Source organism: Salvia hispanica, chromosome 3 (assembly GCF_029641045.1).
Source record: "Salvia hispanica isolate PSC_SH4W2 chromosome 3, Shi_PSC_v1, whole genome shotgun sequence".
Lineage (NCBI taxonomy): Eukaryota > Viridiplantae > Streptophyta > Magnoliopsida > Lamiales > Lamiaceae > Salvia > Salvia hispanica.
The window spans coordinates 31845611-31917699 of NC_142694.1; the positions used below are offsets into that span (position 1 = coordinate 31845611).

The 72089-nt window shown below is 35.9% G+C and overlaps 5 protein-coding genes, 1 long non-coding RNA gene, 1 other non-coding gene and 3 pseudogenes across 9 annotated transcripts; 4 read left to right on the forward strand and 6 right to left on the reverse strand.

Annotated features, from left to right (window-relative positions):
- The first annotated feature begins 1897 nt into the window (after positions 1–1897).
- On the forward strand, positions 1898–1978 carry TRNAL-AAG (transfer RNA leucine (anticodon AAG)). Its single transcript has one exon. It is a non-coding gene; the product is annotated as a tRNA-Leu (tRNA).
- A 1395-nt stretch (positions 1979–3373) lies between these two features.
- LOC125216165 (transcription factor MTB1 pseudogene) lies at positions 3374–5491 on the reverse strand (annotated as a pseudogene).
- Positions 5492–13332: 7841 nt separating this feature from the next.
- On the forward strand, positions 13333–14084 carry LOC125216166 (ethylene-responsive transcription factor ERF023 pseudogene; annotated as a pseudogene).
- A 2843-nt stretch (positions 14085–16927) lies between these two features.
- LOC148930579 (uncharacterized) lies at positions 16928–18618 on the forward strand. The gene is made up of 2 exons (XR_016136310.1): positions 16928–17280; positions 18465–18618. It is a non-coding gene; the product is annotated as an uncharacterized LOC148930579 (long non-coding RNA).
- Positions 18619–18687: 69 nt separating this feature from the next.
- LOC125209498 (serine/arginine-rich splicing factor RS31A-like) lies at positions 18688–21605 on the reverse strand. 3 transcript variants are annotated; one of them, XM_089066762.1, is made up of 6 exons: positions 21304–21605; positions 20286–20398; positions 19972–20195; positions 19701–19898; positions 19315–19561; positions 18688–18945 (listed from the first exon to the last, which is right to left on the reverse strand). In XM_089066762.1, exons 1-6 carry the CDS (start codon positions 21413–21415, stop codon positions 18841–18843), a joined length of 999 nt encoding a protein of 332 aa, XP_088922888.1. In that variant the 5' UTR covers positions 21416–21605; the 3' UTR covers positions 18688–18840. The 3 variants fall into 3 exon arrangements, with proteins under 3 accessions (XP_088922888.1, XP_047965054.2, XP_047965055.2); XM_048109097.2 differs by lacking the exons at positions 18688–18945; positions 21304–21605 and adding an exon at positions 19097–19161 and having other exon boundaries at positions 20286–20831; XM_048109098.2 differs by lacking the exons at positions 18688–18945; positions 21304–21605 and adding an exon at positions 19097–19164 and having other exon boundaries at positions 20286–20831.
- Positions 21606–22134: 529 nt separating this feature from the next.
- Positions 22135–24220, reverse strand: LOC125215695 (serine/arginine-rich splicing factor RS31-like). The gene is made up of 4 exons (XM_048117200.2): positions 23915–24220; positions 23072–23184; positions 22738–22961; positions 22135–22648 (listed from the first exon to the last, which is right to left on the reverse strand). Exons 1-4 carry the CDS (start codon positions 24018–24020, stop codon positions 22333–22335), a joined length of 759 nt encoding a protein of 252 aa, XP_047973157.1. The 5' UTR covers positions 24021–24220; the 3' UTR covers positions 22135–22332.
- Positions 24221–24448: 228 nt separating this feature from the next.
- On the reverse strand, positions 24449–27859 carry LOC125216863 (serine/arginine-rich splicing factor RS31A-like). Its single transcript, XM_089067210.1, has 6 exons — positions 27766–27859; positions 27523–27651; positions 26163–26284; positions 25845–26053; positions 25344–25761; positions 24449–25165 (listed from the first exon to the last, which is right to left on the reverse strand). The coding sequence occupies exons 2-5, from the start codon at positions 27626–27628 to the stop codon at positions 25386–25388; spliced, it is 813 nt and encodes a 270-aa protein (XP_088923336.1). The 5' UTR covers positions 27629–27651; positions 27766–27859; the 3' UTR covers positions 24449–25165; positions 25344–25385.
- An 18190-nt stretch (positions 27860–46049) lies between these two features.
- On the forward strand, positions 46050–48958 carry LOC125209770 (protein FAR1-RELATED SEQUENCE 5-like). The gene is made up of 4 exons (XM_089066534.1): positions 46050–46059; positions 46622–46944; positions 47133–47386; positions 47503–48958. The coding sequence occupies exons 1-4, from the start codon at positions 46050–46052 to the stop codon at positions 48956–48958; spliced, it is 2043 nt and encodes a 680-aa protein (XP_088922660.1).
- Positions 48959–49547: 589 nt separating this feature from the next.
- On the reverse strand, positions 49548–50887 carry LOC148930580 (uncharacterized). The gene is made up of 5 exons (XM_089066535.1): positions 50703–50887; positions 50450–50630; positions 50245–50367; positions 50017–50160; positions 49548–49916 (listed from the first exon to the last, which is right to left on the reverse strand). Exons 1-5 carry the CDS (start codon positions 50885–50887, stop codon positions 49548–49550), a joined length of 1002 nt encoding a protein of 333 aa, XP_088922661.1.
- Positions 50888–69113: 18226 nt separating this feature from the next.
- LOC125211175 (AAA-ATPase At2g46620 pseudogene) lies at positions 69114–70777 on the reverse strand (annotated as a pseudogene).
- Positions 70778–72089: the final 1312 nt, after the last annotated feature.

A 72089-nucleotide genomic window follows, 5' to 3' on the forward strand; every position in this document is an offset into this window, starting at 1 on the left:
TATTGAAAATCCATGAAGTCTTGATCAAATTATAGTCTCTCCACAGTTTTATAAATTGGAAAAATCATGAAGTTTGAAATATTTGTAATTATCTAGTGAAATTTTTTATGAACTTGCATCTGGAATGACAGAGAAGAAAGCATACATGCGTGGCAGTGAGTTGAACGTGTCATTTATTCATAGTACAAAATAACAACATCATCGTTTAATAAAAAATATCAGCAATATATTTATTACACATAGGTGATCGAATTTTTTCGTTGTGCGATTGTTGCTAATAAATCCAAACTTCATAATTTTTCCATTAAAATTTACAAGACATGCCAGAATTCGACAAATTTCATAATTTTTCAGTCAAAATTCTTTTATGAAAAGTATAATATCATAATAAAAAGTACTGGTATTAAGTGATTAAATATTTTATTAAATCATCAATGAATGAATCGATTTTTATTAGAATCATTAATTTATTCAATTATGTCTTGATCCAAGATTGTGTCACGCACATTAATTTACGTAAACAAAGTATTTAATTATGCGAAAGCTACTAATTAATTATTACTATTAACAGAGATTTGATACTCCATTTGTTAGGCTCGGAAATCCAAGCCAGATCTTGCTAGTTAGGGAAAATTTTCCACAAACAAAATAACATAATTGTAGTATAGTATCATAGCATAATTAAGCATAAATTCTCACACACACTGTGGGTACTGTATGTGGCAGAAGGCATGCAGCTTTATCTTTTATAAACGTTCTTCTGAATAATGCATCTAAACTATAGTACTAAGTTCATCACATAGTTTGAATATATTTAAATCATAGTATAGTATTACAAAATTCTAAATAAGTATTGTAAATCGTACTCCCAACTCTGTTTTTTTTATTTTTGATAAAATGTCCACCCTTCTTTATAATTTATTCTCACATATATCCTTATTTAATTTACAAAAGAAAAAAAATACATATATAAAGCATAAACTTGCATATTTGCAAGTGAAAAATGCATATAACAATACATAAATATGTCTATCACCGAACATTAATTATTTTGTAGCATTATCCATCATGATTGTGCCATTTGTTTGGTAGGAACTAGGAAGTGAGTAGACGAATATGTGTCTCCCCCAATTGCTGTTATACATTACTATAAAAAATTATGGACCACATATACTTTTTATTATTTTGGGCTCATTAAATTGACTATACACAAAAAGTGTATGCAGGTTTGGGCTGAAATTTGGGCCATTACCATCTTGCTTTATAGAAATTTGACCCAAAATTATTTGCCAAAAATCAATTTTACCTTCTTGGAATTTCAGTTTATTTCGCTTCTTTTGTTAGGGAAAATCATTTATCACAGTTTCTTTTATTATTTCTCATTTCTAGGACCAAGAAGACCTCAAAGTATTAGTGGGAAAAGTCCAAAATATTTTGTAAATATAAAATAATTTATAAATATTCACTTTTTACATAAAAAAAAGCTCCAAGTCAACCACCTGGCGAACTAAGGTTCGACACAACAAAAACATGAAGACCACTAACAAGTGACAACCTAAAACCAGCACCAACCACAACAACAAAACGAAACCTCAACTAAGTCACATACAACAACATTCAAGCATATACTAATTACTACAACAACAACCAACCTGTTCCAACAAATTAGCATTGTAAAAGTGACAATCAAGAATTATTGAGACAGAGATTACTCAATTACTCCTACAAAGGTTATATATAAACTTATACGGAGTACTATATTTAACGTTATTTGTCGAAGAGAGAGTTACTATAGTGTACTACATGTAAGCTAAGATGTCACAAATGTACAATTAAAGAAACAGAGAATAGTTTTAAATATTTTAAATATAAATTGTTAGAATAACATCACAAAAATGTTGAGATGGCCGAGTTGGTCTAAGGCGCCAGATTAAGGTTCTGGTCCGAAAGGGCGTGGGTTCAAATCCCACTCTCAACACCCATTTTTATATTTTTTATTTTAATACTCAATGGAATAATAAAAGTTCGAATCTATATAGTTTGAAAAAAGCATCAAAATGAGTAATAATATTACAACTTTTGCATTTTTAACTATTCTTTTATCACTTACTCCCCTTTTTCTTTTCTTTTTTTCTACTTTAGCATCAAATGTAAATTAATAAAATATAAAATCTCATATTCAAGCCTCTAATTTGGACATTTTTATCTACACTTACTCCATTCATCAAGTTTCCATTATATAAATCACATGTAGATTCATATAAAACATAAAGATATCCGTATATGGATGTCAATTTAGTCCGAAACTAAATGATTTATTTATCCTATATAGATTTGCTTTTATAATCCAAATATCCAATATTATATCCAGACTACTTGGGCAGTTGGGCTTATTACCTGAGCAGGTTGATGGTCAATTGGGCTGAAAGATTATTTGTTTTATAAAAACAAATTGATAATTAAATCTATAGTAGCATAAATTTTACTACTACAATATATGTTTACAAAAGCATTTGTAATATCAAAATATTCTTTTTATGAGATTAGCATTAATAAAATAAATTGACACATGGTTTAAACATTTTCAATATTTTTTCCAATAGCGTTTGAACATTAAAGTTGTTTCTTCATTGGTTTCAACAATTGCCAACGTATTAATAACTCGTGGTTAAACCGAAATAGGATCGCAAGTTACAATTTTCGAACCAAAACCGTCTCCCAAGAGCTAAACCAAACCTAGAGTTCCTTTCCACCAATCAGATTGCACAACTTTTAGAATTGTTGTTTTGGCCCAAAGCCAGAAAAACCATTGATATTTGAAAAAATTTCACTAAAAATTGGGGAATTCGGGAAAACACGCCATTGCTTATGCCGGGCTGGTTAAGGTATCAATTTGTTTTTGAACCTGAACAGAAATTGGCAGTTCTTGAACCGGAACTGGATACAAGAGAACCACATGACTTTTTAACGCATATCTGTCAGTTTTATTACGGTTTACACAGGATCGTACTGATAAAGAAGGAAAAGGAAAAGGAAAAGGAAAAGGAAAAGGAAAAGGAAAAGGAAAAGGAAAAAGCTGTTAAACTAATCATTCATCACTCATCTTCAACCTTAAATAGTTAATGTAGTAACAAATTTATTCTTTAACAAATCTGAAACCTCCATTTATAGCAAAAAACAGAAGTTTGTAGAATAAGAGATCTACTGTATCTAGGTAGTTGTCAATATGGTATCATAGAATCTTACAACCTTCAATTCATCTAAAAGTCAAATTAAGCTTGAAAAAATGTTCAATAAATCAACTATTTATAGTAATTTCAGACAACATAGATTATGTAGTATTACACATTACTCATTCAAGCAAGTAACAAGCTGACAAAGGAAACGATGTTTGAAATTGAGAAAATATAGGTCATAATTGAATTGAACTTAACAAATCAATAAATCTTGAAAGCTATGTTCTTACAACAAATCTATACTATAAACAGATAAAGACTTTGTTTTCCTAACAATAATATCTGCAAAAGATTTCCATATTGGTTCTCACTGCCTAATTATTTTGTAAAAAACATTAAATACCGGTATTTACCCGACCGACTACGGCTGCTGCTGATCGCGCGACATCGCTCCGAGCAGCTTTTCCTTGGTTAGCCGCTCTGGTGCATCTGATTTGACGACAAAGGTATGGAACACTTTCTCGCTCCCGGAGGCAAATTTTGCGTCTACTATGGTCGCCCGAGCATCCTTGATTGCTCGAACGAAACTCGACACGGGGTGAGCATCGAGCTGACAGCTCACCTTCAGCGTTACTTCGCCTACGCCAGCTTGGATGTCGATGCTAGGGGGTGGCCTTTCCGTATTTGGCTGAGTTTCCGCCTCTCCCGACACCCTCCCGTTGGAAGATTCCAAGCCCTTGAGCTTGTTCTGAAGCTCGGTTATGTAAGCAATCGCATCTCCCAAGAGGGAAGCTTTGTCCATCTTGGAAATATTCGGAACCACCGCTCTCAGCGCGTAGAAACGCTGGTTCAGCTTCTCGCGTCGCTGCCTCTCCGCCTCCACGTGATTGAGGGGCTCCTCCCTCCCGTTGGCGGGCTTCCGGCCACGCTTCCTTGGCCTGTTGTCTTCTGATACCAGCATGCTCTCTTCGATACACGGAACTTCAATGTCAGAGTGCTCTGCCTCTGTGCTCTGTGGTCGCGAATTCGCGCCAAAATCAATCTGCATTTGCGCTGGTTTCCGGTTCTGCCCGTTCAACCCGTTCAACGGATGTTTTACTTGCCTTGGAGGATTATAAACCTCCACCGGGGTTGCAGGCTTAGCGTTCGCGTACTGTCTCCACACCAAACCGTTCCCGTTCCCATTAATCGTCCCATATTCAACCTTCCTAACATCGCCATTCCCCTTCAATTCCACACGACCAGAGCATAAATCTTGCCCGAAAACCTTAGGAACCACTTGCTCGACTACAAAACCCTTGGACCTCTCATTCACCGCAACTTTCTTGGACTTAAAAATCCCCGACAACGAAGAGAAAGACGACCTAACGGCCCTCAACACCTCCACATTCTCCGGAACACACCTAACTGAGCCCAACTCCACCACACCAATATCCGTCGGAACCAACACAACGGTCTGCACCCCCGCATTCCTCGCCAAAAATGAGCGAACGCAATAATCCACGGGCGACTTAAACGCATCGCTCAACCACAAATGCTCCCCCGAGCTAAAACACCTCCCCGGCCCCCCTTCCCCTCGACTAAACGAAAAATACATCGACGCCAAGAAGAACATCTCGGCATCCGTCACCCTATCCAACCCAAACGCGTAGCTCTCGTCCTCGCTCCCCCCGAACGAGATATGCAGCTTCTGCAGCACCCGCTTCCGCATCCGCTGCTGGCACTCGTCCTCCTGCCGGAGCCTGAGGAACCGAGTAACATCGGAATCCTCCTCCTCGTCCCGGGGCTCCCGACAGCACCCGTCCCCCCACCCCAACACTAAATCCCCAATTTTTGACCTAGAAATTTGCCAGAAAATTGCGTAATTCCAACTGAAATTGGACAAATTGGGATGTTCTACAAGATCTGAGAGCTTATTCTGCAAATTCTCATCATTGCTAATCGACATTAAAGAGCATTCCGCAGAAACCTTGTTTGAAATCAAGTAATCGAATGCTTTGCTACCTAAAACGGCAGAAGCCATAGCCCTATCTTCGTCGGTCCACCTAACACCGGCCATACTAGATTCTCTCCTCATCAAACACACCAAATCAAAGGAAAACACCAAATTTCTATCTAAAATAATTCAGCAAGATTAAATCTTTTGCTCAGATCTCAAAAATTAACATGCAAAACTAAAGAATCGATGAATAATGGAAGGGATTGGAGGAATTTACTTACCGATTTTGGGGGGTTTTGCGGTTTAGTAAATTGAGAGAGATGGGAAAAGAATAGTTTGAATAAATTAAGTGAGAAAGGGAGAAGAAAGAAGGTTATTCGGAAATGAAATTTTGGTTATTTTATTTAATTATTTAAATTGTTTTTGCTCGTGACCTTTTTTGGCCTACCTCTGCATGTGTATTACTTTTTGTTCAAGTTAGATATATTGGTAATATTAATTTGGTGATAAATTCGATTATTTGTTGATTTTTGGAGTGATTTCAAAATTTAGTGATGTGATTAGAGAATCGGAGGGTGGGAAGCGGGACACGTGGCGGGGAGAGTGGGACACGTGTGGAAAGTGGGAATCATGATTCTCACACGTTTCACGTTAGGCCAGAAAGGCTCTCATGTCAACGAACGTGAAAGGCACGTGACACGATGGGAGTTTCGAGTGTAAGAAGCACGTGAGCCGCATTTAGTTACGTTTTTCCATGCTTTTAATCTTGTTTAGTTGCTTTAACGTGTAGGTTGTGTGTGGAAGGAGGTTTTTCTTTATTTGGTAAAGTAAAATGCTCGGACCAAAAGAATTGCATACTTTAATAATAAATACAAACAATAAAATATAAAATAAACGCTAATGTAAATTTTAAAAGTAATAAATTTCATTTAGACAATAAAAATTCATAACACCTCGACATCAAGAAAGCATCAAAAGAAGGAAAGTCACACCTATAATTAACATCGAAATAATTATCCTAGTCGGAGTCTCATTGTTTTCGCATTTGATATACGGATTTAGTTCAAAATTGACAAAATAACATAGCTATAAAAAATTTATTACAGCATTATTAGTAGAAAATGAGAGATGCTCCATTAGATTTAGAAATTGATCAAAAGTAGGGTAAAATTAAAATAGAAAAATAGGAGTTATAATTATGAACAATAATAATTTTATACTCTTGCTATCCTATCTTATTTAGAGCATTTCTTTTCGATATAGTATTAAGAAATAAGTATTTAGAGAATAAGTGTAGAGAGAACAAAGGGAATTAATCAAAATATAGAATTAGAGAATAATTTTATTATTAAAAAAGGAAACTGCTCAATTATATACCGTCGGACGATTAAAAATGAATACGATTGTACTATCATAGATAAAGGTACATTATTATATAAAAACTATACTATTATATACAAAGAGAAAGTAGTAATTGGAATCTAATAACCACTATTTTATTTTATATTAAAATATACTTTCATATTAAATCTCCTATCGAAATTCACTTTGAAGGTGATGGAGAGAATATCAATATATAAGCATACGTTTAGTGTTCCCGTGACCCTTATTCATAATTGCGAAAAATTTAATACTCCTAAATCGGAGAAGATGAAGATAAAACAATTTAAATTTAAAGCAAAACAAAACAAAATCACAACTAGTCAATGCAAATCACAAGGTTCACGTGCCCGTGGTCCCCATCTTATTGAGTTATTAATTTGAACGTGGCTACAATATTCAATTACTAGTAAAACATTATTTGTCTTGCTTATTTAATAGCTATTCATTTCGTCCATGACTATGTTGGCATATTAGAAAGAAAAAAGTATCGAATGGCTTTATAATTTATAAAGAGAAAAAATATAGTTTAGTGGTGGTGAAACCATCGGAAAAAAATAATGAAAAGGAAAGTGAGATATCTTGAGCAGCAATTATATCTATTTTATGTAGAGAATATTCTAGAAAAATATAATAATTGATTAAATTTAATGTTTATTAAATAAATTATTTTGAAAAAATATAAATACTCAATTTATTTTAGCTAGGAACCACCGTCACAAAACCAAAAATAAAGAGAGATTTGTGTGGGAGAAAATAAAGTTTGATAGTACTACCATTTTTCAGTTAATAATTAATGAAATTTAATTCGATCTAATCTAGTACTCCTACAAAGGATAAGCACGAGTAGATTTATTTGGCAAGGGGTACTATGCTATGCATCTATAGTTTTATAGTACATACTTTTAATTAGGTTTACCTATATGTCTAAAACAAAGTTAGGTTCAATTATAATCTTCCTAAACTGAAGTCAAAGTCAAATAAAATTCAGTGGTTTGAACATATTTTCATATGTTTAGCCAAACACAACAAGTAATATTATGTTTAGTCCATTAAATTTGTTGTTAGTAATGTTGATGAGAAAATTTTCGCTTTAAATTCAACACTTCTATCTTGTTGAAAAACCTATTCAATTTTTAAGTTTAGAAATTTTCTGTTTTTCTTGCATGAATGTGGAGCTAAGTTTTTTGGTGTTAATCTAAATATTGGAATCTAAAATGGATCGTAAATAAATATTATGACGTGGAGACATTATATAATAAATGGTTTTATAAAAATAATTGAGCCCATATCAAATTTAGGACCTATACAGAAATTAAAAGTACTAGTACAAACAAAGTGTTTCAAATTTGATAAAGTAAGCCCATGTCAAATTGAGCCCACATAATCCTTTTTTTCTTTTGTAGTGTTAAAATTAGCATATAATCTTTTCTTAAATTGAACTCAACAAAATTTCGAGTGCAGCGACTTTGATTAAGCGTAACTTAGTTAATAATAAGCTCCTCTTTCAATAATTGGTCAAATTTTCAGTCACCGCACTAACAAAAGTAATTGAAAATCATTTAACAAAAAGGCAGAGAATACATATATCATATTCTAATACTTACGGCACCCTAATTTAAAATTAAGAACAAATCTTCATTCTTAGTTTTAAAATAAGTGAATGAGATTAAATCTTACGAATCTCAATAAATAGTAGACAAAATATCAACAAAAAGGTAATATCATCATTATGTTATCATATGATAATTTTCGTGAATGTTTTTTTATATCAACATAGTGTATTACAAATATCTACAATATGACATAAGAATATCAACACTAGTACAAGAAAATATCAACACATATTTTTTGAGATTTTTACATGGTTTTATTGAGATTTTTTGATGTATTTGTTGATAAAAATCTGGTTTTCAACATTTATGAAAACTAAAATAAAAAAGATCAAATTTATCATCCGAACGTCGTCGGAACATATGCAATTGAGATCTCGTTGGAATCCTTATAAAATTATCTTTAATTTGATATATTTTTTGCGAAAAAATAATTTAAATGGAGAGAGTTATGTAAATTTAAAGTTTTAATATGATTTTAATGAGAGGGAATTAACATATACCCTCTAATTTTATTTATTAATTTTCTTAATTAAAAATATAATCCATGTGACCTTATTTCAACCACTAGATCTTCTAATCTAATGACTAAGATTTAGTCTTAGTTAAAGATTGCTAATTAGTTAGCAATTGATTACTTCCCAGAACACGTATTGAATATATCCATTCAACCAGTAAAATCGAACATGCCAAGAAAAATCAGCATCTATTTTCATTAATACCGTTTAAGTTGTAACTGGAAAATTATGGTCTCAATAAAAAGTTATTATCTTATACTTTACCACTCCCTCCATTCCATAAAAGTAGAGCCATTTTTCTATTTTGAGCATTCTATAGTAGTAAATTATTATTTTTTAAGTAAAAAGTAATACATATTCTCGATCTTACTTTTCCCTCTCTTTTACTTTATGATCTTTACTTTTTCTTCTCATACTTTATTATCTTTTTATTTACAAACTTTTTTTCTTAATATCCGTGTAAAGAAATACCTTCAATACTATAGAATGAAAAAAATATAAAATATTATTTTCTAATACATATGCTCAATGCGTGAAGCATATTCTAATAGGTCACAGAGAATACTCTACATGCGGACTCTGCCATGCCAAACTCGGATTGGACCGTGTCAAATACAGACTAACCCATTATTTTCAATTAGATAAGAATACTTTGATTCATTGACACAATCACTTTTACTAATAAAAACTTCACTTTTAATCACATGTTTTTCTTATAATTAAAAGAGTGAACTTAAAAAATGGTCCCTGAATTATGGGTTTATTTCGAAAATGGTCCCTGGACTTTAAAAATATCACCAGTAGTCTCTGGATTAAGGGATAATATCAAAAACAGTATTTTGAGACGAAAATGCCCTTTTGAGGGGTTTTGAAGGATTTGGGCAATTTGGTCTTTTTACACTTTTAACATTTTAAATCTGATATTATTTTAGTTATGTACTAAATCTGATATTATTTCAAAATTATCATTCTTCATCCCTTTTGTCATCCTTCACTTTGTTTCTTTATTTCAATATTAGATTTAATTTTACAAAATTAAATTTTAAATTTCAATTTTTAAATAGCAATAATTTTTTTTTAATTAAAACTATTAATTCATGGACACTATAAATATTGATTGAAACTATTAATTTTTGTTATTTAATATAATATTAAGCTGAATTGAAGAAGTACAGAAAAATAATATTAATCGTGATGGAAAAATAAGAGCTATTCTATTTAGCCTTCGTTCGGTTGTTATAATTGCTTGTGATTGAATATTATGAAGTCGACTAAAAATTTTGTATATGAGTATTTTTGTTGAAATTTTCTAGTCATTTTGATTGATTGTTTTCAAATTAATAAACGAAAATTATATTAGTTTTACATTAGACGCATATTTATTTCAGAATAAATCATGTTATATTGTCTATTTATGATTAAAGCTATCAAATATTGATTAAAACTAAGACGTTATATCTTATTGATTAAATATTAGGACACTATCAAATATTGATTATGACTAATAATTTTTGTTATTTAATAATTTTTATAATTAAAAAAATTTATTGATATTTAAAAACTGAAATTTATAATTTAATTTTGTAAAATTAAATCTAATATTGAAATAAAGAAACAAAGTGAAGGATGACAAAAGGGAAGAAGAATGATAATTTTGAAATAATATCAGATTTAGTGCATAACTAAAATAATATCAGATTTAAAATGTTAAAAGTGTAAAAAGACCAAATTGCCCAAACCCCCAAAACCCCTCAAAAGGGCATTTTCGTCTCAAAATATCGTTTTTGATATTAACCCTTAGTCCAGAGACTACTGGTGATATTTTTAAAGTCCAGGGACCATTTTCGAGATAAACCCATAGTCCAGGGACCATTTTTGAAGTTCACTCTAATTAAAAATAGATAGTTATTTTTATTTATAATAACAATCACTTTTATTCATTACAATAATTACTTACACAACAGTCACCACTTTCATTGCAAATGTTATTTTTTTAGAACCAAAAGATCATTTTAGAGTGGATTCGAGTTAGGTGCGATTTCGGTCCAGGCGATCGGGCCCGCACGAAGAGACTAGAGAAAGAAAGCAAAGGCACATAGATCTCGTGGTGGCTTTTGCACATGTGAAGCTCTTAACGGGACCAAACTCTTTTGAAGCATTTATGCCTCAAGCCCTAAGGTCGGTTTCAATAGTTTAACTCATTCATTTAATTTTTTTAATTCTTGTTTTTTTCCTAGTGGTCACTTCAATTAATCATGCATAATGCCAATAAACTTTTTGGCCCACCCAACTTCTGTGTAAAAAAATTTCTTCCATTGTATTCATTGTGATTTAATCACTATAATTTGTGGTCACTTATATTGAATACATTTACTATATCATACAAGTGGAGTGTTGATAGATTTGATCTGATCTTACCTTATCATCTTTGTCCATTTATATTGATTTTTGCAACACGTGCACATTATTTCTAATAGAGTTTGTGTATAACTGCTGTGGATTAGGGGTGCCTCGGGCAGATACAGAGCTTAATTTTTCTTTAGGATCGATCGAAAATACTATAGTTGACTTCATTTTAAAATATTTCCTTTAAACTTACGTTTTTGCAATTATAATTTTATTTTTCATTATAAATGGAATAACATTTCTCTCTTCAATTCGTTCACTTTATACCGCAAACCATTTTCACTCCTATAACTATCCCCAAACTTGTGTTCATCATATTTATAAAATTGGACAGATGACAATATTGGAGTACATCATGGCTAAGCTACTAGCTATCACTTCTTCTAGAATCACAAGTTTTTGTGTTAAATCACTCCCAAAGATCCAAAAACAATACAAGAATTAAAGATGCTGAAAACAAAACAAAAATATGAGAAGAAAGAATCAGCACAAGTAATCAAGTTTGACCACAATGGAAAATACTTGTTGTGTAATACTCCCTCCGTCACAAGGTATTAGACCAACTTTCCTTTTTGGGATGTCCCAACATATTAGACTCATTTCTTTTTTTAGCAAAAAATATCTATCTTATTTTATTCTCCACCTACTTTTTTCTTCTCTCCCCTACTTTTTCCCTCTCTCCACTTTAACTATTTAAATATCAATTCCTTAAATCATGTGCCCAAAAGAAGTGAGTCTAATACTCCGGGACGGAGGGAGTAGTAAATATTGTGTATGAATTGATTACTTCTCACTACCATGCGTTTGTCAATCAATAATAGGAGCAAATTCAAGTACAAATCTTCAATAAAGATCTTTCATTACCATTTTATTATTCACACGTACTGTATACGATTATTTATACGATTATTATGAATCGTATTTCAATCGATAAATAGCTGCCATCAATTAATAGATTTAGAATTCGAATCATCGGATATTAATTATTCTGCGACTAATAATAATTTTTTATTAACGTGTGCTCAAAAGTTAATTATGAGTATCATTTTTTTTTGTCAAAAGTCAATTAAGTTTTTGACTAAGTTTTACAGGGGAATAAGTGGACATATATAAAAAAGACTAAATCTATATGTAGCTGGCCATAAAATAATATTTTAATAAAAAGACAAATAATGAAGTAATGATTTTATTTAAAATTGAAGTACCTTGGTAGTACTCTTTACTTGTATACGGAGTATACTCTAAAGAGATATTTTGACTTCCATGTAGGGATATAATAATAATAATCATATTATACTTTTAAGTAAATGAAAAATTATAACAAATCTTATGGCCAACTTTATGTACTATCAGTAATAAATAAATAAATGAATGAAAATATGTAAAATACACCAAGGCAACTATGACAGCTGTGCTACCCTTGCTACAAATTTACAACCACATTAAATGATAGGTCCATCTTTGAATAGTTATGAGTCTTATGACACTTTTATTGGCAATGTTTATTTGTTACACTCATGTCATGTCACTATTAATCGGTTATTCGATAACTTAAAATAACTAATCCAAATCTTAAATTAAATTCTAAACTTAAACTCACTGGTAACCTAGGTCTTAACACTTAAGAGGCTACCTAAGTCCATATTAACTAGTATGGTACTACTTTCGTTCACGAAAAATAATTTTATTTTATTCTTATTTTGGATAGTCCATCAAATTTAGTCTTTATTCAATTTTAGTAAGTTATTTCTCTCTATTTTGGTAGATCTATTTTCTAACTAACATTATTAGTACCACTTTGATCTCTATCTACATTTTTCGTATACTTGCCGAGTTTGCATTCAAACTCACATAGTCCATCAGATTATTTTTATGAACGGAGGTAGTATAAATAATTAACAGTGTGATACTAGTAGAGTTATTTTGCCATTTTGGTGCGCTCTATAGTAGTGAAGTCATTTCCCTTTTCAGTACTAAAAGTTAACGCATTTTTTCTCACTTACTTAATTCTCACTTACTTTATTTTCTCTTATTTGATTCTCTCTTCATGCCTCTACCTTTTTTATTTTCTAATTTATTCTTTCCTTACTTGACTCACTTAATACAATTTCTTAAATATCCGTGCCAGAAAGAAATGTGTCTATTATTATTGAACGAAAAAAGTAATAATCGACTTTAATTTTAACCAATAACCGATTTGTAAATCAACGCTGTATTCTCTTATAATTTTAATCGAACGAACTACTACGAAGCACCTTTTAATATTACGATTCACGACCAGAAATCACATGTCCCGAACAATCATTTTCCCAATAAATTAAAGATAGAATGCTCCCCTTGAATCTATTTGATATTTCTCTTATGAAAACATGGTATCAAGAACCACACATGCAAATGGTAGTAGCATCTTCACATCATAAATATGGAGAGGAGAGAGAAATTAGAGGATGCTCCATTTCCACCTCTCCTAATGCAACCTCCCACCCATCCCTCCCCCTCCGTCTACCGCGGCGTGCGGAAGCGGCGCTGGGGGAAATGGGTGTCCGAAATCCGGGAGCCCAAGAAAAAGACCCGAATCTGGCTAGGGTCTTTCCCGGCTCCCGAGATGGCGGCCAGGGCGTACGACGTGGCCGCCTACTGCTTGAAGGGCGATAAAGCGCAGCTCAATTTCCCCGACGACATCCACCTCTTGCCCCGCCCCTCCACCAGCGCTGCCAGGGACATACAGGCCGCGGCAGCGCTGGCGGCCAACATAGCCGCGGAGCAGACTGGCGTAGTCTGTTCCGCGGCTGAAGGGGGCGGGGAGGATTTTTGGGCGGAGATTGAGCTGCCGGAGTTGATAAGTGATCATCATGAATATTCGTCGCCGGAGAATTGGTGTTGGAGTTCTACCTATGGAGAGTTCAATGCTGATGCTAAGTTTATTTAATTATATTCTTTATGGTTGTGTATGATTTGTTGTATATTTGAATAAATAAGTGAACATATGTAGTTTGATTTGTTGTATATTTGAATAAATAAGTGAAACATATGTAGTTTGATTTGTTGTATACACATACACATTATATTCATATTTATGTGGTTGATTGTATTTATATTATTCATACCCAATTGTGATGTAGGCATTAGTTAGTTTAGTGATGGTTTTAGTGCTAATTGAAATAAAAAAAACATGAAATTTGGTCAATCCATCTCGTAACTTTAAAAATCAGTAAAAAAAATAATTATTATAACATTTTTTATTACTATCCCTTATATTGTCGATGTAAAGTATGCATATCTTTAATTGATTATGCGTCTAAGTAGATGTTAAATGCGTTGTCAAACCATTAAAGATGGAGCAACAAATCCAAATTTTAACCGTCACGTCTATACGAAATCTTCGAAATGAAAATCACGTGGACAATTGCGAACAATGTTAAACTTTATGGTTTTACCAACAATATTGAAATTGCAGGACAGATAAGATTCAATCAAATTTTATGATTTTTCCCTTGCAATTATTTATAAATATAATTGATTCTACCTATATATACGAAGTTAGATAATTGTGTGCAAATGATATTGTTAATTATCTCAACTGCAAATGAGATTGGTAAATACCATATTCTAAGTTCTAATAGATTGATAATCATGAGCGATCCTTTGACTAATTGATAATCCTTTAACTAATTAAGACAGAAATTTGCTAGAAGTAAGAGTTATATTTTGATGTATAAATGAATAATTATATGGAGTATAAATCAACTTTTTTTTTTCATGTGTAAAAAGTTTTATGATATATCGTTGTCACACACCAAAATTTATGAAATGTATCTATTTGAAGACAAAAGTAGTACTGCCGCGAAAGTAACATCTTTTTCTAGAAGTACTATTAACTATTACTAGTCACACATTAATTGATCCACAAAGGAAAATAATTGGGGTATGTGACACATAGTATCATCAAAAGGTGCACATGGAATATAAATTATAAGAAGAAATACAATCAATGTTTTATATTATGATTGCCTACTTAGCCATAGGGGCCATAGGGCATAAATAATAACAATACATGTGTATATTCTTAATTTCAAATATTTCAATTTAAATTTCATCGTCATATAAATTGAATTAGATATGTATACAGACATGTCTAAGATGGGTAATTAATATACTATGAATGAAGTACGAACTATTATAGGGGCGAAATCAGATATTTATCTTAGGAAGGGTAATAATATACATCTAAGAAAATTTTGAAAAGGTGAAAAAGGTCAAATATGAGTAAATTTTAATGAATTTAGTGAAATGAAGAACAAAAAATGTGGGAGACATTTACCCCTCATATAGGCTACATGTGTCTCTCCCATCGTATTACTATTATAGTTGAGATTTATCGATTATATATGCGAAAAATATTGCATGCCGTAAAAATAGTGTGCAGAGTATTTACACACTTAAAAAACAGACAAGATACGGACAAACAACATTGACAATACATGTACTATAAAACAAGAAGCCAAATCAGCCGAGAGGTACCCGACCTTATCGTTGGTGCACATCTCAAATAAGATTTTTTAGACTTACATGCATTATTTATATATGATAAAGTTCAAATGAGAATACTTTTTATCAATAGAATTAGAATATACTCCTAAAAATTATATTTGGCCGTTAAATAATAAAGATCCACAGTGAATGCATCCCTATTAACAAAATAATTGAGGAGAAAGTTTAAACTTTTGTTCATCATGGTATATGTTTATCTATCTCTTTTGTTGTGGTAGACTCTATCACAATTATATATAATATTGAATGGAGTATTTTGGATCATCATTAATAGGTGAGAAGACTTTGGGCCAGTTGGGCCGGTAAGCCTATTTGGGCTATCATGAGCACTAATTCGACTGGGCCGGCCCTTTTTAATATGGATTTGACCAGGATTGATTAACATGAATATGAAAGTATCCATATCAAACTCATGAATATTAAAGTTGACATCTTATATCACTAATTTATTTGACTTCAATTTGAGCAAAACTTCATCAAATTATATATTAGTGTAGGGAATAGACCACCAATATTGATTAACAAAATTTGACCAAATTTTATAATTTTTTGGCAATTTATCCTAAAATTTAATAATTTTTGTGATAATTTATCCTAATTTCTTGGATGAAATATATCATCAATAGCTTTAAAAAAATTGAATTACAGCACGCACGGACTTGAACCATTGATTCCTTTTGTAATCTTACTGCCCTATCATTTTTTGTGTCGAATTTGAATGATGACACAACTAATTAAATTAAAATAAACTATGTGTCAATTTCCTTGGACGTGGCCACACCTGAAAGATCACTTTCTAGCAATTATATGACTAGTTAAAAAACAAAAAAAAATTCATGAATAAATTATTTTAGGCACCCTATGTTCTGTAACGTATCTTGAACCATAAAACTATAGAAAATTAAATAATTAGGATTTCCATGATCCAACCACAACTTCTTTTCATTGTTATATCAAAGTCTAATTGCCATAAATTCTACTCGTAATTTACATAAAGCTGGTCTCATTATATTTTACTCGTAACTCAAAAATCAACTGAAAAAACCACAAATATCAATTTGTTTAAGTAAAATATATAAGTGAAATTGTATCTAATATAATAGTCCCGAAACCATACCTGAAAGAAATAACGAGATAAACAATGTTTCCAATTAATAAAATACCAACGTCATTTCGATAAAAAACATCCACAATATATATCACATAGATCTATAGTTAAAACTTCATGATTTTTTTGACTAATTAAAAAAATTACAGAACAAACCAAAATTTCACCGTAATTTTAAGGAATAGTATACCACGTAGATTTAAGTTAGTACTACAAACTAGTATGATATTAGTATATATGGCCTTAAACCAAAAAAATTGGTGTATCACCAAAATCCAAAGACAATGTACGAAGAGGAATCCTATCATCATCTCCCATCATATAACAAACTCGCCGTGGTCTGGCCGGAGCGCCGGTCTGGGACGGTGACGCCGCCGCTTCGGTGCCAGCCGGGTCGGCCCAGAATAATCGTCCGACCCGAACCCGCCAAATGCCTTGCAGAATTACCAAAATGCCCTTCTCGACGGCCCCAAGTTCTCCTCGGAGCTACGTGGATCATGTGCCGGCCGGGAAGAAGGGCGGCTTGTTTGGGAGGAGTGGCGCCGAGGGTAGTTTGGGGTTTTCGCCCTCTTCGTCTACTCCTTTATGGGTAAATATAAAATTCTCTTTCATTATTTTCTCTATCTAAGTACTTCCTTTACCAGCAATTTACATGTTTTCATTTCTTATTTTGATCTGGCTGCAATATTATTTGCTTGATTTACTATGTGATGATTTTATCGAAAAAGATGGACGTCGTGGTATTTATTTCAATTAAGATTATTTTTCTAACAATTCATATCGTAAAGTGTACCCATTTTAAATTTAGGTTCAATTAAAGTATATACCGGGATGACCAAAATGTAGTATAGGTTTAGTTTTTAGTTTATATTCTGTCAATCAATCCTTCCCGGTTCACGTCTTTAATGAAAAGCTTCTTTTGTAAGTTCTTGCATAGAGATTCCAAAAATTACCGAATCCCAGACTATACAAGAAATTGGTTGAACTCCAAAATGACATTTTCTTTTGATTTGAGTGGGGTTGGGTTAGGAGGGTCTCTTATTGCCTTCATATATCAATTTAATTAAAATATACTCCTAGTATTCCTTTATCTTGTTTCATTTCCACTTTATTATGTATAAAAAGTATAACTTATTTTCCACTGAACCTTTATCACTTGCATGTATTCATATTTCTTAAAATTCAAGTTGCTAAAAAGCAAGATGTCTTATCAAGGAATAATATTGCTTTAATTTTATTAAAAATGCAATTCATTAAATTCGGCCTTTGAAGCTACTATCAATCACGATACGGCAGCTCTGCCCAATCCATAATGCTGGGATTATTTTTATTTTTTGTCCGCCATTAATTGTTGTCACACCTTTTTTAGTATGATTTGCTCATAGAAAGTTCAAGTCCAAACGTATGGACCCATCTCCCTAACTCGTCATTGTTGCCTTAAATGTTTCTGTCTTCCTTTTTATTGATGAAAAAGGTACAAGTTTGCCAGTTCATGTGGCTAAAATGAAACCTTCATAATTAGGGCAATTGGGAAAATTTAATAATCATATCTAACTTTCTTGTTCTAGAAAACATGCCATAATTACACTTGTCAAAATTCAATATATGTTGCTTTCATGCTTTGTTTTGTCAATGTTCAAGAAAAAGTGAGATTGTAATTTAGGTTCAATTTGGATTTCATTTTGTCTATTGATTGTTTGATCATTTTAAGATTTGTTTCTTATGAAACTTGGATGGTTTTTTAGTGCTTAAACATTTATTTTACTAGTGCAGGCTACTATGCGTGAAGGTTTGAAGCACGCTATAACGTGGAAAGGCACAAGAAAATGCAATTAATGTACTTATTATGCACATGTAAATTAAATTTAGATATGTTATATCATGTCCTCTAATGAAATAAACTAAATGCAAGAAACACAGTTGTTTTGTTGAGAGGCCCTATAACTCGAAATGACAGTCTAACCAACGAGGATGTTTGAGAGCCAACTCGGAGTAGTGACCTAAAAGTGGTATTGTTTCAAAGGCATTTCAGGTAAAGAAGTAACATAGTTTTTCTACAATTCTAAACTGATCATAAGCCAAAATCAGCTAAACTTCACTATGTGATTTGGTGGAATGTTTTGATCAGTCGAAAAATGGAAGAGCCTTTCTATTCTTGCACGCACGCACGCACAGCAGATGACAGCGGGGCTGCACACGTGCACAGTCCCGATTGCAGAGAGATTCGCAGATATAAAAGGAAGACACATTTGTTCTGGAAAAAAAAAATCAAGATTGTCAATATTGAAACCAGCAAACTTGATAGTATTAAAAGTAACAAACCAGCAAACTTCATAGTGAAACTACAGAACAAGTTCATACACATTCGTCCACGTGACATTTACTTGACACTCTGAAGTATGTACCTTTCACCCGTTTCGATTGCTGCTTACTACTTTCTAATCATAGTCGCAGGTTTTGCACGGGTGACCTACTGTACAAGGGAAAGGATAAGCAGGTATAGATGAGGACTGAAAGAGAATTCTATTAGAAATTTGGACATGGTAAATTTTTTATTTTTATCAAAGATTGGACACAAACACAAGATAAGAAAAAAAAACACCAAGACAGTGCTTATATATACCTTCATATCACGCGCCGGACTCTTAGCCCTTGGATTTGAAGGATCCCCGTACCTATCATAAACACGACTTGCTCGCCCACGGTCAGTACGCCTGGCCCTTTGATTTGAAGGACCATTGTACCTATCATAAACAGGCCTTGCACGCACACGGTCAAGAATCCTGGCCCTTGGATTTGAAGGACCTTTGTACCTATCATAAACATGACTTGCTTGTGCACGGGATGGTTTTGAAGGACCATCGCACCTCCTATTGTAGTGCCCAAACAGAGAATTCTATAAGTAATATACACATGTAGATCATAAAGACACACATAGGCATCCTTTCTCAGGTGGACAAGATTGGATACAACGAAATGATAAGGAAACAAGCACCAAGACTATAGTACCTATCATAATCTGTGCCTTGAACCAACCCATAATCAGGACCTGTTCGACCATGGCGGCATGCTGGAATGGATGACCTTAAGGAAGCATCATTTCTACGCCTTCCGTTTTCCCCTCTAGGGGGGCTACCCTCTCTACTGCCCTTTTCATCAGCACGTCGGAAAGCATAACCAACAGAAATAATTCTATCGAATATCTTACTGAAAATTCACACGTTAATTTATCAGCCCACTAGGAAGAGGTTAAGATGAAGCAAGTTAACATATCCATTACCTCCCATGGGTGCGCTTCAGAGCTTCTGTGGCATTTTCCTGAGTTTCAAATTGCACAAAAGCATAATTCTGACGCATGGATACATTAAGAACCCTCCCATAGTGCTCAAAATGGCTTTTTATGTCATGATCTCGAGTACGAGTAAGGTCAAAGTGTATCACAAAAAGGGTTTTATTTGGTCTTGTTTTTGATTCTGAACCATCATGATGCCTACAGCACTCATCCTAAAAAACAAAATAAAATGCGAGTTCACTCCTAGGAACCTCATACATTCCTTTCAGAAACAAATCAAATAAAATATGGATGCAACATACCGTAGCCCATTCAACCATTAATTCCCGTCTCTCATTCCCAAACAGTATGCCATGAAGACCACGGATGGCAGCTTCCGCATGATTTTTATACTTGAAATGGACAAAAGAAAAGCCTATATGTACTAACTAGCGTGAGTACACTAAGAGAAATACACAACAGGACTGTTTATCACTCCCCCGAGCTCACAATAGCATCACTAAGAGAAAAACGTTTGCAACCAACAAATAAATAAAGAACACAGGAGTGAACATGGGACTGTTCGATTGAAAGTTAGGAGGTAGTGAACTTGCATGATGGACTAAAGCAGTGTGTGAGTGATGATGAAGGCTAACTAAAATTATAGCCATGGGAAGTCAAGCAATCATTGATAAGCATAGTTTTCACCAATTTCACAGAGATGTTCTATAAATGGAGAAATGTGAATGATACAACTCATGGATAAAACACATCGATCCCCTATCACTATTGTGATCAGAAACATGTGCAACATTTCCATTTGTGTGTGAGAGAGATCCAGCAAGCCCTTCTTGCATTAGAGATTCTTATTGCAGAGTAGATGACAACCCGATATAGAAGATCATTTTCCACGGCATATGTCCTGCATCAAAACAAACACTTAAACACGGTTCCCTCAAGTCCTCAACAAAAATTTGGAGGCATCGTGCCATTTTATACCGACACTAAGCTCGTTTCTTCTTATCCTTTTCTTCGATTTTTACCTCACAATAGCCGTCATGTATAATAAATTAATCATGTCAAGCCCAACATTGCAACACACAGAGCAAGAACATATCATTGATTGCAGAAAGAAACACATATAAAGAAATCATGAAAAATTTTACCTACAATCACTCAATGCTAGTAGTTCAAGTGTGGAAAACGGAAAAACATCAAACAATTAGATCTCTATTTCAGTCTCAATCACTTCAAATCGATTACGGAGTCAATCAAGAATCTAATTCGCACACCACGAAAAATCGAGCTGTGTGCAAATGCAAAAGTGCGTATTAACTATACCTTTTTTCACGACAATTCGCTCAATTCTTCCGTATCTGGAGAATAAATTTTGCAAGTCCGACTGTTTAGTAGTCTGGTAGTCATAGTTGCGGCAAAAGAGCGGCCACACCATCCCTTGCGAAATTCCGCCTTCCAAAAACTGCAACAGAGAAGAAATCACGCAAATTGAAGTATATTGTGAAAGATTTGATGTTATCTTCAAATTCGATCAAGAAACAAAAAAGCCCTAATTTCGATTGGGAGAAAAAATGAAGGGAAAATGTGGAGAGATGTTGATGAAGTTAGTTAAGTCGGTTATATTTGACATAAATGGAAAGCCACTTTTTATTTTGTTATACACAATTCATAAAATAGACTTAACAAGAGAGTAATAAAATTAGTAAATAAATTGGTATACATTAGGAATAATTGTGATTTGTGATAATATTATAAATGGAAAAGAACTAATTTCTATATAACTATAAAAATGTCTGTTTGCCCCTTCATTTGCCCCGACGTTGCTCTAAAATTTTTAAAAAATAATAGTCATTTTCGCCTTAGAAAAAATGAAAAGAAAATTCGGAAAGGATGGTAGTTAAGTCGGTTATATTTGAATGTTTGAACTTTGATGTAAATGAAAGCCACTTTTTATTTTGTTTTACATAATTCCCAAAAAATAGGCCTAATATGATAGTAGTAATAAAATTAGTATACAATGGATGAAGGCCGATTCACTCATTTATATTTAGGCCTAAGACGATTACAACTATGAATAGGATTGGGGTTAACTATTTTCCAAAATTTCATTATATGGGGGAAAATGAAGTGATATTCCCAAATTAGTGCAAACAATTAAACAAAAAGAAAAATTGAATGATTTTTAAACTTACAAATCAACAAACTTCATATTGAATCTGTCTATCTACAAACTTTTGAGGTTTTGAACAACAAACTTTCTAAACTTTACAAATCAACAAACTTCATATTGAATCTGTCTATCTACAAAACAACTTCACACAAATTTCATACGTTTGTTTCTAGTGCTACTTACTACTTCCTCATCACTGTCTCAACCTTCGCACGGGACTTTGCTCGCGCACGATCAGGACTCCTAGCCCTTGGATTTGTAGGACCCTCGTACCTATCATAAACAGGACTTGCTCGCAGCACACGTTTAGGACTCCTGGCCCTTGGATTTGAAGGACCAGCGTACCTATCATAAACAGGACTTGCTCGTCTGTGGCGGTATGCTGGACTAGGTAACCTCGAGGAAGCATAATTTCTACGCTTTCGCTTCTTTCTTCTGTGCCTATCATTATCTTCCTTAAAAGCATACTCAACACGAAGAACTGTATCAAATAACATACTGAAAATTCACAAATTAATTTATCAGCCCACTAGGAAGACGACGTTAAGAAAAGGTTGAAACGAAGCACACATTAACATATTCGTTACCTACTCTGGGAGAGCTCCAGGGCACTTGTGGCATCCTCCTGAGTTTCGAAATGCACAAAAGCAACATCCCTTGACATACGTACATTAAGAACCCTCCCATAAGGCTCGAAGTGTTTTTCAATGTCACGATTTTTAGTACGAACAGGGTCAAAGCGTTTCACAAAAAGGGTTCTAGTTGGCCTTGGATTTGATTCTAAATCACCATGACGCCCACGACGCTTACCCTAAAAACAAATAATAATGCCACTGATTTTGAATGAAATAACTCTCAAATAAGTCTCATTTATATTCTGTAAGACTTAATAACACAAATAAAAATGTGGTGGCTACGTACCACAGCCCATTTAACTTGCATTCTGAGTCTTTGAGACCCAAATGGATTGCCTTGAAGTTCTCGGATGGCCTTTGTCGCATCATTAACATCCTCGAAATAGACAAAAGCATATTCTACAGGTACTAACTAGCATGAGTAACAGATGGTATAAAAGATAAAAACATTTGCAACCAAGAAATAAATAAAGAACAAAAACACTTCAAAATTGGGAATGTTTGATTGGAAGTTCGGAGGTGGAGAACTTGCATGATGAACCTAAAGAAGAGTGTGAGTGATGACTAAAATTACGGCTATGTGAAGTCGAGCATCATTGTCTAAGTCACGAATTTCTCACAGCGGTGTTCAGTAAATGGAGACTTGTGAATGATACAAACTCATGGACCTTATTATGATCAGAAACATGTGCAACATTTCCATTCGTGTGTGAGAGAGATCCGGCACGTGGATATCCCTTGCATATGACAAGCCAACATAGAGGCTCATTTTCCATGGCATACGTCCTGCGTCAAAACAAACACTTAAACACAGTGCCATTTTAAACCGACTCTTCTTTTCTTGTTCTTCGATTTTTACCTCACAATAGCCCAGATAGTACCACCAAATTATCCAACCAATTGCATCACACAGAAAAGAAATAGTATATCAAGAGACAAATTCACATAAATCATGAATATATATACCACCAATCACTCACAATAAAGTGGAAAACGGGAAAACATCAAACAATTAGGTCTTAATCACTTCAAATCTATTACGGAGTCAATCAAGATCAAGCTAAACATCAAATTAATTCACACTACGAAAAATCGAGCTGTGTGCAAAGGAAAAACTGCGTATAACTACCTGATTTCATTTCAATACGCCCAATTTTTCCGTATCTGGAGAACAAACGGTCCAAGTCCGACTGTTGAGTATGGGACTCATAGTTGCGGCAGAACACCGACCACATGATCCCTTGCGAAATTTCGCCGTCTAAAAACTGCAACAGAGAAGAAATCACGCCAATTGAAGTATATTGTGAAAGAATCGGTGTTACCTTCAAAATCGATGAAGAAACAAAAAAGCCCTAATTTCGATTGGGGAAACGAGTTGGAGAGGTGAAGTCCGTTGGTTTTAAAAATATTTGGCGCAAAATGAAATTTTCTTTTTGATGGTTAAATTAAAGCCTTTTTAAAAATATTTTTGTTATGTAGTAGTAACCCACCTATTGGGAGGCAATGTTTATATAATCAAAATAATATTTTTGGGGGGCAATGTTTGTAAAATCGAAATACACTCATTTTTGTGAACGTACCAAATTAGGGAAGAAAACCGATTCACTCATTGTACAAAGTAAGAAGAGATCGATGCGACTAAAGAGGCGCTAGAATTTCAAATTGAGAAAAAATTCCCTAGTGTAGACATATCATTTGACAGAATGAGTTGGTATGCCCAACGAATAATTATTTGATAAGTGATACTCTAAAAAAGTTATATTCCAACTATACATAATTTGCACTTATATTTTGCAAAAAAAATATAATTATATATCAACATGATTTAAAAACTATCTATCAAAATCGAATCGCCCATTTTACAAAGGAATAAGAGGATCGATGCTAGGTCAACAAAGAAGGAACCGGAGAGGAGCTAGTGATGGACAATAATGCTTCACTTAAATACAATTAATCAAGGAAGAACATACAGGTTTTTGATCATATGCGACTAGGGTTTGGATCGATTGAGGGAAGACACAATTTCTTCACTGGGAGAGGAGGAAGAATCAAGAAGGGGCTAAGGTTTTCAATTGGAATGGGAATACAGACAGGATTTGAGCGTTCATACAATTTATATTAAGCCTAACATGATTCATTAGAATCCTCCATGAATACCAGTCAATATGAAAGAAGTCTAATAAGTAGGAACGACCCAAAATGACAAAATGAGCAAAGGACGAAGAAAGTATTATTTTGCACATTGCTAGCAAGATTTGTATGCAAAGATAGTTAAAATTGCAATAACATAGCAAGAAAAAGGAGTTTCAATCATAATCTTCCATTCGACTGCTGCTCACTATTTCCTCATCACTGTCGCGGCCTTGGCACGGATGACCTACTGTACAAGGTAAATGATAAGCAGATGATTCAACAAGTATAATACTATACTCCATATATTTAGATGATTCTGAGAAGCAAAGACTTTGTAAAAATCTTATTTTTGTAAAGATTGGATACAACCAAAAGATAAAAAAAGGACCAAGATATTATATACTAGTATATATAAATATATGTACCTTCTATATTGCGCACAGGACTTGCTCGCGCAGGGTCAGGACTCATGGCCGTTGGATTTGAAGGGCCATCGTACCAATCATCAACAGGACTTGCTCGCCAGGTTCAGGACTCATGGCCGTTGGATTAGAAGGACCATCACACCTATCATCAACAGGACTTGCTTGTACAGGGTCAGGAGTCATGGTCCTTGGATTTGAAGGACCATCGCACCTATCATCAACAGGACTTGCTTGCGCAGGGTCAGGAGTCATGGCCCTTGGATTTGAAGGACCATCGCACCTATCATAAACAGGACTTGCTCGCACAGGGTCAGGACTCATGGCCGTTGGATTTGAAGGATCATCACACCTACCCTTTTCATCATCACCCGGCCTTGGAGAAGCATACTCAACACGAATAAGTCTATCAAAAAGCGTACTGAAATTCATAAGTCAATTTATCAGCTCACTATGAAGAGGTTGAGAAAAGGAAGAGATGAAGCAAGTTAAAACATTCATTACCTCTGATGGGTGCACTCCAGAGCTTTTGTGGCAATTTCCTGAGTTTCAAAGTCCACAAAAGCATAATCCCTAAGTTGACGTACACCAAGAACCTTCCCATAAGGCTCAAAGTGTCTTATTATGTCATGATTTTTGGTAAGAATAGGGTCAAAGTTTGCCACAAAAAGGGTTATGTTCGGTATTGGATCCGAAGGCGAACCACGGTCATTCTAAAAAACAAAATATAATGCCAGTGACCAAATAATTCTCATTTGTACTGTGTTAGACTTAATAACAGGCGCATAAGTGAAACACAAATTAAATGTGTAGGCTACATACCTTGGCCCATTTAACTACTAATTTGCATATGTGAAACCCAGGCTCAGATAGTTTGCGACCATTAAGACCATGGATGGCATTTTGCGCATCACTTTCATCCTCGAAATAAACAAAAGCATAGCCTACAGGCACTAACTAGCATGAGTAACAGAGTGAATATACAATAGGGCTTCTTATCGGTCCCCCCAGCTGACAGTAGCATCACAAGAAGAAAAACGTTTGCAACCAAGAAATAAATAAAGAACAAAACCTGATAAAATGGGAATGTTTGAATGAAAGTAAGGAGGTAGAGAACTTGCATGAACTAAAGATGTGTGTGAGTAATGATGAAGGCTAACTAAAATTACAGCCATGAGAAGTCAAGCAATCATTGATAAGCATGGTTTCACCAATTTCACAGAGACGTTCAGTAAATGGAGACATGTGAAGAGAGATCCGGCAAGTAGATAGGTAGCCCTTCTTGCACTTATTGCAGAGTAGATGGCAACCCAATATAGAAGATCATTTTCCTTAGCATAGGTCCTGCGTCAAAACAAACACTTAAACACGATGCCATTTCATTTGTTTTGGAGGCATCCTGCTGCTCATTTATAAGACTCTTCTCTTCTTATCTTTTCTTCAATGTTTACCTCACAAGTCACAATAGTCATCATGAATATACTCAATGCTAGCTAGTTCAACTGTTCAACCGATACTTTTCTTATGTCTCAGCCACACACTCAAAAAGGGAAAAGCATCAAATAAGCACACAATTGCCATCATTTATTCATCTATTATGACATGAATCCCAGCATTGTTCAGATATTACTTCCAAATTTTCCAACCAATTGCAACAAGCATATACTTTGATTGCAGCTCACACTTTTATTTCTCAACTATAAACTGGGACAGGGAAAATTTTCTAAACATTTAGGTCTTCAATCACATAACAAGAATTAATATATTGTTTGATTGCAGCAAGAAACACATACAAATAAATCATGGACATATTTATCAACAGGCACTCAATGCTAGTTCAACCGTTCAACCAATACTTTTCTTATTTCCCAGATACAAACTGGAAAAGGGAAAAGCATCAAACAGGTGTTACTTCCTATCTTTTTCCTACGGCGACACTAAGCCTATCTTTTACACACACAACTCTTCCTATGTTTTTCTTCGATGCTCACCTAACAATAGCCGTCATTATTCATCTATTATGACAGTAATCCCAGCATTGTTCAGAAATTACTTCCAAATTGCCCAACCAATTGCAACAAGAAACGCATACAAATAAACATTTAGGTCATCAATCATCGATTCCAATCGATCAAATTAGTTCGAGCGGTGAAAAAATGAGTTGTCTGTGAGTATTAACTACCTGTTCGCATTTCAATTCGCACATCATTTCCATATTGGGAGAACAAACTCTTCAAGTCCGACTCTCGAGTCTGGTACCCGAAGTTGGTGCAATAGATCGGCCTCATGATCCCTCGCGAGTCCGAAAAAACTGCAGCAGTGGAAGAATGAATCACACAACGCAAGATTTGGTGTTGCCTTCAAAATTACTAATGAAGAAACCACAAACCCTAATTTCGATTGGGATAGGAAATCAGCACATTACCGAAGAAGAAAAGGGGCTAAACTCCGATGAGTTTTAAATTTTTTTGGCGCAAATGGAAACCCAACTCCTTTTGTTCTTATATACTCTTCTATTAGTATGTTTTTTTTTAATAAAAATAAATTGAAGGTCACAATCCGATGATGCGAATATTAATATTAGGCCAATACACGTACACTACTTTATCAATCTCTTAATATCTTTACGAACTGAAAGAGACTAAATGTCAAGTCAACAAAGAAGGAACCACGCCACCTCAAGAGACTAATATCTTTGATCGATGGCATAGTGCACAACACTTTACTATTGAATCTCGAGTATTACAACCGTGAACATAAGAAATGAGGCTAAGGTTTGGATCTGTCGAGGAGAAGATATGATTTCATCATCGCCGATGAATTTAGTGATTATTCCACTTACCGATTTGTACATACCTTGGACACTTATAACTGATATGTATATATCTTGGAGGGTGCTATATATCAAAAACTAACAATCGATCAACAATTTAAAGTTGCTTAATATCCAAAGTCAAATATCGATCCCCTTGACCTTTGATTCTAAATGGATGAGTCTATGCCAATAATCTATCGCTAAGGTTTTTTTTTTTTTTATGTACAGTAATGCCAATTTTTTAATATAGTAAATGTTTTAAATAAGGGTAAAAAATTGCAAATACATAATAAAAAGTGAAAATTGAATATGTTCTCAATGTTGGTTAAGGGTTTTTCTAATACATATTGAAAATTGAAACACTTCAATCTTAAACACTTATACTATTCACATTTATTATTTCCCCTGAATCTTAGCTATATATTACAAATAATTTATAATTTCATTATGTATCAAAATTTACATAACAACTAAAATAACAAAAAATCACATAATTTAAATCCTGAAAAACTTAAGTTGGAACGACCCCAAATGACAAAATGAGCACATTAAAGGACAAGAATTGCTATTTGCTAGCAAGAATTGTATGCACAGAGAGGTAAAATTGCAATTACAAGATAGCAAGAAAAGGTGTTACTACAAAACTACTTCATACATTCGTCCAAATACTATTACTTCACACTAGTCACACTACTGCTATTGTATGTTGATTTCATAAGTTTCAACTGCTGCTCACTACTTCCTCGTCACTCTCGCGACCTTGGCACGGATGACCCAACGCACAAGGGAAAGGATAAGCAGGGTGTAGACGAGGACTGAAAGAGAATTCTATCATAAACAAGACTTGCTGGCAGAGCCCTTGGATTTGAAGGACCATCGATCATTAACAGGACTTGCTCGCGCACGGTCAGGGGTCCTGTACTTAGCACAAACAGGACTTGGTCGACTAGAGCGGTATGCTGGACTGGGTGACCTAAAGGAAGCATCATTTCTACTCCTTCCGCTATCTCCTCTGCGGCGACCATATCCATTACCCTTTTCATCGTCATCCCAACTTAAAGCAGACTCAACACGAATAAGTGTATCGAATAGCTTACTGAAATTCACAAGTCAATTTATCAGGTCACTAGGAAGAGGTTAAGAAAAGGTACAGGAGATGAAGCAAGTTAACATATTCATTACCTCCTGCGGGTGTGCTGCAGAGCTTTTGTGGCATTTTCCTGAGTTTCAAAGTGCACAAAAGCATAATCTTGATGCATACTTACACTAAGAACCTTCCCATAAGGCTCAAAGTGCCTTTTTATGTCATGATCTTTAGTACGAATAAAGTCAAAGTGTGCCACAAAAAGGGTTTTGTTTGGTATCGGATTTGATCCTGAACCACCACGCTCACCCTAATATTCTCATTTGTGTCGTGTTAGACTTGATAACACAATTAAAATGTGTAGGCCTACATACCTTGCCCCATTCAACTATTAATCTGCATCCGTGATACTGAGGCCCAGATGGTATGTGTCCATTAAGACCACAGATGGCATCTTCCGCATCACGTTCATCCTCAAAATAGACAAAAGCATAGCCTCAAACAGAGGGAATACACAACAGGACTGCTGAAAATAGCATCACTAAGAGGAAAAACATTTGCAACCAAGAAAACATGGGAATGTTCGAATGAAATAACTTGCATGATGAACAAAACAAGTGTGTGAGTGATGATGAAGGCTAACTAAAATTACGACCAAGGGAAGTCGAGCAATCATTGCTAAGCACGGTCTCACCAATTTTTCACAGCGATGTTCAGTAAATGGAGACATGTGAATGATACAACTCGTGGACCTCCTTATGATCAGACAAGTAGATAGGTAGCCTTCTTGCAATAGAGATTCTTATAGCAGAGTAGATGGCAAGCCAATATAAAAGCTCATTTTCCATGGCATAGGTCCTGCGTCAAAACAAACACTTAAACGTGGTGCCCTCATGTCCTCTACAAAGATTTAAATTTCCTGCCATTTCATTTCAAGGGATAAAGATTTAAACATATAAACACCTTCCATTTTATACCGACCCTATGGACACCAAGCTCATTTATACCACTCTTCTTATCTTTTTCTTCAATTTTAAGCCAAATTGTCCAACCAATTGCAACAAGAAACACATACTCCATAAAAAAATCAAGAATATATTTATCAGCCGATACTTTTCTCAGCTATAAACTGCAAACATACACTCATTTCCAGGAACAACAAAATTCTTTACATCCACCATTTTATACTACTCTTCCTATCTTCTTCTTCTTCAAGGTTGTTTACTCACAATAGCCATCATTTATTCATCTATTATGACATTAATCCCAGCATTGTTCAGATAATACTTCCAATTTATCAACCAATTGCAACACATACAAATAAACAGGCACTCAATGATGGAGCTATAAACTGGGAAAGGGAAAAACATCAAACAATTAGGTGTATGGAATCGAAGAAGATTAAGAAAAACATCCAATTAGTTCGCAAAACTACCTGATTTTTTGTCAAGTCGCACAACTTTTCCGTATTGGGAGAACAAACCCTGCAAGTCCGACCGTCGAGTCTCGAACCCAAAGTTGCTGTTGCGATTTTAGTTATGGAAGAACTGAAATCGCAAGCTCAATCACACCTACGCACGATCCACAGCGTAATCGACACAACAACTCCACAATCCACACCACAACACCACCAATCAATGCCAAATCAACAAGATCAACACCACAATTTATACAAAAACAGAGAACTCAAGTAATCAACTAATAACACCAATTGCAGAATGTAATACAGATGATTTGATAGATTCAGATGATCAAATAAGAACAAAGGAATTGAACGATAATGAAATGCGAACTAAACTAAGATAGAAGTGCTTTGGATCCACGATCCTCAGCCCGAGCTCAACGGAGAATCACCGGATCACCGGATTCTCACGATGACCCTAGCTCGCAAGCTAACACACTATTTTCATGACTGCAATTGAAGAAGATGGCCTCTGTATTACTCCTCATTTTTGCCTTCTCTCATTTCTGTTTTAGCAGCTGACGTGTCACTCCAGCTGGCACATAAGTTTTGTGATCGTAACAATCCATCCCCCTTAAGATTCCTTGTCCTCAAGGAATCATGGAGACAAGCCTATTGACCTTCTTCTTTATCATGGCTGCATCTCTCAAGCACACAAGGACTCCTCTTCTTTTCTGTTTGGCTTTGCTGATTCCATTATCACTCTCATGTTGACGTGGCTTATTCCTCTCCACCGCAACTTGTATGACGACGATGAATTTGTGATTGCAACAATCCCTTCCCCCTAAGATTCCTTGTCTGCAAGGAATCATGGAACCAAGCTTCTTGTGTCTCATCTTTCCTAACTTCATATTACCAGCTAGTGGCACCATAACCAACTCCGTAAGCACGGATGTAGCAGGCTTCTCACCCATATGAACATACTTTCGATTGATCCCATGACTCTCATTGATAACTCTCACTGAAATTTCACCGGAATCCTCTTTTTCCTCTGTCATTAAGCCTGCAAACTTCCTACAGTTAGTCCACAATTCTCTCAATTTGGTCATATAGTCGACCCTCTTCCTGAGCTCCTCCTTGGGTTTACTAGAGCTGATCTCCACTATCTTCTTGATAGTCCATCCACATTTTCTAGTAACCAAACAACAAGAATAGTCCACAACAAGGTCGAAGACATCAACCTTCTCAACATTGCCGACAAGTACATTTCTGATCACCCTGCACAACTCCTCAAATTTCGTAACCAATTTTTTCCTCTTTGCCTTCCAAGTGTTGTCGATCAGCTGTGTAAACATCAAAGGAGAAGAATTTCCCATGACATTTTCTGAAGCTTCATCCTTAAACTCCTCTGATATAACCTCATAAATCCAGTCCTCATTTGCTTCATTAAATTTCCCTTCCAAATTTCAGAAAGAGTAAGTATATTCACCCTCCTCACTTTTGGCAGAGCTTATTTCCTCACTACCCCCATTCCCTCTGCAGGCCTTCTTAGTCCTAAGCACTTCCAAAACATTTTCCTGCATACGAGTAGCTTTAGTCATGCCCCATCCCTTAAAGACCAAACAACTTACAAAGAAAACAGTCATGAACTTCATCTTTCCCATAGGTTTAGTAACCCAAATGGACAGCCACTTCAGTGAATGATGATTACTGCTTTTGAAAGCAGAAATCAACATAGTCTTAAATACCAAACTTGCAATAAAATTGGTATAGGACATCTTCTCCTTATGCTTCACCTCCATTGTCAACCAATTTGATACTAAGCAACCATGTTCAGTATACAATTTGATATTCCTTATCCTCAAGAAATCATGAGGACGAACTTCTAGAGCTCCTTCTTCTAGCTTCATCTTTACCCTTGGCTTAGGATACCAAATGAACAGCCACACAGGCACACAACAATAGGCTAAGATAGATAAAATAATAGTCATCTCTCTCAGTGAGGCATTTTGTCGAGCATGAGATAGACATTCAGTTCCCTTGAGTTGATTCTGCTCTAATTCCATGCCCTTTATCACCCGGAGCCCCATGGCAAGGGGGCGTCGCCCCCCTTGACCCCCTGACTCGCTGACCGGGCAGCGAGACCCCGTTCGGCTAGCTGCAAACTAACACAAATTCAAGGCATACTAACATTTTTTATGTATTTTTTTAATAAATTAGTGAGGAGTAGAGTGGGGCGGTGGCTCGTGTGTGGAAGCCCGGATTTTTTTTATCTATGTAACTTTTTTAAATGCAATTAATGAATTTTCCCGTATATGTGTCGTAAATTTAATTCCGTAATTTAATCGTAATTTTAATTCCGTAAATGTAGTATATTTTGAATTATTTTTATTGCGCCTGGCCTATGGCTGGCCTAAATCTGATGTGCCAGGTGGATTTTTTAGTGTTGCTGACGTGGCAGGGGAGAGAATGGCTGGCCTATTGCTGGCCTAAGCACCATTGCGGATGCTCTAAAAACTGCATCAGTGAAAGAATCACACAATTATGCAATGCAAGATTTGGTGTTACCTTCAAAATTGATTAAGAAGCATAAACCCTAATTTCGATTGGGATAGAAATTAGCACATTGCCGAAGAAAGTGGAAAGGAGCTGATGAGTTTTTTAAATATTTGGCGCAAATTGAAATCGGTCTTTTTAATTTGTTTATGTTATTTTTTGTGAGATAATGTCAAAGAGATTAATTTTGGGAATCCTAATGTAATTTTTTGTGAGATCAGGTCAAAGAGATTAATTTTCTGAACCTACCATACTCGCTCAATTCACTGATTTCTCCAAGGGGGAATAAGTCCCTTTGTCCCGGAATAGTTGTATTTAGTTATGACACGGTTTTTAAAAAATTGTAAAGAAAAGTAAGTTGAATAAGTCATGTCGAATATGAGTCTCATTTATATATATTAGTTTTATAACAATATCCAATACTCTAGAGATTGCAGTAGATTGTTGCTGTCTAGCGTTTATACTATTGCAGTCTAGCGTGGTGTAACAATATCATTTTAACGCACCACTTCTGATCAATATACATAATTGTGGGTGGTGATGATGGGTTTAGAATATTTATAAAAATAATTAGGGAATTAATTAGGGAGTAAAAAATCAGAATTAAAAGTTTACTTTGGTCAAAATCGAGATTAAATCCGTTGACCGTTAGTTTTTAACGGAAATGTTGACAGAGGACCAAAATGATCAAATTTCCATATGTTGGACCAAAAAATCCAAAAGATAATGTGTAGGACTCAAGACCAATTTTGGCCTTTACTCTTTCTAAAAATTTGTAAAGAAAAGTAACTTGAATAAATCAAGTGGAATATGAGTCTCATTTATACATATTAGTTTTATAACAATATGTGACTGAAATAAGTTAGTGGAATGTGGAGTCTGCTTACCATTTATAATAAAAATGAAACAAAGATTCTTATTGTAGGACGGATCGAAATGACAAAACAAGACTCTTATTGTGGGACGAAGGGAGTAAACAATGAAGGAATCATCCAAAAAAAATGTTTGAGTTCAATTGATTGGGGAGGATTTAAAAAATTTTACACTGTTAGAGATTATTAAGGCTACTCTGAATTAAATTGGAAAAAATCTGAAAATATTTTCCTTACTAAATATATCTTTTTTTTTTGTAAAGATATATCACTATCAATAAAATTACATGTACATAGATAATAGTATATGAAAGTATTGAAGATCAACATATAAATTTGCAGTTAATATATGGAAATATAAATTTGTAACAATTTGTGAAATAATTTTGCATACAATTTAGGTGTCCAAGAAATAACTGATCACGTTTATTATGCTATCTTGTTATATGAATATCTTCTGCATAGATTTAGGTATATCTTGCCAAGAACACTACTACTATTATCTACTCGTTTCTCCACTCCCTTCATCTATACTTCTGAGATTCGAGTCATTGTCTTCCGTTTTCTTTTTCAGTTCTATTTTTTTTTGCAAAATAAAGAATCCTTTACACGAAGATTTATGGATGGACATCCTTGAAAGACCCCCGATTAAAAGTATTACGAGATGCAAGTGTGTTTGTAAGTCATGGCGCGATCTAATCAAAGGCAGTAGGTTTGGAAAGTCGTACGCTCCAAAACCATGCATGGCTATGGCTTTCGATTATCGAGACAAGATGGGGTATGCAGTCGTTGATGAGGCATGCCAGCCACTTTTCAGATTCGGCTTGCCTCCTCCTTACGATCAATATCCAACTATTGCTAGCCATAGCCATTGCGTGGTAATTGATTCGGTCAATGGTTTGCTTTTGTTGTGGGATGGACTGGATGCTAACGATGATATTCTTTTCGTAGTTAATCCATGATCGTGCCTCCAGAATTACGAGGAGCAAAGATAACATCGGATTATGCTATATTTTTTAACGGAAATATTAATTGGTTGGCATGTGATATCGAGAATAATTTATTGGTTTGTAACTTTGATCTTGAAAACCGAGCTCTATGCTAGTTTTTCTCTGCTTCCCCTTCAAAACTCCAATGATGCGATTAGATTCTATTGCGGATATCAACTATGCATTTTGGACAATCGACTATGTTTATGCGATCTGACACATCCTAGACAAGTTGTTGTTTGGAAGATGAACAAATATGGAGATACAAACTCTTGGATAATGGAATATACCTTCGACCAATCTCCGATAGCACCACGAGGTAAGTCTAAAATTATTAGACCACTCAAAGTTTTGGCAAATGGTGACTTATTGTTCAACAGGGATTCGAATCTATTTATCTATACACATTATATGTTGCCTAGCATAATTATTTATACTCCAAGTCTTGTTTCACTACAGGTGACGAGGATTCACAATATTCAGTCAAAGTGTTTATCAGTTAGGAGTTATTATGGTTTTCTATAGTATAAATTCTTTACTTTCTAGAGTTTAATATATTTAAATTATTAGATTTGAAACTTAAGGACAAAGCGTACAGTATAAAGTTGCAGAGTATATACTTTTAAGAAAATGTACAAATAAAAATATAAAGAAAAAAAGGAAACAGAAAAAAGGGAAAACAAAATAATGCGTATAATAAGGAATTAAGGGGGTATATTACAAAGAAGACAACTAAATCTAAGGATGATTAATTCACAAGGCAAACAACTAAATTTACGGAATAGCGTGGATTTGAGCTTTCTTTCCAAATAAGTGTATTAGGCTATATATTAATTCAAAATACAAAATATAATTCTGAAAAAGATATATCAGTATATAATAGTATATGGAAGTATGGAAAAAGATCAACCCAATAAAAAGGGGTGTTTATATATGAAAATATGGAAATATAATTTTGTATACAATTTGTGAAACTAAGGAAATCTCATAAACCTAGGAGTACAATTTAGGTTGCCGAAGGAAATAACCACGTTAATTAAGTCATCTTGTTTTATGAATATCTTCCCGAATCGACAAATCGTATATAGTATAAATAAGCGATCTTGTGTTATGAATATCTTCCCAATTAAATCGGCAAATCCTATATAGTATAAATACTAGAGAGTTTCATAAAGAAATACTTCTTTCGCTCCTCCCATCATCTAATACTTTTTCAATTGCCTTCAGTTTTCTTTTTCAATTGCTACTTTTATCTTTTCTGCAATACAATGACTGATATACACGAAGATTTATGGATGGACATCCTTATAAGACTCCTGATTAAAAGTATTTTGATATGCAAGTGTGTTTGTAAGTCATGGCGCGATCTAATAGAAGACATTAGATTCGGAAAGTCGTACACTCCAAAACCATGCATGGCTATGGCTTTCGACCATCGAGGCTATGCAGTCGTTGATGAGGCATGCCAACCACTTTTCAGATTCGGCTTGCCTCCTCCTTACGATCAATATCCAACTCGTGATGTGCATCGTATGGTAATTGATTCGGTCAATGGTTTGCTTTTGTTGTGGGATGGACCGGATGCTAACGATAATATTCTTTTCATAGTCAATCCTATGACTTGTGAATATATCGAGCTTCCTCCTCTAGCTACACGCAGGTGCCTATTTGGATTTGGAGTGACCAAATTAAGTGGGCAATATAAGATTTTATGTGTCGATGAAACTAGGTTTTGTCACGTGTATACTCTAGGAGGACTATGTTGGAGAAACATCCTAGCCGCTGAGACAAGTCAATTGCTTGACCTAGAAGACTTGAGAAGTTTCGTGCCACCAAAAGAACTTGAAGGAACAATAACGCGATTTGATTATGCTATATTTTTTAACGGATATATTCATTGGTTGGCACGTGATTTCAAGAATAATTTCATGGTTAGTTGCTTTGATCTTGAAACTGATCTTTTCAGCTGTTTTTCACTTCCTTCCCTTCGAGCAGGCAAAAGAGCGATTGAATTCTCTTGGTTCTATTGACTATGCATTTTGGATGGTCGACTATGTTTGTGCGATTTATTTCATTCTACAAAAATTGTTATTTAGAAGATGAACAACTATGGAGATAAGAGCATCCACAGTGGGGGAGCCGCGGCTCTCGGCCCGGGCTTGGGCAGCCCGCGGCCCCCCACTACTGAGGCGAGGGCAGCCCGCGGCTCGGGGGGGTGGACGAGAGAGAGCCGAGCGCTCGGCCAGGCCGAGGCTCTTGGGCAGGCGGCTCGGCCCGCCACTTGCAAGGGCCGAGAGCCGCGGCCTGCCCACCGAATTTCCATTTTTTTTTATTTTTTATTTTAAAAAAAATTCGAAAATTATATTTATAAATACTATATTCATTCCATTTTTTTTATCTTCCTCCATTCTAAACCCTAAAAATTTCTACCATTTTCAAAGTCTACAAAATGCAAGGTGGAGATGATTCTCCCGGCTATGGAGAATCGGGATTTGCCGCCTTTTCGTCTTCCCAACCGTGGAGATCGAGTCCGACCTCCCCTCCAACGAACCTGTGGAGTCCACAATCGCCGCCGCCGTGGCAACAGACACCCCAACTCCGGGGTCAGTCCTCCTCTCAGCCGCAGAGGAACGTGGGTCGTCCCCAATCGGGGTTCGGCGACTACCGGCCCAATATGGACGCGATAAACAACCCTTCTCAGCAATTCCAATCCTCCCAATTCCAATACACCCAATCCCCTCTATCTGAATCTGATAGATTCACGTGGGAACAGTTGATGGGAACACCACCAGATACTCCGGTGTCCGGTTCTCAAGGCGGTCGCGGGCGAAATCAAGGCGTTGGGGGGCGAAACGGCGACAGAGGTGGGCGAAATGGCGGAAATGGTGGGGGGCGAAGCGGCGGCGGTGGTCGAACCGCCGGCCGCCGTGGAGAGCAGAGCACCGGAGGAGGTGGCGGCCGAAGTGGTCGGCGAGGCGGCGGTGGCGGTGGCGGTGGCGGTGGAAACCGGCGGTCGACCTACTATAGCAATGAAGAATCCATTGCTGTAGCCAGAGCCTGGTATGCGGTCACGACCGATTCTATAGTCGGTACTGATCAGACCGACGTTTGCTTTTGGAATCGCGTTCTCGATGTGTACAACGAATTCAAACCAGATGGGAGCGTCGAGCGTACGGCTAGCCAGGTCCGGAAGAAGTTCGGAAGGATTACTAAAGCGTTGAAGAGGTTCAGTGGCATATACGAGACCCAACTCCGCCTTGCTAAGAGCGGCCGCACCGAAGCCGACGTACGAGCGTTGTCGTATCAGTTGTTCAATACTGAATCGTGGCCGAAGTTTACCTACTGGGACGAATACCTCGTGCTGCGTGACTGCCCGAAATTCAGGGTCCTCATCGACAAAGATCCTGTCTCTGGGCCGAAGTGGACTAGACTGGGCGTCGCCGGCAACTACAGCAATAGTAGTGACTCACGCGCCTTCGACCTGAACGATGATGCTTCGGAGAAGGAGCCCCCCTCCAGACTCTCTCGGCGCTCACGTCCGCAGGGCCAGCGTGCCGCAATCCGGGAATCTAGAACCGACTCTCAGTTCTCCGCTGCGACCTCTACAGCGATGCCCGCAACACCGCGGGCGGCTTTGGCTCATACCCTAGAGGTGCAGATGATGAAGCAACTTCAGGATAATTTGGCCTTGTACGAGAAGTCAACTGATCCGGAGACCAAGAGGTTCTACTACGACCTCATTATTCGACTGAGGTCGAAGTTGGGATGGTCGGAAGGGTCGCAGTCGGGCGGTGCCCGCGGCAGTGGGGTCGGTGCAAGTGGCAGTGGCGGCGGTGGAGGCGGTGGAGGCGGTGCCGATGATGTGATGGATGACGATGACGACACCGAGTAGTCGGGCGGTGTGCGTCATTTTTTTTTGTATTTAAAACATTGTCGTTGTATAATTTTACCCTATCTATAATACTACGACAATCTGGTTTCAAATGTTTTTAGTAATTTTTAAAGTATGCATTTTTTTTAATTATGCATTTTTTACTTATTATATGCATATAATTTTTATTCTAGGAATATTAAAATATACCAAAAATGTATAAAAACAATTTTAATTGTTGAAATAGAAAAAAAAAATGGTGGCCCGGAGGGCCACCATTGTGGTGGCCAAGTTTTGAGGGCAAGGGCCAAGTTTCTTGGGCATGCCCAAGAAATGTGTTTCTTTCTTAGACCAATCAAAGTTTTGGAAAATAGTGACTTGTTGTTTAGTTGTGGATCGAATCTATTAATCTACTCCAAAAACACTGAAGATATTGGGACACATGTTGTTCTTAAACACTGCGCCTATTATATGTTACCTAGTATAATTATTTATACCCCAAACTTTGTTTCACTCAATGCGATGAGGATTGTTTCACTCTAGATGGAATACCCCAAACTTTGTTATCACAATATTCGACATTAAGTATTAGTAGACGTTTATAAGTTAGGAGTTTCTACTCCGTCTAGCAGTCCCATTTCTAAATGGCACGAGTTTTAAGAAAATTTTGGAGTGTGTAACAAATAGGATGTGACAGTGGAATTTTGGGTCCACTTAAAATATTTAATTTATAAATTCATCTTTTATGGTGCAATAATTTTTTGATTTTAGTTTTTTTTATCACTGTTTTTATTCCAAATTATCCCACAATCAAAGTAAACAAAATTCACTAATTGCAGTCACAATACGAAGATTTAAACACCAAGAACGGAGCCAAACCAAACCAAACCAGCTCAAGGCAATACACGCAGCAAAAACCACACTTTAAATCAAACCCAATCTGAATCGATTTCAAAAGATGAGATTAATGAATCAAATCTAGCACCAAACTTAAATCAAAGATCAAAAACCGCAGAGAGGCAACAAGAACAGATTTTTCAAGAACAATTTCTTTTGAAATTAATACTCCAATACAACAATGTTTTGGATCTTTGTCCAAATCAGGCACAGAACCAGTCGAAAAAACCTAATTACACTTAACACAACAATTAATTTTAAGAAGAGGAAGGGGATTAGGGTTCGCTGAGAGAGAGAGATAAGGGACAATTTTTGGACTGTATTCCAGAGAGAAGGAGATGACCGATTATGGTTCGATATGGGGTGGAGGAGGCGGTGGGCGATGAGGAGACGTGGAGGCGGCGTGGTACGGCGGCTTGGTAGAGGCAGCGTGGTGGAGGCGATGGCGATGGCAGCGGCGCGGTGGAGGCAGCGTGGTGGAGGATTAGGTTTTCCGAGAGAGAATGGGAGAATGAGAGAGAGAGAATGGAAATTAGGGAATCAATTTGGGGGGTTTTTGGATGGCATTTTTGAAATTTAAGTGAATGAGTAGGGTAATTAGATTGTCCAAATATTGTAAGTAGAACCGGGACTCCTATTCCCGGACGTTCCAAAACGGAAAAACGAGACTTCTATCGCTTGATGGAGGGAGTATTTTTGTAATAATTAAGTACTCCATTTAATAAGAATATTTTATGTACTTCATAGTATTTTGTATTATTTTTCGATTTATTGCTCTATTTTGTTCTCCTAATTCAAGTTTTAGCTTTCTTATTTGACATTTGTTTAGGATAATTCTTGAAATTTTACTAGTATTAAGATTTAGCACAAGCCACAAAGTTAGACATCAGTACTCCACAAGCCACAAAGTTAGGTTCGTAAATGGAGGGAGCAGAATATATATTACTCCCTCCGTCCCACTTTAGCAGTCCCATTGACTTTTCTGCACTCATTTTGTAAAAATGATAATAAATAATTAAAGTGGATAAATAATAAATTAAAAAAGAGAATAATATAGAGAAGAGTCTTATCTACATTATTCTTTTTTTTATTTTATTATTTCTCCACTTTAACTATTTATTATCATTTTTACAAAACGAGTGCAAAAAAGTTAATGGGACTGCTAAAGCGGGACGGAGGGAGTACAGTACTAGCTTGGTTTTGGCGGACTATTTTTTGAAATCTTTGGGGCGACGTCGGGGCAAATGAAGGGGTGGACATGACAATGCCACTGATTGAGTGGATCCATTTTTGTATGAATATAGAAATTAGTTCATTTCCATTTATAATAATATCACAAATAATAATCATTCTTAATACACCAATTTATTTACTAATTTTATTACTCTCATTTTAAGCCTATTTTTTTTATGAATTGTGTATAACAAAATAAAAAAGTGTCTTTCCATTTATGTCAAATATAACCGACTTAAGTAACTTCATCAACATCTTCCAACATTTGTTCTCCAGATACTACGGAATAATTGAGCAAATTGTATTGAAAAAAGGTATAGTTAATACGCACTTTTGCATTTGCACACAGCTCGATTTTTCGTGGTGTGCGAATTAGATTCTTGATTGACTCCGTAATCGATTTGAAGTGATTGAGACTGAAATAGAGATCTAATTGTTTGATGTTTTTTTCCCGTTTTCCACACTTGAACTACTAGCATTGAGTGATTATAGTTATAGTTAAATATTTTCATGATTTAATTTTATGTGTTTCTTTCTGCAATCAGTGATATATTCTTGTTCTGTTTGTTGCAATGCTGGTATAGATTGACATGATTAATTTATTATATTGTGAGGTAAAAATCGAAGAAAAAGATAAGAAGAAACGAGCTTAGTGTCGGTATAAGAGGAGAGACTGGATGGGAGAGAGGAAGAATTTTTATTAATTATCCTTGAATTAATAAAATTGGATTAGTACTAATTGTTAATTCCCAATATAATTACATCGATAACTGTATTATTATTATTAACTAGTTTTAACCCACGTGCGATGCACGACGGAATATTTTTTCTGTCATACACGGTTTTAAATTCTTAATTGATTATTTAAAATAAGAAATAATATAACTAAATAATATTTAAAAATAAAAAAAATATATACTGTACTACTATATAATAACAATTCAATAAATATATGCTCTTCAATTCATTTTATACATAAACACATAAAATTAAACATATTTGAAATGGAGTAAAACAAACACAATTATTTGGACAACGATGAAGAGACTATATCAATTGTTGACACTTTTGAAAAACAATCCTTCCTATTTCTATACTAAAAATAATGTAAATCACACTTTTAACTAAATAATAAATTGATAACTCATAATATATATTGAAAAGGTCAAAATTATGACCATAAAAAAATTCAAATGATAAACTACACAAAAAAACATTACATTAATTGGTTGAATTAACACTATTATATTAATGAATAATGATAACTCTTTTGAACGTTTATAACGTTTATCTTTATTTATTGCACTTTTAAACGTGGTTTGTTGGAACATGAAACATATATACTCGATCTACTATTTTTTATACTACTTTACAATTTTAAATACTGCAAAATTTCTTTTTGTAAAAATATAGTTCTTAATAGTATAATATACTATCTTACTCAGCATGATCACCTATAGATAAGATAATTAGATTTTAATATAAAATCAGTTGTATCCTAGACTAATTAAGTGTCAAATCCTAATTTCAACAATAATATTATTAGTAAAATATTATTTTTTGTGACACCACTTAATATAATTATAGCGTCAGTGACAATATAAATATACAAATGTAATAAATTGTGTTAAGAAGAAGATAAATATTATACATGTTTCGAGTTAAGGATGTTACAATTCTTCCATCTCTAAGAATTGTAAAAAATATTAGGATAAAATTCTCGAACCATATACACGCGGTACTCTAACTATTGTAATCAAAGAAAAAAAACAACAATAAATGAAATGGAAATTACAATGAAAATTATAAAATAAACCGAACTATAAGTTTGTTCGAGAAAAAACCTCTTTCCGCAAGACAAACCGTAATAAGGTAAGAAGTGACACTCATACCATCCTGTCATGGAAAATACATTCTAAGGATATTACATTGGTTTTGTCTCCACGTTTGATGAATTCATAGACACACGACATCGTACTCGAATGAGTGACGAAGTATTGCTAGGTTGTAGATTATCAAGGAAGATGAATTCCATGCTTTCAACAAATAAAATAAGACAATGAAGAAGTGATTATAATCTTGCGCATACTACATATTTATAGTGTAGATGAACAAATAAGAGAGGATGACCGTTACTTTTATGCAATTGATTATGATATTGTAATTGATTAGTGGTTAATTTTTTGAATTAATCATTTGACCGTCATATTAATGTTTATTGACCAACAGTGTAATCAAATTTATAATTTCGTATGTTCTATCAATATAATAATATTGTACAGTAATTGATTAGTTTGTTCATTTGAATGTAACCATTTCAATTCATATGAATGTAACGGTTTCAATATTGGAGTCATTTATATTTCAGCCGTTATTCCATATTTTATTAGCGGCTATTTAAATATTTAATATCACACCCTGTATTTACAAATATTTAAATTTATACTCAAAATTCACAAATATTCAAAAACTGCCCAAAACTCGCCTTTTATATATGTAAATATTATGATTCCAATATGTTCAAACTTATTGTACACGAGTCAAATAAGTATATAAATATTGGAGTCATTTATATTTCAGCCGTTATTCCATATTTTATTAGCGGCTATTTAAATATTTAATATCACACCCTGTATTTACAAATATTTAAATTTATGCTCAAAATTCACAAATATTCAAAAACTGCCCAAAACTCGCCTTTTATATATGTAAATATTATGATTCCAATATGTTCAAACTTATTGTACACGAGTCAATAAGTATATAAATGTGCATAAAACAGTTAAAAAGGAAAACAAATTACACCCTTGATTAGGCATTATCTAACGGTTGATGTGGAAGCCACATAAAATGAAATTAATTAATAAAAAATAAAAAAGGTAAGAATGGGAGAGCAAAAAAAACGTCAGTTATGCACCTCCCATCATTCACGTTCTTTTATTTATCCAGGAGATTAGTTTTTCTTAATTATCAAACTCAAACCCACACCGTCAAAACTCTTATATGCGCCGATTTTGAAGAAGAAAGTTGTAGTGTTATTGCTGCATAAAATTCGAACAACCGTAGTTCTTCATCGCCTTCGTCATCTGGGGTTATCAACAATGGAAGAAGGTAAATTTTTTTTTGAAGCATGGTTTTTGAATAGTAATTAGGTTCCTCGAATTGCTTGGATTTTTTCTCGAACGTTGGGAGACGACCATGATTTGTTTGGCTTTGAGTAAATCTCTTATGTGTCGTGTTCTTGTCTTTTTTGTTTGGCTTTCAATGTATTTTTATGTTTGCATCATGTATAATCCTTTCCCCTAGGGTTTAACAATCCATGGGACTAGGTTGTAGTATTCACTGATTAATGAAAACTTCACCAAGGGCAGGGAGATAAATCCATTCCCTTAGGGTTTAGCAATCCATTTGGCTAGGGCCTAGTACCAACACTTTCCTGTAATTTACGTTTTTACATTTGTGCAACTGGTTTTGTACGAAATTTGTCTGTTAATGTATTAATCTCACACGTTACTGTACGAATGACTGAATAATGTAATAGAGCATGATGTACGGATATAACAACCTAATGTATATGCCCTTCTTAGTGATGTACGAAAGCACTCATTTAATGTCATGTAGCACTTATTTTTCCATAAATTTTTATAGAATCCATCCCCTTTGGGTTTAGCAATCCATGGGGCTAGGTTGTAGTACTCCCTAATTAATGAAAACTTCACCAAGGGCATGGTGATAAACCCATTCCTATAGGGTTTAGCAATCACTTTAGCTAGGGCATATTACCAACATTATTCTGTAATTTATGTTTTTATTATTCTGTTTTTGGTTTCATACAAATATTGATGTACGAGTATGGTATTTTTAATGTATGAATCACATAATGTATTTTTATTATTCTGTTTTTGGTTTCATACAGATATTGATGTTACTTAATAATGTAATTTTGAACATGATGTAGAGATATTGGTACATCGTGTAACAATGTAGGATGTTATGCAGTCATGTGCATTTATGCTTGTATAATGTAGTACATAATTTAACATGATATATTTGTTTTTGTTTACAGTATTGGTTGTACCCGAATGTACTCAAGAGTTGAAATCGGTTGTTGGTCAGAGGTTCAAATCACTTGATTTTGTTGTTGATTTTTATGACGTGTGCTAGCGATGTTGGTTTTGATACATGAAGGCAAGGACTGAAGAAGGTGGACAATGTTGCGATTTGGCATTACGAGTGTGAATCAAAACAAGAATGCATTTAAATCAAGAAATGCAGCCCAAATCTTGGCCCTAGGATTAGATGATCTAATGGTCAATAATTGACCAAAAACACGAAAGGTCATAATTAAGCAGTTTTAGGTCATATTATAAGATTTGAGTTTATTGTCATGTTAAGATCATTTTAGGTCATGCTTTATTAGTATGACCTAACAATAAACTTACTATGACCTAAAAATGCCCTACGCATGATATTGTTCTGCGTTTTTGTATTTAAATCTAGTTTTCATTGATCAAATATATATATATATATATATACATACATATATATATATATATATATATGGATGTATTCATATACTTTTCCCATCTTTTATACGTTTTACTTCTCAATCTATACCATCCATAATCAAGATCCTAAGGCCGAAATTAGAGCCTCATTTAATCATTTTTAACCATTAAAAAATTGAGAAAAGGGCGTTTAGGGAAGTATACATGCACGTCTGTTATGGTAACCCCTTGATTCACTCCATCTTAAAATATTGCAACGAATCTGCTCAAATATATCTCTTCTTCACCGTCAAATTTCTCATTATTCTCCATTGAAGACAATTCTTGTTCTAAATAGTCTGACAAAAATTTGATATTTATATTAGGTCGTTGCGTTTTAGGGAGACAATTCTTGTTGATAATTTTATTTAGTCGTCCCCGTAATTTCTTCTACAATGCAAGAAGGTTGTTCGTTTCCAATGGAAGAAGATTATTCTTCAACAATGGAAGAAGGTAATCTTTTTAGAAAATTGTATGAATATTCTTTCCATGTTTCATTCATTGCCAAGGAGAGACACAATCGTTGTGGCTTGTATGTAGTCTGTAGGGATTTGTGCGACCGTTTCCTAATCGTATCAGTTTTTATTTGGTTCTTGGGCCACAATCGTGTACTAGGAGCAAGAGTTTAGTTTTGGTCTCGACTAGGGTTTAGAAATCAGGGCGGCCAGGTTGTTATTTTAGTAGATAAGAGTAATGTAGACTTTGTACTGTGTAATTTAAAATTTAAATTATATAATGCACGTTTTTTAATTAGTAATGAGTATGTCAGCTGAGACTTGTTTTTTTGTGATTGTATACAGTGGCTGTTGTTCATGTTTGTTCTTCAGATTTGACTACCACAATCGTGTACTACGAGCAAGAGTTTAGTTTTGGTCTCGGCTAGGGTGTTATTTGAGTAGATAAAATTAATATAGATTTAGTACTGTGTAATTTCAAATTTCAATTATATAATGCACGTTTTATAATTTGTAATGCGTACGTTAGCTGAGACTTTGTTTTTTGTGATTGTATACAGTGGTTGTTGTTCCTTATTGCTCTTCAGATTTGAAGCCTGTGGTTGGGCAGAAGTTCAAATCATTAGATTTTGGTTTCGCGTTCTATGACGTGTATGCACGTGCTGTTGGTTTTGATACGCGTAAATCACAAATGAGGAAAATAGATGGTGTTACTACTTGGTATAGTGTGGTATGCAATAGGGAAGACAGCAAGAAGTCGAGCGAGGATGACCAAGCGAATGCACGGTCTGGTTTTTCGATCAAGCGCCGACGGTTATCCAAGCGGTGTGGATGTAAAGCGAGGATATCTTTCAAGTTCTTCTCTCCGAAGGAGGAGTTCCAGGTTATTTTATCGAGGAGTTCACCGAGGTTCATAACCATTATATGGTTGAGTCAGAGCATCGGCATTTTATGTCACTCAATCGAAACTTGGAGGACGTACATCACCAATTTATTTTGGATTGTTCGAAGGCTAATATAGGCCCCACACTTACGTTCAGTGTTTTGAAGGAAATACTTGGTGGTTTTCAGCTAGTTGGTTGCAACGTTGGGGACATCGGGAATGCTTCTCGAGACATCAAAGCATACGCACATGGTATTGACGTGCAAATGGTTTTGGATGATATGGCTAAGAAGAAGGAGATGTCCGAGGCATTCACATACGAATACGAGGTTAATGCTAGCAACCAATTGGTTGCTCTGTTTTGGTGCGATGGTTTGATGAAGAGGAATTACCATATGTTTGGTGATATAGTCGCTTTTGACACCACCTATAACACCAATAGGTATACATGACGTGCATTATAACATTTGGATATGTACATTATTACCTGCAGTACTATTTCTGTTATTATGCATTATATGTGTCGAAGTATGAATTATGTTTGCCTTTGCTACGCAGGTATTGTATGATCTTCGCGCCATTCACGGGAAAGGACAATCATGGTCGACCAGTGACTTTCGCTGCTGGTTTGGTAAGCAGCGAGAAGATAGGCGCTTTTGCATGGTTGTTTAGAAATTTTGTCCAGTGCATGAGGGTTGCTCCGAAGATGATCATTATAGATCAAGATTTGGGCATGAGGTCGGCTATTGAAGAGATTCTTGTCGGGACACGCCACAGATGGTGTATGTGGCATATCATGCATAAGTTGGCCAATAAAGTTCCTGGTCGGTTGTTGCGGGACGAAGATTTCAAGAAAGAGTTCAATGCCTGCGTCTGGTCAGATCTGCTTGAACCCGACGAGTTCGAAGAAGAGTGGAACGGATTACTTGAACGTTACGGCCTGGAAGACCATGGTTGGTTGAAGACATTGTACGACTACAGAAAATTATGGATACCTGCATACTTCAGAGATTTTCCACTTGGGTCGATGATTAGAACCACCTCGATATCTGAGTCGGAGAACAGCTTCTACAAAAACTTTTTGAAGCCACGCAACAATATTGCCGAATTCTACTTGAATTTCAACCAAGCTTTGGAATTTCAGCGGGATAGTAAAACAAAGTTGGACTACCAAGACGCTAATGCCTTGCCTATATTGGCCACTATCTTGCCGTTTGAGAAACATGCTTCAACGATGTACACAGATAGTATGTTCAAGAAAATACAAGAGGAAATTGTTGAGGGTAATGACAGATGTCGCGTGTTGGGGTTCTCCTCTGCAGACCTGGTCGACACCTACAAACTTGGGGACAGCCTTCGCAATTCTTACTTTGTTAGACATGATAAGAGTGACGCGTCATACTCCTGCGATTGCAAACTTTTCGGTAGGCAGGGATATCTGTGCAGTCATATCTTCTTTTTGTTCAGGAACAATGAAGTGGAAAAGATTCCGGATCAATACTGCGCAAGTAGATGGATGAAGACTCCATTAGCCAAGGCTGTCCATGGTCAGTTTGATGACACTCTACCTACCAAGTCCATCGTTGATGAAAAGCAAAACGTTTCAAAGCAAGAGATCTCAATGTTCTATGGTTTTCTTCGTCGATTTGAGATGGACATTGATATGCTTCGTGCATTCATAGGTGGACTGAAGGAACTTGGTAATTCACTTCAAGCGGGAACTCCTACAACATCCGCCTCTGAGAAGAGGCGAATGATTGAACAGTTTTATGGAATGGAAAGGCCGGAAGTCTTTGAGGTCCATCCTCCGGATGTTGTAAAGACAAAGGGCCACACGAACAATTCAGCAAGCCGTCTGATTTCCAAGAGAGAAAAAGCTATCAAGGACGCTACTAGGCCCCTTAGACGGTGTAAGACATGCGATGAGTTGGGCCATCACGACTCCAGAAATTGTCCAATGCTTAAAGAGCTGGAAAAAGAGAAGGAGCAGCATAAGGGAAAGAGGAAATGTTGATGAATTTTGTATCTCACGACTCTAGGAATTGTTTTTTTTTTCGGTTAGTGCTAATTACTGAACTGGACCACTTTCCACAGTCCACAATTTTTGTGTAATCAATGTTCATTTGAATATGTTTGTCGTGCATTACTACTACCTTATATGTACATCATTTGTCATAATCATGCATTATTACAATGTTACCACCCATTACTATTCTGGGAAGTAGAATAATATTGTTTAAAGTTCCTTTACTGACTGCGCATTATTATTCGAGTAAAGTCCATTATCAAATATATTAATTACATTATATGTACAATATTGTAAAATTAGGTTATCTTGTTCTACATTATATCCCTAATATTTTACATTATTACGCAATAAAGTAACATTATTTGGTCTTTATATCGGTTTTAGTTCGCTGCTCGTGAAATAATTCAGTACAACCAACAGATCTATCTTCTTGCAACAAGTTCAACACAATACATATTGTTCCAAAACATTCAAATCCACAAAACGGCTACTACACCTTCCAGCATGAGTTATAGTAACAAAAACAAGAAGTTCAAACCAGAATAAATATTGTTTTCAAACACCAATCAGATGATCAGTTGAGCCCGTAATTCTCCACCCACCTTTCGAAGTTGAACTTTGAAGGCCTATCTATCCAATGCTTGGTGGCTTGAGTTTGGTTGCTTCCACCTTTGGAGTTAAGTGGAGAGGTAAGTAGAGCCATTGCAAACTTTATGCGCAACATTTCCAAGCACTTTGTCCCTTTAGCGCTGAGTCCGCACTCCCAATCTTTCTCCATCTCACCAAAGTACGTCTCCATATGCCGCATCACATAGACCCCCGTGTCCATCGTGCTGTTGTTATTCCTCCAGGGCATTGACACGACATTTGTATTACAGTTTCGGAGCTGAGCAGCCATTTTTGGAACCCTGGACTTAACAAGTGCTTCTACCAAGAACTTTTTCTACACCAATAACAAAAAAAAAAAAACGTTCATCAAGAATTATAGATAATGTACATTTTATTCAACATAATGCAATGTAGATATACACCCTTTTACGTACCAGCAAGGAGATTGTGTTTCCATATTTTTCGACAAATGACCCGTGTGGTTCGGCCAAGCTGTGGTCAATTATGTTCATCTTACCATCGGGCAGATCGAAACATACCACGTACTGATGGGTCGTCCCACAAATTGGGAAGAACAACTGCACAATGAAATGGTACATTACAAGACTTCTACTATACGGATTATGTCTGAATATGAGGTACATTAATACACTATCACTCACCAAGTCAAATTTGTCCCATTTGAAGTTCCCGGTTCCAAGCGCTTCCTCAAAGAGCCGAGTCCAGAACGTATCAAACCTCTGTTTTTCTGTCCATTCTGGAACTGTGTCGACCACGGTTTGACGCTGTAGGTTTTTTGAGTAATTAGTTATGAAATGTTAATCAGTAGAGTACTTTGTAAAGAACACTAAACCATGGTACACTCACGCATGGATTTGTAGAGAAAAACAACCGTGAAACACTCTCTGGCGCCTTGCTCTTTTCCATTGTATTGAGGTACGAGCTCCAGGTATCTATAACAGCATGGCTCACTGGCTTGAACGGCGCTAGTGACTCGAACTCCTTTTGGACAGTTTTCTTAAACGTGTCTTGATAGACAACACAATCCCTGAACATGTTTAAACCGTTTAATTAATAATAAATGTGCAAACCATAACAACGGGTGAAGTACAAAATTTACTTCTTCATTTCGGCTGTGTCAAGAACCCAGTAGTAGATTTGCTTGTCAACTGTGTTCGCCTTTGCCGTAACTCTAACCGCTCTCTCGTGGAAGGGTGACCTGGCTGCCAGACTGGGTTTCTTCATTCTTGATGTTGCAGCCGCTGTAGGCTTCTTCACAAAGGAAAGATCATTTACAGATCCCATAGCCAATACTGTAATGGTTTAGCTAAATAATCAATTCCATACCGCATCTCCAGCCGCTTCTTGTTGGATCTGTTTCCCTTTTCCTTTTCCTTCAGAAACCACCTTTGCACTGGCTAGCTCTTTTCCCCTACCACCTTTTCCATCTGCAAGGTTTGAAGGCTGCCCGGTTTTGGCAGCACCAATCTCAATGGCCTTATGATGTGCTGTTCCAAGTGCCTGATTCCAACATAATAACAATATAATGCATGAAAGTAACAGAATAATGTAGTAATTTAAATATGTAATTCATAGAATCAACTGCATGTGGAAAGTCAAACTGTTTGTCCGTCGGTACCTTTGAAGCGGCCTCCCTAATGGGCTGCTTTCTCTTGGTAGCCGGATCAACTGCACGTTTCCCCTTACTTGTCTGGTTTCATAAAATAAATCCCATTACAAAAAAAAATATATATAATGCAAAGAACCACAGATATTCAGTAATGCTTTAAACATTGTCTCGGCTTTCTTTTTAAAACGTATTTACCTTGTTAGTCTCCTCTGCATCTGCACTCTTTGATGGGGCTTGCTTTGTCTCTACTTTTGTATTAGCCCCTGAATCCTCCCCATCATTTCCCACAACATCCTCCACCGTGATTTTAGAATCCTTCACACAGTTAATAAAACAAGTTTAAAAGTCCACAAATTTACTTAAATAGGAAAACTTAAGTCTTTAGTTTATTAGTCCATACCTAAGCTGCTCTTGCTGAAGTATGCATCATTAATGGCTTATCATGTCTGGCACCACCATCATCTTCTGTTATGATACCCGTCATATCATTGCCTATCGGCTCAGCAATGGGAATGTCACATCCCTGATCATCAACTACCGGATGATCCCCAACAACACCCTCTGTCTCAGTTGTTGGCTGTGTAGCAAATGGGTCAGGACACTCTAACCCATCCAACACAAATGAGGGCCTATAAAAGCTTCTGATAATGGTCTTCTTTTTGTCATAGGCTGCCATCATCTTCTCCATCTCTTGTATCCATTCTTGGCTGTACTCCTCTTCATCTTCTCTTGCTTGCGTCAATCTTGAAACAATGTCTGCTTCTTCAACCACAACGTCTTCCTCTAATCCCAACAACTTTTTCCCAATCTGACTACCTACTCGGACGCATTCATCCTCTAGCAACTCAATAGGAATCATCCTAAAATCATCTACCCACGTCAAAATTGCATGTCTCAGCAGCACGCTTGACGAGACAAACTTATCTCGAATGCGTTTCGCTCTATGCCTGCTTGGTGTTGCACCACCTCCTCTGGCTAAAGCTTCAACCCTCCTTGCTTCAGCATCCAGCAAATACTTCTGTTTGTCTATCGGGCCCTCCAACCTACCAGTTCCAAACTGGTCACGCTCCGCATCCTCCCTTTGTTTGAGGGTCTCTGTTGTCCAGCCTTTTATAGTGGGCCAGGCACGGTCGACTCTCCTCCTTATGTGAACCACGCGGTCCACATATGCATACTGACATTAGCAAAAGATTCCACATGGTCAGTAATGAATGGAATCATATAAATAATGCGTGAATATTACCAATACAATGTATAGACCCAATGTAGTAATGCACACCCAACATGAAAAAAATTCGCTTATGCCCTAATATAAAGTAGACTCAATAATGCATGTTTTCAGTCGGAATAAAAGTCGGTACGTTAGCTTCTATTGCAATAATTGTTTCCATCACCACTAAGAAGTGGAGTGGCCCCGTGAAATACACAGAATCCCCTCTGTCCCAAGTCGGATAGGTGGCCTCCAACACTGATAAGACGTACCCACACCAATTTAAGTTGCCAATCTCATCAACGTCGTCAATGAAATGTAGAATCTTTGGCTTCAATTGTCCGTCGGCCGAAGTCTCAATAATAGCATTTTCTAACAAGAACATGAATAAACGTTTGAAGTCTGGACTGCCATTGACCTCCTCTATAATCATCTTTGCAATGTCTCCTGCGGTCATTTTGTACCTACTCTTTTTATAACGCTCTGCAGCATAGTCGTTAAACTGGAAGTTGCTTTGCTTATCTGCTGGACGTGAGATGCGGGTCGATCCTCTAGGAAAGCCTAACGTCAGGTGCACGTCCTCCTCATCTAGACTCAAGCTAACACCCCCAGACAATGGTATCTTGCACCGAGCTAGATTAAATGACTTTAGCACCCAATATGCAATGTAACCAGGTACCTCCTTGATGCTAAAGTTAAGGATAGCGCCAAACCCCAGTTCATGCACAGCTTCCTTCTGCCGCGGAGTTAGGCCATTCAAACAGTTAAAAAATTTTGTTGTGCTCCGACTGTATAGGTGGTTGACCTTTTTCCCCCTCTGCCTCCTCCTCTCCGCCTCTTGAGTAGAGGTACTACCTTCGGCCATATTTTGTTCCTTCAATCTGTTCCTGAACTTTTGAGCAATTGCTAGTGGAAGAAGTGTTGGAACATATATACTAAAAAGTATTTTTCGAGTTTATTTTGAATTTGATAAATTGCTTGTATATTGTAAACATTCTTCATTTAATGAGAATAATAAATATTTTCTTCATACTGAGTATTTTACTTTAATGGGTATTGACCGTATTTAATTATATATTAAATTATATAATTAAAGCGCCGGAAAGTAAAATCAGTCTAAGTCTTCTACATTGAAGGTTGGGTCGTGGAACAGGTCATCACAGTAGGTGGCCCAACCGGTACCTTGTAGAAGTAAAACTTTTTCACAACCTAGATAGGCTTTGGCTACCTATCGTGAAAGGTTGCAGTGTCCATCCGAAAAGTCGTCTTTACCTTGAGAATGACTAGTGACACTGGTGTGGTATAGCATTGAATGGATCTAAAGTATAGACACGTCTTTGTTGCTATCTACTGTAAGACGATGTCTTGGAGATTTAATATTTCCTAATCTTTGTAATAATATAGGACACACGTTATTTAATCATACGCTGCTTTGACTTATCAATAGGTGCGGGTTTTTCGTAACCCAATATTCCTGATATCTTGGGTAGTAGTAATTAATAACTAGTATGGTGTCAGTTTTATTATTACATTGAATCGTGTGCCTGCGCGGTTTGACTATATCCCCAAGAGGTGTTCGAGAGAAGTTCTATTATTCGGAAACCCGGCCGGTTTGGATTTAATCCAAGAATAAATAGAAAGGGAAAAGTATATTTTTAATATACATCTCGTACTAGACAAACTCTTGGAAATAAAAAGATATTAATTAATTTAAAGTCTATAGCAGACTACAAATTAATTAATGGATATAGAAAGTCTTAGACACAGGAAATAATATATTAAAGAGGTTAACCCGGATTGCTTGTAATCACGGTTTGGATGGGCGGTCAGTATTTCTTCGATAGTGGCACAAGAAATATTCCATTGGCCTTATATTGAATTATGGGTTATAATTTAATTAGTAAAGAAGGTCCAATTGGGGAGGCCCAATCCAAGCCCCATAGATCCCTAACCTAGCCCATCATAAACTCTATAAATAAGGATGTAAGGAGAGGAGACAACACACACAACACAAAACCCTAGCCTCCACACTTGGAATTTTCGGCCCTCTCTCTCTAATAGAGGAACTCGAAATTCCTCTTTGTGTGTTCTTGGTTTTTCTTGTCTTCTCCTTCAAGATCCTTATAATTTCTAAAAGATTCCTCCCACAAGGAATTTAGATCTATAGAGTTAAGGGTCATAGGTTAGAAGATCTTTGGTCTTGCATTCACAATCAAGCTTCAAGATCTACACGTGGAGAAGTAGCAAGCCACTTCGATTCTTTGGAGAATCATTGTTGTAAGTATTCAACAACATAATTTAATTTAAATTATGTGATTAATTGCGCAATTATATGTTTCTACATGTTCAAGCATGAAATGGAATCGACCCACATAATCACCTAAATAGATTCTTATGTGGATTTATTTGTTTTGCATTTTCCGCTGCGATTATCCCCAACAAGAAGATCATCCACTGCATCGTCCACAGTCAACCGTGGTTGTTTGGATCCTGAAAAACATAGGAGTACGGAATTGCATTAATGGAAAATAAATAAATATGTAATGTACAAATTGATGTTATACCAATGCAGATAAAGTACATTATAATGCATTCTAAAATGATTAGTAATGTACATGTATGATACCCACAAACAACATAAATTTGTCACTTACAAATGCATCAATAAGGTCATCCACAAACCCAATACTGCAGTATTTAAGGAGGACATAAATTATAATTTGAAGAATTTGTTGACATACATCAATCACCTATTGTCCAACGCTACAAAATCCAAACGCAATAAACTAGCCACTAATGTACAACAAAGCATAAATAATGCATAAGTTTAAACAAATGATTACTAGAATGAATGCATCAATGAGAGTGAAGTAAACGCTTTAAATTACTCACACACTGCCACATACATCAGGACTCAACAAAACAGACAATACTCAACTCTGTAAAATAATTTCATAATGCAAGAACAGTGAACAATAATGTAACATAGAAAACGATTAATGCATCAGAACAAGGGAAATAATTTCTTCACCTTCAGCTGGTGTTGGTTGACTGCCCCCGGGTCTCCCTCTCTTAGACATTGATGTTCTGTAAGTAATGCACACCAACGAAATGAGTTCAATTCTTTCCTCCAAAAAATGTATATCATAGACTAATGCATAATATCAAAATAATAATGCAATGTCCTACAGAAACCATATAATGCAGAGATTAAACAGAATACAAGTACAGTACAATTGACAATAATGTACAACAAAGCTTAGATAATGCAACATATACAACCATTGGTTACTACAACGAATGCACTAAACATTATACACGTTTAACCAATAATGTCAAATTTCAGCAACAAAAAAATGGAACATAAACCACATACAAGTCAACAACAAAATCAAAGAATAACTATTGGGAAGAACCCTAGTTCACAAGATAACAAATTCAATGTTTCCAGAAAGGTTCACAAACCAAAATTGTGCATTATTTCCGAAAAAGAACACAAATCGACGATAGCAAGAGTTTTATACCCAAAATCGGGACTTTAGAAACCCACCGTCACTACCCAGAAATCGGAAATTGAACACTTCAATCGGCGCGCCAAACAGAAAATCGGTACTTTAGGCCTTTCAATCGGCGACCGACGTCGACTTTGCGGCGGCAATCGACGGTGTAGGTGCTATCTCGTCTAGTGAAGAGGTGGCTAGGGTTTCTGGAGTTTTGAAGTGGTGGAGAATGAGGTTGATCGTGGGTTGAGAGGATTGAATGAGAGAGAGAGTGAGAAGACAGAAGGTTGAGGAAAATCCCACTTAATTATCGGGACCTTCCGTTTTGAAACGCGTGGAAGCATTATGTTTTTACTCTTATATCCTCATAATACACACATTATAACCAATAATGCAACACGGGCTTAGAATTCCCTTCTCAATCTTGTCCGTCCATTCCATCAATCTAATGGTTGATATTAAAAAGGAGAAAGACACTTAAGGTGGAAAAGCACCTTAATGCTCCCCTATATATATATTTATATATATATAGGATTGTGATCAATTGAGATTTTTTAAGCTAATTGAGAAATGAGATGCAATATCAGCCACTCATTTTTATTAAATGAGTGGTCCAGAATTTGCCACATAAAAAATATTTTTAGATTAATTAATTATGGAAGGGCAGAATGGTAATTTCATATTTAGATTATGTTCTTCCGCTGTTCTCTCCTTCCCAAATCCCTGCAGCTGATTTCCATCCCATCCCATCTACTTCTCCGCCGCCCCATAAATCTCCGCTACAATCTCCGCCGGTGACAAGCTCCTCGACGCCACCCTATCCTACCTCGACGCCTCCGATGAGCTCCAGACCGTCTCAATCGCCGACCTCAGTAGCAGCAGCAGCCGTAGCTAGAGCGGGAGAAGCACCTCCTCTGGCAGCGGCGGCGGTAGCAGTTCGTGGCCGTGGAAGTTGAAGAGCTCCGCCTGAAGAAGAGGTTCAATCTGAATTGTCTCCGCCTTCGAGTCTCCGCGCTCTACTTCTTCTTCCTCTGCTGCGGATGTCATATCAATGGAGCTCTCTGTCTCCGATCTCGCGGTAATTTTGCGATTAATCAGTTTTCAATTCATCAGCATTTTTTATTTACATCTTCCTCGCGATGAATTGCAGGATAATGATGGAGGTTTGATCTTCAATTCCGCAACGATTGAGAGAAAGGAGATGCTGATCCTCAGAGCTTTAAAATGGCGGATGCGCTCCGATAATCCTTTCTCGTTCCTCATTTATTTGGTCTCGCTCTTCGTTTCCGGCGACGACAAGCGATTGATTCAGGCTTTGAAGAATAGAGGAGCTCATATTATCTTCAAATCTCAGCACGGTTCGCATCAATCGATCAATTAGTTTACACATCTTTTATTTTATTTTTTAATTATTTGATTAACAGAGAAATCAAATGAGTGCAGATTCAAGAGGTGGTTGGGAAATCGTTCAATCGCACGCCGCAAACCCTAGAAATCACCGTCGCCGGAGCAGGAGATCATCTCGATTGGTGAATCGAGAGGCTGTGGAGGGGAATTCGCCTTCTCCGGCGTAAATCGCGAGCGTAAGCAAGGTCAGATCTGTGATCATCATGGAGTTGCTGATTCTCTGCTATATGAAAATAAGTTAAGAATTCTGTAGCGGATTGCTGTAACCGACTTCGCCCGTTTCTGATTTTTCAGATTTTTTTTTTATGGTGGTGTTGGTATATAAATCAATTCTCAATTTCTGTTATGCTTTGTGTTTCTGGAAAGTGTATTTGATATTAATTGTGATAAATGCAATATATATTGCATCAAATTGTGTTTGTTTATTCAGTTAGGGATGTAATCAATTGCTAACTAATTACCAATCCCAAATTGAGACCAATTTTCAACCATTAGATTAGAAGATCTTGTGGTTAATATGATGCCAAGTGTAATATATTTTAAATTTAAATAATTATTAATTAAATTAAAAGGGTATTAATGTCAAATTCTATATGTAGTAATTATAACTAACTACTTTCTCTCTCCTCAAAATCATCTCAAAATCTTTAATATACATGAATAAAATGTACATTATTAGTGTGTATACATTATGGTTTTAATCTGAATACACCCCTATATATATATATATATATATATATATATATATATATATATATATATATATATATATATATATATATATATATATATATAGGAATGTGTTAAAATGACAACACCTTTTAATATAACACCATATCACCCATATCAGTCCTAGGAGCTGAAAATCAGATGGTTGCTAAGCTGCCATGTGGCAGCTCATTTTATTATTGTTTATTCAAATTAAAATGCTTAAGGGCAAAATAGGTAATTTCTTTTCTAATTCATCTATGCAATCACAATTCAATTCACACAATTCACGCCTCTTTCCTTCCTTTTCTCAACTCAATTTCACGCTATTTTATTCAAATCACACAATCATTATCGATTTCCAGATCGATCTCCTAATCCATATCGATTTTATCTCAATTCGATTCTGCAAAATCCAAATCCATATCGATTTCCATATCAATCTGCAAAATCACGAGCTGTTCATTCCGATCTGCAAAATTATGAGTTGTTCAATTCATACTGATTTCATCTCAATTCGATTCTCCCACAATTGCCGGCGTGTTCTCTGCAATTCATTCCACAATTTCGTTTGAATATGGGTGAATCGATTATCAACTTTTATTTGGGTGTTTTTCCAGAAGGTGAGCTTTGTCAGATTATCAATTCTCGATAGATTTTTCATGTATTGTCGCGCTATCGATTATTGTCAGATTCAGTAATTTATTGTTTGTCGAGTTTATCAAATTGTAGCGTTAATTGTTTAGTTGATTATGTACAATATTTGTTGCTGAGTTTTGTTTGATTTTGGTTGATGAGAAGTTTTTGGTTGATGAGTTGATGAGAAGTTTTTGGTTGAGTAAGGATTCATGCAGAATATGTAGGCTATGATTTTATGGCAATACTATGTCTCTATTTTTCGTATTTTCTATGTACTAGTTGCTGTTTTGCGTATTACATCTTGCTGTTTAGATAATTATGTATTGCAGTCAATACTATCTGAACTAATTCGGCTTATGTTGTGTTATATGGTTACATAGTGTTCTATTTTTATAAGGCATAATGCAGAATGTTGACCTATGATTTTATGGCAGTGTTCTATTTCGTATTTTGTATTAAATAATTTCTGATTTATGTATTTCGAATTTTGTATGAAATAATTGTTGATTATGTATTTCATATTTCGTATTTTGTATGAAATAATTTCTTATGGTCATCCTCTGCTTTTTACCAGGTTGCTGCATTATGTGTTACATATTGTAGTCCTACATATGGTTGGTTGCATTCAATTCAGGAAGCTTTCTACAAGCTGATTGGTGTCCATGAAGAAGAAGGCCATGAATTTGATGACCAAACCATTGCGTCGGTGTAGAAATGTGGAGAAATGTGTCCCCGTGACTCTAGAAATTGTGGCAGAAATGAATAAGAGATCACTTAGTTCGTTTCGAAGTACTTAAAGATTGTAGTCGTATTTGTTTTTACCTTACCAAATTGTATTTTAAGTCCATGAATATTATTTTGTTACCACATAGTATTTGCAATTGGCATACTCTGTTTTTACCAGATTGCTGCATTATGCGGTACATATTGCAGTCCATCGTATGATTAATTGCAGTTTATATATGATCTGCCTAATGGTTAAATGCACTTGTTCAGTTGTGTGTTTCAATTTGTGTTGGAATTACATGGTGTTTTGCTACCCAAATTCGCTCTGATTCAATTTTGATTCAGTTCTTATGGCCATTCTCCGTTTTTACCAGATTGCTGCATTATATGATACGTATTGCAGTCCACCATATGGTTAATTGCAGTTTATATATGATTTGCCTAACGTGATGTCTTTTCATTTTATCCAATTGCAGTTTATATTTTGATGTACAAGAGATCAAAATGTTGATGTTTATTCTTTTACTACATTAAGCATCCAAAAGATATAGAATTATAGGAGATCAAACAAGTACGCAACAAAGAACATTCAAATTACATCATCAACATTAGCTACACCAAAATAAAACCGACTTGTTTTAAGTACGAGTAGTAACCAAATCAAAATATCAATCAAATCATCTACACAAAAAAAACAATAAAGAAATCAAACTCTATGTTTGAAGAAGAAAAAAAAGTTCAATAATTGGTCACTGTTGTAGTTCGTGACCATCTTCTCAACATCTATTGGTCCCTTCTTTTCCCCTCCTCGAAGTGCTTTGATGCAATACTCATGATAGAGTCAATTACAAGAATGTCGTTGTTGTGCATTGTTGTATTGTACAGTATTTGTCACGAATCAGCGGGAAGAATACTGCAATATTCTAAATGATGCACAGTAATACTCTAACTGATGCACTACAACATCTTGTTATAAAACAATACTGCAATATATAACAATCAATACTGCAATATATAATATGGAAAACTACAAGATGTATCACAATACCTAAACCTCCTTGTACAGATTGTGTTTCATCTTCATTCATGCTATTGCTGCTTTCTTCAATCTCTTCTTCATTCATATTCCATTCACTATTACTTGTTTCAACTTCGTCCTCATCCGGTTCAGTTCTTGTTCTCTTTCTTGCCATTATAATTCTTCTATCACATCATTAAACCAAGAACATCAATCAAATATCATCCATCATACAAGTAATATCCAAAAACATCCAGTGTCTACGTTTTAGCAACTAATCAACAACCAAATCATCCACAAATCGAGATTAATTGAGTAAAAATCGAAGGCACATCAACCAAAGTTGATGGTTACAGTTGCTCACTGATCTAGGGTTTCCTAATCGAGCAATCCATATAACAAAGTATAACAAAGTATTGCAATACAAACTCAGATCCACTACAATATGCAAAGCACTGCAATCTGCAAGACACTGTCAACAAATTAAATTAAAGTGTGCAATTCATAAAACAAATATGCAATGCATATAACAATCTACTGCAATATAGACTCAGATGCACTGTGTGCAACTGCCAAATAGATTCAGATGCACAGAACAAGCAGAACAAAATTCTCCAAAAACTATTAACTGACCAAAATTCTCCTAAAACCATTAACAGTACAAAATTCTCCAAAATTTTTGGAAATAACTACCAAAAATCAACAATACACTGAGCGATAACGCGATACAATTGCAAAACTCGCCGCGATACATAGCAAATTAAACAAAAAACTGAAAAAGAAAACTAAAAACATAGTGAGGCGAATCGAAATTTTACCTAGGCGTCATTGGAGAAATGTATTGCCACTGAACGTAGTTCACAATCGCCAATCAAAGCTCTTTGATTTGCCATCAAAACTCAGTTCTACTCACCGATCGTCGGTGAAATTAGAATTTCGACAATTTCTCTTCGAATCGCCGTCGCCGTCAACCGTAATCAACAATCACCAAGTTTTCCCCTTCGAATCTCCACCGGAAGTTGATTATTCAAGCCTGTGGATGGAGATTGTGGATGTGCTAGGGTTTCAGAATGAGGGAATATATTTTGGAGTAGTAAAAAAGAAAAGCGTCGCGATTTTTGGTAATTGACTCAAGTTCCAAATCTGAATCTGGTTTAAATTTTAGAGGCGGAGGCGGAGGCGGCGGGATTTAGAGGCGGAGGAGCGAGAAATCGATTTGTGATATGGAGGATGAGAGTAATCGCTATATGGGAGAGAGAGAGAGTCGGGGAGAGAGAGGGTGAGAAGAGTCGGGGAGAGAGAGACGGATTTGGAGAGTGATGCTATTTTTGGGGGATATCCCCAATTTGATTCTATATGAAATGACTAAAATGCCCCCGACAGCAATTCTGTATACACTAGACAACAATCTCAATTCTGTTCTCCAAATTCAATCTTGAGCGTTGGATTTCCGGATCTAAGGGTGTATATTGGTGGTATGGTGTTATTTTATCTATGGTGGCACCATAGTACACCCCTATATATATCCATATAGAGTTGTGATCAATGTCGAACCAATTTTAAAGACCGAACTAGAGACCAAATCTGGGCCATTAGATCTAGTTTTTTTGATGAGATGTGCTGCTGTGAAAATTTTTTCTGCTTCATTACTAGCCCATTTTACTTCATTGTATAGGTTTATTACTTCATTCTATACATAATACCTTGAAACTACAACATGTTTTTATTTGCTTCCAGTAGGTTTTGAAATGATTCAACATATGCTTCATTCAAATTCATTGACGTGGGTTTTTGCTTGATTAACATTTAAATATGCAATTTATTCAAGTAAGTTTATTACTTCATTCAGAAATGTTATTACTTCATTGGATAAGATTTTTACTTCATTCTAGTAGGACTTCAAATGCTTCTACACATACTTCATTCCAATAATTTATTATATTATTCTATGTGTTTATTAAACCATAGTATCGTCATGGCGGTGGTGATAGATATTGTAGAGAGAAAGAACGGCACGCGACGACGAAACCACATTTACGTACTGGAATGAAGTAAAAACCAACTAGAATGAAGTAATATATTCTGGACGAAGTTAAATCTTCGTAACATGTTAGTATGACTTATTTACCTTCAGATGAATTAAAATAGGCTCGTGATGAAGGCGAAAATAATTTATAAATTTATGTATCTTATCCATAAAAAAACTAGATCTAAAAGCCCTAATTTGGTAGGGTTCGGTGGTTCGGTCTTTAAGAGTGGATTTGTGGATAATGGGACTCTATATATATATATATATTAACTCAAGGAGTAAAAAGTGTGAATAAAATGACGTGAGAGGCGTAAAAAGTGAGAATAAGATGACGTGAAGCTTTAAGAGTATCATTCCAAACTCAGAGTATCATTACAAAACGAATTTCAAACACTAAGAGAAAGTGGCAAGAACGTAGCCACGGCTATTATCCAGCGTAAGCTTGGAGACACTGTTTTCCATCATCTCCTTGACAACACGAGAGTTCCACTTCTTCCCGTGAATCTTGTAGTTGCGTGTTGCATCTTTGATGGTGATGAAGAAAAGCTCTAAAGGCATGATGGTGATCATGTGTCGGTAGGGCTTACGAGCGAAGGTACACTGTCCAAATAGTAACATAGAAGATTCATTCGAGAGCTTGACGTCTTCATCATCGAGCTTGAAGGATACTTTATATCCATGGAGCCCAATATCGGTAGGGACGTCATCCAGAACCAACACACGACCCTCATCGCCATCCCTATCCTCACTCTCACCCTCAGTGCCGGTACTGCTGCTTCCACCCTCATCCTCAGCTTTCCTACTGCTTCCACCCTCATGCTCAGCTTTCCCGCTGCTTCCGCCCTCATCCTCAACTTTCCCACTGCTTCCACCACCGGAAGCCTCTTCAACGTCGCTGAACACTGCAAAATAATAAATGGAACACAAAAATGCACGTTCGACTTACTCCTTATGATACTGATCTTGCCATGTTAACACTACTATGGTAGCATGGCAAGAAAAGGCGTGCGAGAGACATCATACAGCTGTTGTAATACACTCATAGTTCCACTGCAAAAGAAAGACGTTTCATCTTGCCATGCTAAGACTACTGTGGTAGCATGGCAAGAAAAGTCGTGCAAGAGACATCATACAGCCCCAATATCGTTACGGACGTCATTCCCAACCCCCCTTCCCCATTACCCTCGTCCTCACTGCTGCCATCCTCATCCTCCCAACTGCCACTGGCTGTCTTGCTACCACCGGCTTTCTTGCTGCTTCCACCGGCTTTCTTGCTGCTTCCACTTCCACCGGCTTTCCTGCTGCTTCCACCGGGCTACTTCCACTTCCACCGGCTTTCCCACCACCGGCTTGCCAACTAATAATGTTTATTTAGAATCATAGATCATCAATTGTTGCTCCTTAAAATCGACTGAATTATAGCCTACATGAATGTACTAACTAGCATGAGTACAGAAACAAAAAAATTACACCAATTGCATCTGAACATACTTCAAGAATGTTTCTATAAATCTTTAGAAGACTATCCAACACGGGCAGAACCAATTATAAGATACAGAGCAATGTATTTGCATTCATAACTCATTGACACAATCAGTTACCACTAGGAGACCCACACAAACAAGCAGGAAGCTTAAAAATGAGATTTGACAAATTGATACATTTTCTTGTTTCAAAAAATGCAAAAGGAAAAGCGTCAATTAGGTAACACACTGATCTTGCCATGCTAACACTAAGCTTTCAGTCAAATGCACTGATCTTGCCATACTAACATTACTGTGGTAGCATGACAAGAAAAGTAGATGTGATTTTGAATATTTACATGTGTGAGAGATATCCGATACGTAGATAGCAAGCAAATATAGAAGCTCATTGGCATAAGTCCTACGTGAAAACAAAGACTTAAACATGGTGCCCTCAACAAAGATTTAAAGTTCTACAATTTCATTTCCTCTTTTTGGAGGCATCCTGCCATTTATACCGTCCTTACGCTGACACTATGTTTACTTCAGAATAGCCATCATGTATATTAATCTGTTATCTGTTATGATAATAATCTCATCATACTTCCAATGTAACTTCCAAATTGTCAGCAAGCAAAATGTATAAATATAACATGCCTACATTATTCATATAAACAAGTGATACGCCCAGATTTTGCATGTTTTAAGGCCATTATTTGGTCTGGTTTTGTTATCAAAATCACTCTACATGTCCATTATTTGCATATTCTATACATTTTGGTATTTTGACGTGTTTTGTGAGAAATGTGCATATTTGAGCCGAAAAGGGGAGTAAAAACGCATAGTCTGGAAATCTGGAGTCAGACGGCGACCAGCGACCGCCGCGAAGTTGTACGGCGACCGCCGGCGCCCGGCGGTCAGAGCTATGTGGCGGCCCGCCTCGGAAATTTACGCTAGGAGAAGAGTCTCGCTCGGCGACCGCCGGAGGACATGTGGCGGTCCGCCACCGAAGAGTCAGAGTCTCTGGACTCCAACGCGGCGACCGCCGGCCAAGGTGCGGCGGCCCGCCGGAGAAAGGCGGCGAATCCGACCAGCCCTAGATTTGCTCCAAGATTTACCAAACTTTGAAGATCTTTTCCTTCTATGATGAGGAATAATCTTCCCCTATAAATAGGACCTCAAGCTTCATCAAAAAAGGAGTTTCACACAACAAGAACACATTCATAGAGAAAGAGAGTGACTACTTGCAACATTCATAGAGATCAAAAGCTAGAGTACTTCAATTGTGCAAGGAATTGGAGAAGGATTTCAAGATCATCAAGAACGACAAGGATTCAACCTACGGGTTTTATTTGCTTTAGTTTTATGTTCAAATTGTTTTCCCTTCAATCTATGTTTTTAGTTTATTCAGTCATGTGTAACTAAACTCATAGGATTCTAGGGATGTGTTAGTAGCAACTTTGGTTATACAATTCCGTTTTCTATTTAATATCCGTTTTGTTTTTACTTTGTTTCTTCCCTAAGTTAATCATGATGCTTCATAATTGAGTGACACAATTATGTATGATTCAATACAACTTGCTTCATAACTGTGACAGAGTTCTAGCGAGTTAGATCCACTTAGTAGACACTACAGTTAGCTTCCTTTAAAACGGCACTGTTAATTGAGAGTGAGGACTTTTCAAGGGTCTTAGGAGCTTTTTGGAGTTACGTGTTAGGATTGACAACCCTAATGTTAGTAATCAACGTTTGTATCGCATGAGCATAAGCTAGGTGACTCGTCCTTTCAAAGTATTAACTGTGCTAGGGTATTGTAGTTTGGAATTTGTATAACCATAAAAGTGAAAGCACATCCCTGGAATTCCCCTTATCTCTATATTTTTCTCTCCGTGATTTGCTTGCATTTAGTTGTTTACTGTTTTTAATATTTACTGTTTTCAAAAGTTTCCAAAAATTCTTGTTTCTCCAGATAGTAATTGAGTTCTAGTAGAAGATAGACACTTTGTGTACATCTTCCCCGTGTTCGATACCCGATACTAACCTTTTGCTATACTATACCTACTCTGTATACTTGCAGGTATTTATAGTGCAAATAAAAAGTGCATCAACAAGCACACAAGTCTGATTCAATTGTGATACTGTTTTAATTATATCTCAAAAATATACACAGTAAAAGGTAAAATCATCAATAATTAGGTTCACGTGATGAAATCGAGTTGTCTGTGTAGTTGCAAAAGTCAGTATAAACTACCTTTTTTCAAGTCCATGAGCACCACTTTGTTGATATTTTCAACAGGATGCCATTCAATATTTCTGATCCAGATGACTGCGCCACATCCAAATATCCACGTGGGATGTGAGGCTCGCTCGTTATCAGTTGATGCTGCACTCCACGCATCTCTAGAGATTGTTTTCTATGGTTGTAATTCCTTTTCTAACAAAAATGTCCCCTTGAAAATTGTTAGCTGAAAGTCGTTTGTGTACTTCAATATCTGCTCATGGAAATTTCAGATCTACGGTTAGAGCCTTATCAAGTAGTGATTTTTACCAGTAACACAAAGAATCCGACTCAATATTAAATTACGCCTATGTGTTTCAGTACAGAACCATAAAATTTGGATAAAAGATGATACGTCATATTTCTTCAAAGGAATTCGTGGATAATTGAGTTCGTTGTTTTGTTTTTAATCATCCATGAAACACACAAACACTTATTATCGTGGGAATAATAACAAAACAACATGAAAAAGTACAAGGCATTCTTCTCATTAGTGAATTTTAATGAGCTTAATTACTAATATTATTGACCTTTTTCATATATGCATTTCAATCATTGCTAAATTTAGTCGCTTATTAAGTAATTAATAAAATAATTATAATCAATAGATCACATATATACAGGAATATCAATTCAATCCTAAACCCATGGGTTGGCCCGAATAGTCTGGTAAAATGAGCGGGTTAGAGCTGTAATTTTATAACCCGAATATAAAACGGGCTAAACGGGCTGGCCCGGCGGGTTGCAACTTTTAATTAAAATATATTGAGTTTTAGGGACTTTTGTATTTTGGAATTTCTTGTGGCACAATCATTAGTCTTTTTCAATCTACATTCTACAATTTTCCACTCAATCTCATACTATCAACTCATTATTCTATCGTCTCATCATCTGTCACTACTGTCTTACTATCACCAACGTAAATCAATATAAACTTAAGAATTAACCCATCAAAATTTCAATATATTTATGATTTTAGTAATGATTCATGTAAGATATGATTTTTATTTTCATAAAAAATTAATTATGAACAATGCCAAAATAATAACACAAGCACAAGCTTTAATTGAAATTAATTGATTTAATTTTAATTTATCTTTGTTTAGATTGTAGTTGATTGAGATGAAAGACTTCTCTTCAACTATTATTGTGGAAAACTATGAAAAATTTGAAGATTTTATATGATTTTATCACTAAGAAGAAAAAATATTTAAAATTTAAAATCATTTTATTGAGGAAAATTTGATTACAAGAGATTATTTTTGAATTTTTTGGCCCAATTAGCCCGATGGGTTAGCCCGGAACCCGGCGGGTTAGGGTTAGGGTTGAAAATTTATGACCCGAAAAATTTATAACGAATAGCCCGCACCAAAATTGCCCGGTAACCCGAGTGGATTGCCCGAACCCGAACGGGTTAGCTCGATTGACATCCCTACATAGATATAAACTTTTATTTCCATAAAATAAAAATATTCCTATAATCTAGACCTAAAAACCACCTTCAACATCACATATATAGATTGTGTTTTAAAAGGTCAAAAAATTAAAAGAAATAATAATCTCAACTTATTAAGAGTATGATTTTACTCAGTATATACATAACAAATTTAGAGTAACATGTTTTAATTGAAATAACATAGCTGGCTCTGTTTAATTCTTGTTAACATCTACTCCTACATGCCATATCACACCAAATCATATACCTCAACAATTACAGGAAAAATTCCAAAGTGGGATTCTTTGGCTAGGTTCAAACTACATGCCCTGTCATATATTTTTGCCATCTCATTTTGATTTTACCTAAAAAGAAAAAACTTGGAAAATAAAATGATGCGTATAGTATAGAATTAAGGGATATACTATTAAATTGATTTGATATTCCATAATAATCTAAAAAAAAGACAACTAAATCTAAGGATATTTAATTCACAAAGCAAACAACTAAATTTTTGGAATAGCCTCATCAAACAGCTTCCTCGCCTCCCTTCCCTTTCTTGTAATTTCTTTTTCTTTTTTTTTTAATTTATAGGATAAATTTCTTTATGGAGTATTTGACATGATATGGAGGAGCACCACTTTGTCCAATTGTATTTTGTATAGTTCTTCAATAAATCTCACCATTTCAATCTTGAAAAAAAGTCAATGCATCCAATTCTCACCCTTTCAATCTTGCACAAAAGGCTTTAAAGGGTCCTTTTACTTTTCTCGACAAAATCAAATGCTCGAAGCCGGAAAAAAAAATAGACGAGCGGAAAAATTGGCAACATACAAATTACTCAAAAAAGTAAACAACAAATCCAACAAACAATGCAACAATTACAACTAATTTAAGCATCCTTACAACTAGGCATTGTGTAACAACCAACAATGCAATGTCAATCAACAACTACATATATGACTAAGCAAATAACCAAAGGCACAACCAAGCAACACAAGAAACAAAGGCCGTGGACTTACCAAAACAGCCACCAAGGATGTAATAAATCAACCTAAGGAGCATCTCCCGATAACACCGAAAAACAACAACCGTACAATTATCCACCAACAGCTCTCGCTTCGCGCACGAAAAAAGTTAAACATTAAATCTTGTGTCCAATGCATATTTATTGCTCGTGGTGTCACTCCGAACATGACTCCACTCGACACACATATGTCCCGAGAAAATGTGAAGTCCGAGTACCATCCTCTAATCCACACTTAAACAAGCTAAATTAGAAAGGCGAATTTGTATTTCTCTCTTAATCGTTCGAATCCAAAAAAGTGAGCACTATATATGTCCACACCATTTAAAAGTAACACAATCAAATAAAACAACATGATGAGGTATGACAACAATTTAATTCTTCATGCGAAATGAATCTACGCTAAATTAATATGGCTAAGCCCTTGCACGAATGCAACAAATATTTAAAGGTAAAAGTAATTTATGCACAAATTATATTCATTTATAAACTCAATATATAAAATTAAAAAAGGAAAAAAAAATTCTATTCGATAAAAATAATTGTAAATTGTGTTTATTTGACACATCTATAACCGTCCGATTTCATCTTGATCGAACGATCCAGCTCTCCTGCAGCTCTTCAGCCGTAACAGCCCATACAATTTCCGGAATTCCTTAGGCATTGCTCCCTTCCAGGCGGCACCGCCGCCTTCCTCCGCCGCAGACGGCGGCGCCGGCGACGATGCCGAGCTGTCGCTCCGCCGCGTTCCGCCGCTCGATTGCAATGCGGAAATGACCGATTTCAGCGCGCGGCTCGGCGAAGAGCGTTTCACCAACATCAGCTCGCTGATCTCCGCCGCGCTCATCGCCGCGCCGCTCTGGAAAATCTCCTCCACCTGAGGAAACAGCTTGTGCTCCTTCACTCCGAGATAATTGCTCGCTAGGTTTTTGAAAGAGGCGAAATCGCACAGGGGGAAGTGAATGTGCATATCGATTCTCCCCGGCCGGAGCAGCGCCGGATCGATTCCGTCCTTGCTGTTCATCGTGAAGATCGAAATCCGCTCCTCCTGCGAATTCAATAGTCCGTCCATGAAATTCAGCAAACAGGATGAATTAATCCGCGAATTAGGCCTAGAATCGGAGACGTAACGATCGAGATCCTCGACGACGATCAGAGACTTGCTCGTGGTTTGAATTAGGAGCGAATTCAGATCCTCCGCATCGGCGATTTGCGAGAGATTGAGGTAGTACACGTCGTAGCTTAGGAGATTCGCCGCGGCGGCGATGAAGCTGGATTTTCCGGTGCCGGATTGGCCGTAGAGGAGATAGCTCCGCTTCCAAACGCGGCCGAGTTTGTGGTAGTACTGTTTCGATTTCAGAAAATTCTCCAAATCGTGCCGGATTTTCGCCTTCAGATCCGGATCGAGAACGATCGCGTCGAAATCGGCGGGGTGATTGAACAGAATCGACTTCCATCTCCCGCCGCAGTGGCTGTAAATCCTCAATTCGTTCCCTCTCTCCTCAATTGCATCGGAAACCGCGTGGATGTGCTGCAGATACGGCTTCAGAATCCTCCGCTTATCCTTCTTCCTAATCCTCAGCACGAAGCTCCGGCTTCCGCCGCCGCCTCTCTCCACTCGATTCAGCCACGAGACTCTCGCGCCGAGGAAATCGTCGTGGATCGTCTGATTGTCGTCGAGCGACAAAACGATGTCGTTTGACTTTTTGCCGGCGGAGAGGTTGGTGAAATCGGAGTCCTCGAGCGACGCGAGGGAGGTGAGGTAGAGCGAGACGCGGCGGTAGAAGAGGTTGCGCTGGTGAGTCGAATCGTTCAACTCGGGGACCTTGAAGTGCTGGTGAACGTGAACTCGGTCGCCGATCCACTCAATCCCTTTCCTGACGGCGTAGATCAGAGCAGTTCGAAGCAGAAACCAGCGCACCAGGAAAATTGAGAAGCATATCAACAACAGATTCACAACAAACATGGATATACACAGTAATTAAAAATCTTCTCCTTGATTTGAGATGAATTTATGAATTATGAAGAAGAAAATTTCAACGTAGACGATTTATATATATATATATATATAGTCGAGACTCGAGAGAGGAGAAGAGAGTTGAGCAGAGAGAGAGCGCCGCAAATATTATTTGGAATTTGGAATAAAGTTGAGGGATTCTTTTTATTTATTTATTATATATTATTATCATTATTGTTAATTTTTGTAGTGGAGGTTGGTCTGCAGTCTACTTTTTTCGAATAAAATAATATTTTCGAATTGTCGTTATTAAGTAGACGTTTTAGTTAAGAAATTAGCAAGATAATATAATGTGATAATGTGATTAATTAATAAATATGGATTATGATTTTAGAGTGCACGGCAATGGGGATGAAGTGGTGTCGTTTTGCTTAGGTGCCTACGAAATTCTAATAGTTATGGGTTGCTTCTCCAACACAATAAAGTTAGATATTTAAATTTCTACTAGTATTAGATTTGTTTGACTTAAATTCCTATATTATTTGGGAGTGGTTATGCGTGGTTAGTTCGTAATTGGTGATTTTGATTTTGGAACCATAATAAGTTTTTTTTAACATGAGTTGTGGCAAACTAATTAATTAATATTTTAGAAAATGATTATCGTTAAAATATTTGTTTATTAAATAAAAATGTGAAATGAAATTTTTATTTACGGACGAATTAAAATGACAAAATAAGACTTTTAATATTGATCGAATGAAATATATCTTTTTCTAAATTCTACTATGAGATTTAAGTTCAATCTCACAACACTTTCTTTCTTAATCCACAAAAGCAATAAAAACAAAAATCATTAGTATCAAACACAAAATCTTGTTAACATCTACCACTAATGAAGGAGAAATCAACCTAATTAAGGAAAATATTAGTACTACTTAATTCCAACTTTCAACCCTATCCTTCTTACTTAATTCACAAAAAGCAATAAAACCAAATATTATCAAACACAAAGTTCTTGTAAACATCTAATAGAGGAGAAATCAACCTATTCCCAAGTATATATCTCTTCATTTTCATTTAATTTTACGTGTCGCTAATAAGAACCAGAATATCCTCATTTCGCAGTAGATATTTTTGTTTTAATTGCTAAAGTTAATTTGAATATCCTATGGCCAATATGGCCAACAGATAAGTATTTATTTATTTTAATAGGTAAAAATAGAATATATCCCTTTATAAATATTGTCCACTTTCTTTTTCCATACATAATAAAGAAAATTTATTATAATGCCTGAAACAATATAAACAAGTAAATCCTTCCCTACTATGACTTTATTTAGGTATTCAAAACGAAAAATGGGAATCCCAAATAAGATGGTAAATTAAAAAGATGAAATTTAATGCACATTTATAAGAGAGGTGAACTTTAATCTTGGGGGAATAAAGATAAGGTGACTTATGATGTCTTATACACATTATA

Coding starts and splice junctions, on each gene's coding strand:
- LOC125215695 (XM_048117200.2), bottom strand. CDS start 24,020: ATGTGGTCGGTGTTCTGCCGCAACTATGAGTCCCATACTCAACAGTCG. Junction 23,185..23,914: donor GCGTATTGAAATGAAATCAG/GTAGTTATACGC, acceptor TAGTACCTGTAG/AATATGCTTTTGTCTATTTC. Junction 22,649..22,737: donor CTGGAGCTCTCCCAGAGTAG/GTAACGAATATG, acceptor GTGAATTTTCAG/TATGTTATTTGATACAGTTC.
- LOC125209498 (XM_089066762.1), bottom strand. CDS start 21,415: ATGGTGTGGCCGCTCTTTTGCCGCAACTATGACTACCAGACTACTAAA. Junction 20,196..20,285: donor TAATGGTTGAATGGGCTACG/GTATGTTGCATC, acceptor TTTGTTTTTTAG/GATGAGTGCTGTAGGCATCA. Junction 19,562..19,700: donor CAAGGCACAGATTATGATAG/GTACTATAGTCT, acceptor GCACTACAATAG/GAGGTGCGATGGTCCTTCAA.
- LOC125209770 (XM_089066534.1), top strand. Junction 46,945..47,132: donor CTCCGAAGGAGGAGTTCCAG/GTTATTTTATCG, acceptor GGTGGTTTTCAG/CTAGTTGGTTGCAACGTTGG. Junction 47,387..47,502: donor ACCACCTATAACACCAATAG/GTATACATGACG, acceptor TTTGCTACGCAG/GTATTGTATGATCTTCGCGC.
- LOC148930580 (XM_089066535.1), bottom strand. CDS start 50,887: ATGGGATCTGTAAATGATCTTTCCTTTGTGAAGAAGCCTACAGCGGCT. Junction 50,631..50,702: donor GACACAGCCGAAATGAAGAA/GTAAATTTTGTA, acceptor AAACATGTTCAG/GGATTGTGTTGTCTATCAAG. Junction 50,161..50,244: donor AATGGGACAAATTTGACTTG/GTGAGTGATAGT, acceptor TTCATTGTGCAG/TTGTTCTTCCCAATTTGTGG.
- LOC125216863 (XM_089067210.1), bottom strand. CDS start 27,628: ATGAGGCCGATCTATTGCACCAACTTCGGGTACCAGACTCGAGAGTCG. Junction 26,054..26,162: donor TAGTAGTTAAATGGGCCAAG/GTATGTAGCCTA, acceptor TTTGTTTTTTAG/AATGACCGTGGTTCGCCTTC. Junction 25,762..25,844: donor CTGGAGTGCACCCATCAGAG/GTAATGAATGTT, acceptor TATGAATTTCAG/TACGCTTTTTGATAGACTTA.